General features: G+C 38.0%; 5 protein-coding genes across 5 annotated transcripts in view; all 5 read left to right on the plus strand.

Annotated features, from left to right (window-relative positions):
- Positions 1 to 2,700, plus strand: part of LOC130220869 (Fc receptor-like protein 5) — an 8,847-nt gene extending 6,147 nt beyond the window's left edge. The window contains exons 2-8 of the mRNA XM_056453123.1: positions 18 to 53; positions 383 to 659; positions 709 to 857; positions 1,421 to 1,588; positions 1,690 to 1,953; positions 2,252 to 2,491; positions 2,588 to 2,700. Coding sequence (XP_056309098.1) covers positions 18 to 53; positions 383 to 659; positions 709 to 857; positions 1,421 to 1,588; positions 1,690 to 1,953; positions 2,252 to 2,491; positions 2,588 to 2,700 — 1,247 coding nt within the window. The remainder of the gene's footprint in view (positions 1 to 17; positions 54 to 382; positions 660 to 708; positions 858 to 1,420; positions 1,589 to 1,689; positions 1,954 to 2,251; positions 2,492 to 2,587) is intronic.
- An 11,519-nt stretch (positions 2,701 to 14,219) lies between these two features.
- Positions 14,220 to 22,484, plus strand: LOC130217280 (Fc receptor-like protein 5). The gene is made up of 12 exons (XM_056449365.1): positions 14,220 to 14,250; positions 14,636 to 14,671; positions 15,002 to 15,274; positions 15,351 to 15,476; positions 16,070 to 16,207; positions 16,309 to 16,572; positions 16,883 to 17,122; positions 17,212 to 17,346; positions 21,596 to 21,679; positions 22,095 to 22,175; positions 22,295 to 22,354; positions 22,477 to 22,484. Exons 1-12 carry the CDS (start codon positions 14,220 to 14,222, stop codon positions 22,482 to 22,484), a joined length of 1,476 nt encoding a protein of 491 aa, XP_056305340.1.
- Positions 22,485 to 30,496: 8,012 nt separating this feature from the next.
- Positions 30,497 to 42,961, plus strand: LOC130217292 (Fc receptor-like protein 5). Its single transcript, XM_056449375.1, has 16 exons — positions 30,497 to 30,527; positions 30,816 to 30,851; positions 31,243 to 31,515; positions 31,592 to 31,711; positions 32,465 to 32,647; positions 32,730 to 32,993; positions 33,199 to 33,204; positions 33,242 to 33,481; positions 33,578 to 33,679; positions 37,589 to 37,624; positions 37,971 to 38,243; positions 38,314 to 38,445; positions 41,866 to 42,036; positions 42,130 to 42,393; positions 42,642 to 42,881; positions 42,954 to 42,961. The coding sequence occupies exons 1-16, from the start codon at positions 30,497 to 30,499 to the stop codon at positions 42,959 to 42,961; spliced, it is 2,379 nt and encodes a 792-aa protein (XP_056305350.1).
- Positions 42,962 to 45,422: 2,461 nt separating this feature from the next.
- LOC130217947 (low affinity immunoglobulin gamma Fc region receptor III-like) lies at positions 45,423 to 47,838 on the plus strand. The gene is made up of 6 exons (XM_056450092.1): positions 45,423 to 45,693; positions 45,764 to 45,892; positions 46,711 to 46,881; positions 46,964 to 47,227; positions 47,372 to 47,611; positions 47,708 to 47,838. The coding sequence occupies exons 1-6, from the start codon at positions 45,663 to 45,665 to the stop codon at positions 47,836 to 47,838; spliced, it is 966 nt and encodes a 321-aa protein (XP_056306067.1). The 5' UTR covers positions 45,423 to 45,662.
- Positions 47,839 to 58,435: 10,597 nt separating this feature from the next.
- Positions 58,436 to 63,865, plus strand: LOC130217300 (B-cell receptor CD22-like). The gene is made up of 12 exons (XM_056449387.1): positions 58,436 to 58,466; positions 58,755 to 58,790; positions 59,181 to 59,453; positions 59,530 to 59,655; positions 60,450 to 60,584; positions 60,667 to 60,933; positions 61,178 to 61,417; positions 61,507 to 61,632; positions 62,990 to 63,073; positions 63,480 to 63,560; positions 63,675 to 63,734; positions 63,858 to 63,865. Exons 1-12 carry the CDS (start codon positions 58,436 to 58,438, stop codon positions 63,863 to 63,865), a joined length of 1,467 nt encoding a protein of 488 aa, XP_056305362.1.
- Positions 63,866 to 72,089: the final 8,224 nt, after the last annotated feature.

Here is a 72,089-nt window from a genome sequence, read left to right on the forward strand (position 1 = left end):
TCTCTTTGTGCTTTTAGTGCTGATTTCAAACATTCACTCTGGAGACACTGAAGGTGAGAGAATTTACATCACATAATTCATGACATATCACTGATTTTACATAAACAGTGAAAACTAGCATTGAAAATGAGTGCTATGATGCTTCATGTTGATTTTAGAAGTTGTGGTAAATTGTAAACTTAACCCTTAAATTAGATTGGCTTAATGCTGATACTATACTATAATGTACGCTTGATTTTGTAAGTCAATGAAACTAATTATTACTGCAGACTAAAACACTTATTTAGCTTGTGTGTTTAGCAATGACAACTGTTTAGACACTAAACAAAATTCTAATAATTATATTACATTATTTTAATTGTGGACTGTTGCTGTTATATAGACAATCCTAAAGCCAGTGTGAGGATTAATCCTGATCAGCATGTGTTCAGAGGAGAGTCAGTCACTCTCAGATGTGACATTAATGCTGAAGCAGTCTCTAGCTGGCAGTACAGCTGGTATAAAGAAGGTTCAGCAGGTGTATTCGGATTTTTACAGGAATACACATTATTGTCTGTTACTGAGTCTGACGCAGGTAAATACTCCTGTTCTGGCACTGAGAGTAAAAGTTCACGCAGATCACAAATGAGTGATGCAGTTCTACTGACAGTATCAGGTGAGTTTGATCATCTCTTCATATGCACACAAGTTTATCATGTTATTAATGAGGGATTTCTCTATTTCAGACAGAGCCCAGACAGCTTTAAGTGTTTCTCCACAGAACTGGTTGACTGAAGGAGATTCAGTGACTCTGATCTGTGAGGTTTACGGCTCCTCTACAGGCTGGACATTTAACTGGTACATGCTAACGCTTTCTGGTAGGTTATAATCTGCTTCTGTGGGGATAGAAATGCTACATTATTTCAATAAATACTTCATGATCGACAATTAAATCTAAATAAATCTACATTTTAATCTGCAAACATATCAAGAATTGTATGAAATTATAGATATAAAAATAAAATGTACAAACTGCTTCACAAATGGCTGCTGGTAGAGTTGTGTTTGTGCTTTATAAACATATTTGTGGAAACTTTTTTAACTAGTGTATTCTATTACAGTTATTTGTGAATATAATACACTTTCTGTGAAACTCCTGAATATATTTTTAGAAGTCATTACATTATTTGTTAATTTATTAATTTGAAGATTTATATGTCGATCGGTTATAATCTATTTATATGAAATGATGCAACAATTCTCACCATTTTCATGTGACTGCTTATAATTTAACTGCCTTCTTTAACTAGTTTTATCTAAGAAATAATATTGAGCTTGAGTACTGAACCAGTCTGTCTAGACTAGTTTCAGTGAAACTCATTTTTGTGTTTAAAGAAATTGTCGATGATAGTAAACATCTGGATATTCTCACTTCACACAGACAACAGTGATCATTATAAGCCACTCTCAGACAGTAGAGGAGCTGGAGGAAAATACACTGTCAGTTCTGTTGCTCTAAAACACACAGGAGTTTATGTGTGCGGAGCAGAGAGAGGAAAACCAGCCTATACAATTGAAATGAGCAACACACAGCCACTGTGGGTCACTGGTGAGTTTACACAGAACTGAAACTATCGGATCATATTTCATAAAGAAAAGGATATGGAAATTTCCAAATGATTGCTGTACTGTACCTGTGCTGTACCTCAGGTGTTTCTCCTCCAGTCTCTCTGGTCATCAGTCCCAGCAGAGCTCAACACTTTACATCTGCCTCTCTTTCTCTGAGCTGTGAAGACAAGAGTAACTCTACTGGATGGAGAGTCAGAAGATACACAGATACTTCAGGGCTGAAAAATTGTTCACCACAAACAGGATCTACATGTACAATCAGCCTCATCACATCAGACACTGGAGTTTACTGGTGTCAGTCTGAATCTGGAGAGAATTATAATCCTCTTAATATCACTGTACACTGTGAGTCTGTGTTTCTGTATTTATTAATTTCTCTGTTAATGTAAACCATTAGATTAAACAGATTGACTTGGTGAGAGCAGAAAGCATTAGACACTGTTGTAAATTGAATTTGAAAGCAGAAAACAAAACAACTAAATAATATCAGACATAAAAACTACTCAGAACACAATAAGTAGTTGTTAAAACGGTCAAGTGACACAAAATGTGACACTCAGCTTTAATATAAAATACAATATTTAATTTTCTCTTGTATTTATAACATCAGCACTCTGTTGATATGTTTGCTGTGTTTGTGTAGCTGGTGTGATTCTGGAGAGTCCTGTTCATCCTGTGACTGAAGGAGATCCTCTGACTCTACACTGTTTATATAAATCTACAACTCCAGCAAAGCTCAGAGCTGATTTCTATAAAGATGGATCACTCGTCCAGAGTCAAACCTCAGAGATGATCATCACTGCTGTCTCAAAGTCACATGAGGGTTTCTACTACTGCAAACACCCAGAAGGAGAGTCACCCAAGAGCTGGATCTCAGTCAGAGGTGAGAGTCTCTGAAACTGTCAGCTCATTTATTTCTTCATTTGTCCTTGTTCACATGTAGTGCATGATAAAGTGCTCGTGTGTCTCTTTTTTTCAGCGTCTGGTTCAGATTCTCAGATCTCTGTCTTCAACATACTCTGTTCTGGTCTGGCAGCTTGTCCATATCTGCTAGTGACAGTCGTGCTGATTGTCAAATGCTGTAGAATGTGAGGAAACACGACTGAATAATTTATTATTAGTCACTGTTATCATTACTGGGTGCTGAGTTAGTGATTCAGTACTGTAAATAAATCACAGTGGAAAAAATAAAGGTTGCTGTTCTTTTTTTTATTACAGAAACATATTGTAAACAAATCTAACCCATCTGTATGAATCAAATAAATTCATCAGAAAAAGAAAAGCAGATTACTGTATTTTTGTTATTCAAATGTTTTGCAGAGTGATTAAACTTTTTGTGAATATTCATATGGATTGTGAGTATATTTTAGTCATAGAGGTCAGAAAAACCATTTAAATATAACATTCATAATGTAGCCTAATTAATTTTTATACTCCAACACCAAACATGTTTTACTGACCAACAATGAAAATATTATTATATGTTATGTATTAAACTACATCTGGAAATTACAGTAATCGTGTAGTTTGTTCTGTATACATTTTCCCTTTCACTGCATTTTTGTTTTGTGCACTGGGTGTTATTAAAGGAAACAGCTAGTTTGAAGAAATATGAATGGTAAAAATCTAAATCAAGCACAACTTTATCCAGCGCTGCATGAAGCTTCCTGCTTCCTGCTTCGCTACTGTTCGGACGTCTTTGCCTACTGCTCCGCTCTCTGCTCACTTGCTTTTATATCTTAAACCCTAATTTTAACTTGAGCCTATCAGCACAGTGCTCAAACGACACAGCTTGAAGATCAGCATCAATTCTACAAACTTTCTGGAATATAGCTTTACTAACAAGAGGGGAATTATCGTCTAAACAATCCTCCCGCTACCAGCTATCAGCTGCTCACATTCCTGAGATGGGAAAACACGGCTGTGAAAATGCCTCTGGATCGGATTAATTCAGATTCTCACTGCTGTACAAACTGTCACAAACTTCTACAAAAGATTGCAGTTCTTGAAACAAAGTTACTTGCGATCCAACCAGAACTGCAGCGTCATTGTGGACGCTCACAGCAAATAGCCGGTGAGTCCCATAAATCTATTCCTACCACTATTTCGAGCACTGAAAAACAGATTAAAGCTGTTGAAAATGAGCATTGGCATAAACAAGGTGCGAGACCAAAGGGTACTCGTAGGGTCAGATCATATGCTGCCGCATTAGCGTCCTCTACCCCAAATACAGCTCGGACTCAAATACAGCTTAAGAACAGATATGAAGTACTGAGTAATATGGGTGAAGAATCCCCAAATGCAGTCAGACAGACATCGCATGACTCAGCAGCTAACTCTGCATGGAACAGAGGCTCAAGGCCGACTAGACAGCGGCATTCTGCTCCGATCGCACCTGAGATAAGAACACTAGTTGTAGGAGATTCAATAATCAGGAATTTTAGGAGCAAATCTACAATGACATACTGCTTCCCTCATGCAACAGTTTCTGATGTAAACAAAGAACTTAAGGAAATTCTGAAAAAGCACAAGACTGCAAAACGGATTATCATCCATGTGGGGAAGAATGATATTCGGAAGGAACAGTCAGAACTGCTCAAGAGAGATTTCTGTGAGCTCTTGGAAACAGTTGAAAGAGTGAAAATTCAGTCGTTCATCAGTGGACCACTCCCTGCAAGAGAGACAAATATGTTTTCACGGCTGCTTGGTCTAAATGTATGGCTGCAGAAAGCATGTAACAGGAAAGGACTGAATTTTATTGACAACTTCAATCTCTTCTGGAACCAAAGACAACTGTTGACATCAAACGGCCTTCACCCAAACAAACTTGGTGCAAAGGTGCTAAAGGACAATATCTTTTTCTCCCTCCATCATCCATCAGCTGTGTGTGCCACTGACCTCAATCCAAATGGCACATACACACCTAGCATCTGTCCGGATGACCACAGGACCTCAAATCAGCTCCCGAGTGGTCTTGGGGCTGACGCATCACCCAAGGACAGTGATAACGCTACGCAGCCAAAACACCCACTGTTGATAGAGACACTATCGCTGGCCCTCTGCTCAACAAAGACAGACTGTGACGCATCAGAACAGCATCATGTCTCGTCACTAAAAAATGATCCTCAGGAAAACACCCAGGAAAACATATTTCAGCACCCAGAATCTCCAGAGCCACAGCCTCTGTCACCAGACACGTTCTCATTATCACCTTGCTCGCCTCTCTTGGGTTTCTCAAAAAAGATGGAGGAACTGGTGCATGCTGGAACTAAACTTTCACACTCTATTGCCGCAAGCCCCCAGTTACCAACCAAAAAGCGGCCTGCTCCACAACCACCTCTGAGCCCACCTGGAAGAGCCCTCCGACATTTGCCCCACCGCCAGGGCCCAAACAACAACGCACCATCTTCAGCTGGTGAACAAAACTGCTCTCCATGATGTGTCTCGGGTGCCTGCTTAGATAACAGTGTCTTTATCAGATGTTTACAGAACAAGCAGGAACCCAGTGTGCCTGTAGCTTTCTCTACACATATATGTGTTGTATTACGTGACAGAAAACCGAAGACTTCTTCAGGCCGTATAGCAAATCACTCAAATCTTGTGTCTATTAAATATAAATCTGAGACTACTGTAGCAAAAACAGCTAAAACTGTTAAGTTAGCACTTTTAAACATCCGATCACTTAACAATAAGTCACTTTTAGTCAATGATTTTATCAGCACAAATTGCCTTGATTTTATGCTTTTAAATGAAACTTGGCTAGATGACAGCTGTAGTGCAGCAGTTCTGAATGAAACAGCTCCTTTAAACTTTGACTTTTTGAGCGTTTGCAGAGCCAATAGGAGAGGTGGAGGCATTGCTGCCCTGTTTAAAGATGTCTATGAGTGTAAACAAGTGTCATTTGGTGACTTTTTGTCTTTTGAATATCTGAGTATAGCACTAAAAGGTGCTCCACGTATCTTACTGATCATTATCTACAGACCTCCAAAATATTCTCCAACTTTTATTGATGATTTTACAGAGCTGTTATCATTAGTAACCTCTGAATTTGACTATTTTACCATTGCTGGGGATTTTAATATTCACATTGATAATCCAGAAATCAATGCTGTAAAAGAACTGATGACTGTTTTGAACACTTTTGATCTGACTCAGCATGTTCAAGGACCCACACTTAATCGTGGACACACTCTTGATCTACTTATAACTAAGGGTTTACACATTTCATCAACTGTTGTTAAGGATGTTGCACTATCTGATCATTTCTGTATTTTCTTTGATATATTGATCACTCCAGCTATTAAAGACAGATCTGTCTCTGTCAGAAAGAGATGCATCAATGAGAACACTAATGAGCAGTTTATGAAGGCCATATCGCTAGCACCAAGTATATCTGCAGACTCTGTTGATTCTCTTCTTGATTTGTTTAATTCTAAAGTTAAGAATGTCATAGATGACATTGCTCCTGTTAAAGCCAAGAATATAACTAGCAGGCAAAGGGGATTTTGGACTAGGTCCCCAAGAATAAAAATGACGAAAAGACAGTGCAGAAAAGCTGAGCGTATGTGGAGAAAGACGAAACTAGTAGTCCATTATAATATCTATAAAGACAGTCTTCGTGCTTTTAATATGGAACTAAAAACTGCTAGGCAGACTTTCTTTTCAAGCCGTATAAACAGCAACGTAAACAATGCTCGTAAACTCTTTGCAACGATAGAGAAACTCACAACCCCCCCCAGTCGGATTCCCAGTGAGCTACTCTCTGAAAGCAAATGTAATGAGTTTGCTCATTTCTTTACTGACAAGATCAATAATATCAGAAAGGCAATCAGCTCATCCAATCAGCCAAATTGTGTCGAAGTCAGACTAACTCAACCACAACTTAAGAAATCAGACATTATGTCCGATTTCATGGCAATTAATGGCAAAATCTTAGAAGAGATTGTGCAAATTATGAAAACATCAACCTGCAGTCTTGACACGCTCCCCACATCATTCTTTAAAACGGTGTTTACCTGCTTAGAAAAGGATCTTCTAAAAGTGGTAAATGCTTCACTTCTCTCAGGGATTTTTCCTAACTCACTTAAAACTGCAGTTGTAAACCCCGCTTGAAGAAGAGCAACCTGGATAACACCCTATTGAGCAATTACAGGCCCATCTCAAATCTCCCTTTCATTGGCAAAATCATTGAAAAAGTTGTTTTTAACCAGGTTAACAAGTTCTTAAACTTCAAGGGGTGTTTAGACAATTATCAATCTGGTTTCAGACCACATCACAGTACAGAGAGCGCCCTTATAAAGATAATCAATGACATCCGCCTAAATACAGATTCAGGCAAACTAACAGTGCTGGTACTGCTCGATCTCAGTGCCACATTTGACACTGTCGATCACAGCATACTTCTGGATAGGCTGGAAAACTGGGTTGGGCTGTCTGGGACGGTCCTCAAATGGTTTAGATCTTACCTTGAAGGAAGAGGTTACTATGTCAGTATAGGTGACCATAGGTCGAGGTGGACACCCATGACATGTGGAGTCCCACAAGGCTCGATTCTGGCACCACTCCTGTTCAACCTTTATATGCTCCCTCTGAGCCAAATAAAGAGAAAAAAACAAATCTCCTACCACAGTTATGCTGATGACACTCAGATCTACCTAGCCTTACTGCCTAATGACTACAGCCCCATTGACACCCTCTGCCAATGCATTGATGAAATTAACAATTGGATGTGCTTTCTTCAGTTAAACACAGAGAAAACTGAAGTGATTGCGTTTGGGAACAGAGATGAGGTTCTCAAGGTGAATGCGTACCTTGGCTCTAAGGGTCAAACAACAAAAAATAAGGTCAAGAATCTTGGTGTGACTCTGGAGTCAGATCTGAGTTTCAATAGTCATATCAAAACAGTTAGTAAATCAGCATACTATCATCTCAAAAACATTGCAAGAATTAGATGCTTTGTTTCCAGTGAAGACTTAGAGAAACTTGTTCATGCTTTTATCAGCAGCAGGGTGGATTACTGTAATGGCCTCCTCACTGGCCTTCCCAAAAAGACAGTCAGACAGTTGCAGCTCATCCAGAACGCTGCAGCCAGAATTCTGACCAGAACCAGGAAATCAGAGCACATCACACCTGTCCTCAGGTCTTTACACTGGCTCCCAGTTACATTCAGAATAGATTTTAAAGTATTATTACTGGTCTATAAATCACTAAATGGCCTAGGACCTCAATACATTATAGATATGCTCACTGAATACAAACCTAACAGATCACTCAGATCTTTAGGATCAAATAAACTAGAAATTCCAAGAGTTCGGTCAAAGCAGGGTGAATCGGCTTTCAGCTATTACGCCCCTCGCTGCTGGAATCAGCTTCCAGAAATGATCAGATGTGCTCCAACATTAGGCACGTTCAAATCAAGACTGAAAACACATCTGTTTAGCTGTGCCTTTACTGAATGAGCACTGTGCTACGTCCAACAGATCGAACTATTATGTTTTTCTCTTCTTTTTAATTCTTTTATAACATTTTATCAGCTTTTATTTTATTTTATTTCTATTTTTACCATTTCTATTATTTGTTTTTTTATTTCTCTTATACTTGTTTCTTTTATTCCTGTTTATGTAAAGCACTTTGAATTGCCACTGTGTATGAAATGTGCTATATAAATAAACTTGCCTTGCCTTGCCTTGCCTTGAAGCAAAAAATAAAGCAATATCTAAATGACCACTGGTATGAGCTTTGTTTTCTGTGATTCACACTGTGGTTTGTTCTGCATTATGTCACTATTGCTAATGCTATTTTTGTATCCTTAATATTTCTAGGTAGGCAAGTTTATTTATATAGCACATTTCATACACAGTGGCAATTCAAAATGCTTTACATAAACAAGAATAAAAAATATAAGTATAAGAAAATTCAAAACAAACAATAAACTAATTTAAATGTGTTAAAACTGGTTATAAAAGAATAAAAGAAAGAAAAGAAAGACATAATAGTGCGATCTGTCAGATGTAGCACAGTGCTTGATTTGAATGTGCCTAATGTTGGAGCACATCTGATCATTTCTGGAAGCTGATTCCAGCAGCGAGGGTTGTAGTAGCTAAAAGCCGATTCACCCTGCTTTGACTGAACTCTTGAAATTTCTAGTTTATTTGATCCTAAAGATCTGAGTGATCTGTTAGTTTTGTATTCAGTGAGCATATCTGTAATGTATTGAGCTCCTAGGCCATTTAGTGATTTATAGACAAGGAAAATACTTTAAAATCTATTCTGAATGTAACTGGGAGTCAGTGTAAAGACCTGAGGACAGGTGTGATGTGCTCTGATTTTTTGGTTCTGGTCAGAATCTTGGCTGCAGCATTCTGGATCAGCTGCAACTGTCTGACTGTCTTTTGGGAAGGCCAGTAAAGAGGCCGTTGCAGTATTCAACACCGCTGCTGATAAAAGCATGAACAAGTTTCTCTAAATCTTCACTGGAAACAAAGCATCTGATTCTTGCAATGTGTTTGAGATGATAGTATGCTGATTTACTGACTGCTTTGACATGACTATTAAAACTTAGATCTGACTCCAGAGTCACACCAAGATTCTTGACCTTATTTTTTGTTGTTTGACCCTTAGAGCCAAGGTACGCATTCACCTTGAGAACCTCATCTCTGTTCCCAAACGCAATCACTTCAGTTTTCTCTGTGTTTAACCTCACGCTCCTCCGGGTGCTCCATCCAAGCTTCAGGTAAAGAGAGGTGCTCCGTCTTTGGATGGTCGCTCTCTCACTTGATGACACCGAGGGGGGTATATGCTCCCACCGCATATCTGCTCCTCTGGAGTCATATGCGGCTGAAGTCACTGCTTGCTATTCACATCCCGGATGAGCTCAACCGTGCGGCCAACGGGCTCTCGCGCCAGCTCCAACCCCGGGAGAATGGCGACTCCACCCCGAGTCTCGGGCATGCGCAATTATGCGTTTCCCCCAGTGAGCCTTCTCGCGCAGTTACTGTGCAAGGTCAGGGAGGACGAGGAGCAGGTCTTGCTAGTTGCGCCTCTCTGGCTCTCCGGACCTGGATATCAGAACTCTCCCTCCTCGCAATGGCCCACCTCTGGCGGGTCCCTTTGGGAGAGAACCTACTTGCTCAAGGACAGGGCACCATCTGGCACCCTCGCCCAGATCTGTGGAACCTCCACGTGTGGTCCATAGACGCGACAAGGAAGACTTAGGTAACCTAACGTTGGCGGTGGTTAATACCATCACTCAGGCTAGAGCACCCTCTACGAGGCATGCCTACGCCCTGAAGTGGAGTCTATTCACTGAGTGGTGTGCTTCTTTTCGAGAAGAACCCCGATCTTGCCAGATCAGTGTTGTGCTTTCTTTCCTTCAGGACAGGTTGGAGCAAAGGCTGTCGCCCTCCACACTGAAGGTTTACGTGGCTGCCATCTCCGCTCATCATGATGCGGTGAATGTCGGCACCGTGGGGAGGCATAAGCTCATCATCTAGTTCCTCAGAGGTGCGAGGCGGATGTTTCCACCCTGCTCCCCTCTCATGCCCTCTAGGGATCTCGCGGTAGTGCTAACGAGCCTACGTGGGGATCCCATCAAACCATTTGAATCAGTATCCTTGGGATTTCTGTCCTTGAAGACAGCTCTGCTGGTCGCGTTGGCATCGATTAAGAGGGTTGGGGTCCTGGAGGCATTTTCGGTCAGTGACTCATGCCTAGAATTCGGGCCGGCCTACTCTCATGTTGTCCTGAGATCCTGGTCCGGCTATGTGCCCAAGGTTCCTACCACGTCTTTTAAGGATCAGGTAGTAAGCCTGCAAGCGCTGCCCACGGAGGAGGCAGACCCAGCCCTTTCATTGTGTGTCCTTTTCATGCTTTGCGAATAAATGTGGACCGCACTCGGAGCTTTAGATCCTCTGACAAGCTCTTTGTCTGTTACGGTGGTCGGCAGAAGGGCCGTATCTAAACAGAGGTTGGCCTACTGGATAGTGGATGCCATCTCCCTCGCTTATCAGAGCCAGGGTGAGCCGTGTCCCCCGAGGATGAGAGCGCACTCCACTCAGAGCGTCGCTTCCTACTGGGCGTTAGCACGTGGCGCCTCTCTGACAGACATTTGTAGAGCAGACATTTGTATTGGGTGACACCCAATACATTTGCAAGGTTACAATCTGCAAATGGAGTCAGTTTCCTCAAGGGTATTAGGTAACCCTTGGTGATTGAGGAAACAATTCAGTTGAGGTGTCGAAACAGGCTTGCTGTGCCATTCTCCCTAACCCGGAGATTCGTGTGCTTTGTCAGTCAAGTTCCCCATTTGACGAACCCTGCAGAGTTCCTCCGAGGCCCCCAGCATCTGACTCAGCGGAGGAGTCAGGTGTTGGCCCGTTACGTTGTTGGCATGCCGGCTGGTCAACCAGCATTCAGGGTATAGGTGCCTGCTATGCGTGATCCCCGCTGGCGATCCCATACGCTCACTCAGCCACGGTTTAGTCCCCCCTTCCAGGCGGGCTCGTGTCTTCCCTCCCTGCTAACCATCCTTATGCATGGACTCCTCATCTCTGGGCTAGTCCACAGGTTGTCACTAGGTCTCCCCTCTGTGTAGCAGGTGATCTCCGCAGCGTCCTCCCTATCGGGACTGAACGCTTTCCCAATGTACCGTCGTATTAAAACCTATTTTACTGGGTTATTGCGACTCCCCGAAAAATATAGCTGTTCTTGAACAGGTAAGTAAGGGCCAGGGGACACCTTGGAAGACGTGTCTCGGGGTGTTATAGGTGTGCTCGCTCTACTGCGTAGCACACCCTTCGCCAGGGACGTGGTAAGGTTTTCGTTGTGGCATTTTCCATAGATTTCCCCATAGTGGAAGTTTCCACATAACATTGGAGTTCCTCATCCGAAGGGGAACATTACGGTTACTAAAGTAACCCTTCGTTCCCTGAGGGGGGAAACGGAAATGCTATGTTCCTTCGCCACAACGATTGTCCCTTAGCTGTTGAGCGTGAAAGTCTCTTCAGCTAGAAAAGGATGTCGAGCATTGCACTAGCTGTGTCTTTATAGCATGACTGATTGTCATTGACGCCAGCTGTGCATGCTGACGCTGCCAACTCATTGGCATTTCATTGGCCCGTCTTTATACTCTTTTAGAGGATTGGTTTCTGACGAAATCCCCATAGTGGAAGTTTCCACATAGCATTTCCGTGAAATTACCATGTTTTTCATTTCAAAGTACAATTTTAAATTGGCTAAAGTGAAAAAAATTATGGTTTCTGATTATAACTTGTTTTATTCAGTTTTGATAACAAAAACAACCCCCATAGGTCAACTTAAAAAATTAATAATAATTGTTTTTCTCAAAGTAATATATTTACTTTAAACCAGCAGTTTTCATGGCATGTAACCACATGAAAAAAAGGTACCGTTTATGTGCTTTCAGTTTTATGTAATTCTATTGTGAGTTTCTTCACCCTCTTGGGTGAGAAAATTATAGAATTATTGAAATTATTATTGTTCCTCAAAGAGTGCATAAGATAATTAAAAGATTCAAGGAATCTGTATACACAGTATAAGAATTCGCTCTAGGCACCACAGTAGCACTCTTGAGTCGACTTGCGAACCAAAGTTCACAGGTCTGTGTTCTCTGGACTCCTCTTAAGCGGTGGACTTCTTCATTCTGTTTGCTTGCCGCCGAACCGTGTCATAGCTCATTACCATAAAGTTGACTTGATTTACTCTACTCGACGCACACACTGGCGAAGACGCGCCATATCGCCGCCATCTCTCGTTGAAAATGAATGACTTCCGGCTACTTTGACGCTCTCGCCGCTTTCGGTGTGAAAGTACGGTAACGGTAGCGTCCGTTCAAATGTAGTGGAGTAAAGAGTACATATATTCAATCAAAAATGTAGTCTGGTAGAGAGTAAAAGTTGCTTATATTTTTGATACTCCGGACAAGTGCAAAGTAGCCAAAAAATACTTAAGTAAAGTAAAGAAGTCCATTTACTCAAGTACTTTTACCACCACTGCAAAATGCAACAAAGAAGACCCCGTACTGTTGCCCACCTTAAGACCTTAAGAAAACTAGGAAAAAAATTACACCTGAAGCACTTCATCACTTGGTGTCTTCAGTCCCTAAACGTCTTTTAAGTGTTGTGAAAAGGATTGGCAACATTACAAAGTGGTAAATGCTAGTGATGGTGAAATGAAGCTTTCTGAACCAGTGAAGCACTCGACTCAATTGTATCGGAAAAAGATTTGTTACTCGAAGCTTTCTAAATCCCTGCTCGATGAGGACCACTTCTGGTTAGAGTGTGGGAAAGCACTGTGTTGCAATAATGTCAAATGTTCACAACTGACCAACTCATTCATGTAGTACAACAACAGTAATATAAACAAATTACTCTAGTTTTTACACATAAGGTTTGTTACATTACACGACCGATGACTGTAGTTAAATCCAAGGTATTAAAAAGTACTTACATTTAACAACTAGTCCCATTCCAAGCGTGGATCGAACCAGCAATCCCTGCATGGGAGGCGAATGCTCTAAGGAGGAGGCTATGTGAGTAATGCTTTTGAGTTGCACTCGCCAGCTGGCCTCCGTTAAACACTATACTACGATATGCAGTGGTTTTCTTTAAAGATAGTTGTGAAAAAATACACTAAGACACTTTAGTATGCTTCAAAATCTTTTTACTATAAATTACTATTGTATCTTAGTTTAATTACTGGTGTATGGGACCGGTGCAGTGCTTTGAAACATTAGAAATGTATGTAATCGATGCCTAATTTCTCTCTATAACCTTTACTAACCCATGGGGGTGTTTAAACTTTTGAATCAAAATTCGATGCAGTCACATGGATATAGGCGAAAATGAAGCTTCGGACGTCACTGATCACGTGATAATGGCAAAACGAATCAAGCTCCGGTACACTGCTTCACTGCGAGATGTATCATTTTTTTGATACATGCTTCGAAGCCTCGGCGCACAACGTCACATCACTAGTAAATGCTTTACTGTTCCAACCTTTTTTGAAATGTGCTGCAAAAAACAGAATTAGAATAAGTGTTTATTTTGAGAGAGAAAGAAAACATCAAATGGAACACATTGAATAATGTTTGTTGTTTTGTCTGCAATGAAATACAAGTCAATGTAAATTTAAAAATCCCTTCTTTCTTTTTTTATTTGCGTTTTCCCTACTGACTCAAGTTTTTTCTGATTTGGGGTTGTATTTATATTTGACACTGTTGTAGTAAGAGGCAGAACAGAAATGAGCTCATAGTTTTAGTGGTTTGGTCTATTTCCGCTCAGTTTACCAGTATAGGGGAAGCATTACATTGATTCACCACTTCATCTATTTCTGTTCCTTCCATCAAGTTATTATTGAAAATGATGCCATCAGAGCCATCAAAATCTTGTTTTGTTTTTCCAGTTCATTAAACATATTATTTTCAAGATTACCAAAATGTGAGCATTTTCAATTTGATATTCTTTGACACGTTACAAAGGTTATCAAAAGATCTTCTGTAATTCCCAAGGTACATCTGTGTGTCTTTAATCTTTCAGGAAGTCTTGAGTCTTTAACACAGTGTGTCTTCAAGCGTCTGTCATTATTCAGTCAGTATGGAGCTCAGTCAACTTCTTCTTGTGCTCTGTGAGTATTATTTTCCCTGGATGTTTTTCAGTAGATGTTTATTGCTGTCATATTATCAAAACAATCAAGGGCTGTAGTGTCTGATTATTTTTTCTTCTAAAGCTGCTCTCAGTCTTTTAAGTCCAACTCTAGTCCATGATTATATATTAGTGAAAGATGAGCCTAGGAGAGTAAATGTGTGCAGTTAGTGCTATTCAAGAAGGAGAAGTTAATATAATATACCATTTCCCTTTTTTGTCATTGCTGCTCAAAAGACAAAACATAGACGATAGAAATATTTTCACAGATATTATAGTGTTTGAACAGCGAGAGATGTAGTGTTATAGTGTTAAACACACATTCTCTCATCCATGTTTGAAATGAGTTTTTCTCTTTGTGCTTTTAGTGCTGATTTCAAACATTCACTCTGAAGACACTGAAGGTGAGAGAATTTACATCACATAATTCATGACATATCAGTGACTCTACATAAACAGTGAAAACTAGCATTGAAAATGAGTGCTATGATGCTTCATGTTGATTTTAGAAGTTGTGGTAAATTGTAAACTTAACCCTTAAATTAGATTGGCTTAATGCTGATACTATACTATAATGTACGCTTGATTTTGTAAGTCAATGAAACCCTAATTATTACTGCAGGCTAAAACGCTTGTTTAGCTTGTGTGTTAAGCAATGACAACTGTTTAAACACTAAACAAATTCTAATAAATATATCACATTATTTTAATGGTGAACTGTTGCTGTTATATAGACAATCCTAAAGCCAGTGTGAGGATTACTCCTGATCTGCATGTGTTCAGAGGAGAGTCAGTCACTCTAAGATGTGACATTAATGCTGAAGGAGTCTCTAGTTGGCAGTACAGCTGGTATAAAGAAGGTTCAGCAGGTGTATTCAGTGAATTACAGGAATACACATTATTGTCTGTTACTGAGTCTGACGCAGGTAAATACTCCTGTTTTGGCACTGAGAGTAAAGGTTCACGCAGATCACAATTGAGTGATGCAGTTCCTCTGACAGTATCAGGTGAGTTTGATCATCTCTTCATATGCACACAAGTTTATCATGTTATTAATGAGGGATTTCTCTATTTCAGACAGAGCCCAGACAGCTTTAAGTGTTTCTCCACAGAACTGGTTGACTGAAGGAGATTCAGTGACTCTGATCTGTGAGGTTTACGGCTCCTCTACAGGCTGGACATTCAACTGGTACATGCTAACGCTTTCTGGTAGGTTATAATCTGCTTCTGTGGGGATAGAAATGCTGCATTATTTCAATAAATACTTCATGATCGACAATTAAATCTAAATAAATCTACATTTTAATCTGCAAACATATCAAGAATTGTATGAAATTATAGATATAAAAATAAAATGTACAAACTGCTTCACAAATGGCTGCTGGTAGAGTTGCGTTTGTGCTTTATAAACATATTTGTGGAAACTTTTTTAACTAGTGTATTCTATTACAGTTATTTGTGAATATAATACACTTTCTGTGAAACTCCTGAATATATTTCTAGATGTCATTCCTTTATTTGTTAATTTATTAATTTGAAGATTTATATGTCGATCGATTATAATCTATTTATATGAAATGATGCAACAATTCTCACCATTTTCATGTGACTGCTTATAATTTAACTGCCTTTTTTAACTAGTTTTATCTAAGAAATAATATTGAGCTTGAGTACTGAACCAGTCTGTCTAGACTAGTTTCAGTGAAACTCATTTTTGTGTTTAAAGAAATTGTCGATGATAGTAAACATCTGGATATTCTCACTTCACACAGACAACAGTGATCATTATAAGTCACTCTCAGACAGTAGAGGAGCTGGAGGAAAATACACTGTCAGTTCTGTTGCTCTAAAACACACAGGAGTTTATGTGTGCGGAGCAGAGAGAGGAAAACCAGCCTATACAATTGAAATGAGCAACACACAGCCACTGTGGGTCACTGGTGAGTTTACACAGAACTGAAACTATCGGATCATATTTCATAAAGAAAAGGATATGGAAATTTCCAAATGATTGCTGTACTGTACCTGTGCTGTACCTCAGGTGTTTCTCCTCCAGTCTCTCTGGTCATCAGTCCCAGCAGAGCTCAACACTTTACATCTGACTCTCTTACTCTGAGCTGTGAAGACAAGAGTAACTCTACTGGATGGAGAGTCAGAAGATACACAGATACTTTAGGGCTGAAAAATTGTTCACCACAAACAGGATCTACATGTACAATCAGCCTCATCACATCAGACACTGGAGTTTACTGGTGTCAGTCTGAATCTGGAGAGAATTATAATCCTCTTAATATCACTGTACACTGTGAGTCTGTGTTTCTGTATTTATTAATTTCTCTGTTAATGTAAACCATTAGATTAAACAGATTGACTTGGTGAGAGCAGAAAGCATTAGACACTGTTGTAAATTGAATTTGAAAGCAGAAAACAAAACAACTAAATAATATCAGACATAAAAACTACTCAGAACACAATAAGTAGCTGTTAAAACAGTCAAGTGACACAAAATGTAACACTCAGCGTCCCTATTTTAATATAAAATACAATATTTAATTTTCTGTTGTATAATGTCAGCACCCTATTGATGTGTGTTGATGTTTGCTGTGTTTGTGTAGCTGGTGTGATTCTGGAGAGTCCTGTTCATCCTGTGACTGAAGGAGATACTCTGACTCTACACTGTTTATATAAATCTACAACTCCAGCAAAGCTCACAGCTGATTTCTATAAAGATGGATCACTCGTCAAAAATCAAACCTCAGAGATGATCATCACTACTGTCTCAAAGTCACATGAGGGTTTCTACTACTGCAAACTCCCTGAAGGAGAGTCACCCAAGAGCTGGATCTCCGTCAGAGGTGAGACTGTAGACTTTAAAACAGCTGAAATGTTCTTGTATCATTGACAGCATGACTCTAAATGTGAAAATTTTCAGTAAGTAACTCAGTTTCTCCATCAGCCTCGAGATCTGATGGTGTCAATCCTGTGATTAACGGAGTGACTGCAGGACTTTCTGTCATTGTTTTGATCATAATCATCATCATCTTCTTGGTTCTGCTGATGTGCTACAGACACAAAAAAGGTTCATCTTCTGCCATGCTACAATTCAATGAAACTTTCGCAGACACATTCTTGTGAACTGCTGTCCTACATCAACCTAAGCTGATGGTCTGATAATAGCTCACCTACACTGAAAAAAAAAATCCTTACTTACATTTTATTGTCTTGTTGTAAAGCAAAACATTGTCTTGTTTTCAGAAATTATATGTGAAAATTAAGCATGTTTTTCTTTAAAGAGCCCATATTATACATGAAATAGGGTCATATTTAGGTTGTAAGGGTCTCCAACAACAGTCTAATATGCATGCAAGGTCAAAAAACACTTTGATGGTCTTATAATCTGCATTTATTTTTACCTAATTATCCCAGCGACTCCCATATGAATCGTTCAGCGATTCATTTGTTCCCAAATCCCTCCTCAGCGCGAAGCTAATCTGCGCTGATTGGACCGATGACAGCCTGCTGCGATTGGTCGACACGGACAAGGCTTCAGCGCCAGACAGAGTGAAATGCCCAGCTGGTAATCAACTATATAAAAGTAGTCACAGTGCATACACGCTTCATAGTGGATTTTGGCTGCCAGTGGGTGAATGTAAACACAGACGATGGACTAGAAAATACTGACGACTAACTATTTTATTGAGCAAAAAGTCCAAGAACTGGCGAGGAGGTCACAGTCTTCTTGCTCTTTTCACACACACACACACACACAGGGCCTGCGCGTCCATAGAGGACCGGCTGAATAGAGAGGGCGCGGCGCTCAGTTATATCCGCGAAAACCCGTGCGTTACACACACGAGGAGACACACACACACAGAGGGCCGGCGCGTCCATAAAGGAGCGGCTGAATAGAGAGGGCGCGGCGCGGCGCTCAGTTATATCCGCGAAAACCCGTGCGTTACACACACGAGGAGACACAGACACACACACACACACAGGGCCGCCGCGTCCATAGAGGAGCGGCGCTGTTATATCCACGAATACCCGTGCGTTACACACACGAGGAGACAATAATATTGAGCTGAAATATTTTGAAACTTGTCCGTTGCATGTGTGTAAACAGCTGACGATCCGTAATCAAAGCGGCACGCGTCGCGTTTTCAACGTGGCTTTACACGCGATATGACAATATAAAGAGTTAACCTGATACAGTACACGCGGTTACAAGTAACAAAACACAACTAAATACATCATGTGCAAGATAGAGTAAACGAGGCAACAGTTTTAATCGCACGTACTTACACTGGTGAAATGGGGGTAGAAACTGATCCATGATGCACTGATCCATGTTCTGACAGTCTATACTGATCCTTCCTTTAACAAACTGATGAAGTCTTCTTTGAAAGCAGATAGTTTTCAGAAGCACTCAGAACTGCTCAAGGCTGGGCTATATTGCTGATGTTTCATCTTTGATTAGACTGTCCATAATATCCATCTGCACAGCGTGACTTCATTCGACCAGTGTCTGTGTGTGTCTCTGTGTGTGTGTGTGACTTTTTTTCTGTTAGTGGGCGGGGCCGCAGGTTTCAAATCTCCCGGGTTTGTGCGCCCAACTACTTGTGTTTCGTAGCTGCGTCATCGCGAAACACCTAATGACTCGTTATCAAGACGACTCGTTTGAAGCACTATGAGTCGACTCTTTTATAGATGAATCAATAGTTTTAAACACTGTACACTTACAGATTTAAGCCTTAGCTGGATATTTCACTTCACTTAGAGCTGTGTGACACACTAGATGGAAGGGCATTTTCAAAAACCCATAATATGGGCTCTTTAAACTAAGCAAAATGATCAGCCAATAGGGTAAGCAAAATCATCGTATGCCAAGGGGAAAAACAATATTATTTTGCTTACCCCATTGGCTGATTATTTTGCTTAGTTTTTAGGAAATCTGATAATATGAATACAGTAAGACGACTAGTGTTAATTTGAATAGTTAAGCAATTATGGCTTTTTTAATGCCAAAAAATGCTAAAAGCTGAATTTAGACAACATTAAAGGTGATTTTTTAGAACACCAAAGAAGATTCCAGATTAGTCCAAATAGTTGTACAATGGTCTCTTGTTTATCGAAGGTGTTAAGTTCTAAAAATAGCCCGCAATAGCTAAAATCCGCAAAGTAATCAGCTATATTTTTTATAACTATTATAGATGTTTTAAAGATGTAAAACCCCTCACTACACACTTTATACAATTTTCCCAGACAGACATTAACATTTTCACACTTTTCTCTCTCTTATTTAAAAACTCTCAAAGTTCAAACTTTTGTAGAAAAAAAGTCCAGTGTATTATAGAATGAAGCAAAAGATCAAAACCTGTTGTCAGAAGCAAACATTCATTGCTGTCAGAAAAAGGTTCGTAAAGCTTTTGTGCGTATAATGTTGGCATCCAGCATAATGTTCTTTTTCCTGCAGTCACTGATCCAAAAAGTGAAAGCAGACTCAAGCCTCCTTTCCACTGCACATGACAAATGACAAGCGACAGACCGGAAGTCATTCATTTCCAATGGAGAGTAGTCTGGGAGCTGCGTGGAGTTCTGATCGTCTCCATATGCGGAAAGTTCGGATCCCAATTGAGCTGCGCATCCGTTGGATATTTGAACTCCTGCTACTAGACCGTATGCGACCAGCCGACTGGATATGATATTCCAGTGTTGTCCAAACAGGTCCGTGAGCGAGAGATGAATAGGAGTTTTTTTTTTTTCGTTATTTCTTGAATCAGAAAAAGTCTATATTTTAAAAAAAACATTTCTATTCATAAATGAGTAATAAAAAAATTATTATTTTGTGCTGTCTCTCAAATTTTTAGCAGTCGATGAGTTTCTAGTATTCATTTATTTAACCATACCAAGGTGAATGCATGGAGAATAAAGGCTCTTGCTTTTGCTCTTCTTTATTTCGGACTCTGCGAGAACAGCTACTCTCCCATGGTGCACGACAAAACTGAAAATTGGTAAAGCCTAGATCGGATATGCGGCCGGCCGAAAGTGAGATATGTACATTAATAAAGCAGCATTTTTTATGACACTATATAACAATAATGAATATTTTTACAGTACTGTGACGGTTGGGTTTAGGGTTGGGGTGGGAGTAGGCGTTAAAAAATACTATTTATTGGATAATTTAATAGATAACATAAATAATACTCTGTACAACTACTGTTCTTACGTTACTGTGACGGTTGGGGTGGGAGTAGACCCTAATAAAATACAATAATGGTGAAATTTAATAAATAAAATAAATAATTCTCATTAACCGCAAACGTATCCGATCTAGAAACAACCCTGAAAATTGTGCGACTGCCACAAGGGGGCGTATTCCGACAGTCATGTCCAAATGTTGTGTGCAGTGGAAAGGCGGCTTATATCTTTAAGGGGTCACACAGAGAATGCATCGGGGACATGATAGTTTGAAGTAACACCGGACGTGCATATTCGCATGTTATTTAAAATTAAATTGTTCAGATGGAGCGGCAGAAATGTGAACAGTGTCCTGAGTCATAGCTGGCCACCACAGACAGACGCCGTCTTGTGGCATCAGTGTGCATACCCTAATATATATATATATATATATCTGTTCACAATTCAGAAATGCAGGGCACTGCGTGGCGCATCCATGTGTAACCTGTTTACAATGGTCTTACTGCAGACAGATACAACTCATAGTGCATCCTTGTTGAAACTCACACTGCTAGCGATCTGCGTTTTATGTTAATTTGACAAGCTGAGCACATTCTGTACTGTACAGGAGACACTGAGGAGATTGATTGACAATGGTCTACAGCCAAAGGTGAACCGTGCTATAGCAAGTGACCACTGTATCTCGGACAAATATTGGCAGATCATAACAAACCCACATTTCAATGGAAATATTAGTTGATCAGCTTTCAGATATGTATAAATACCAAACAGACTCTGATGAGTGGTCACTTGCGGAATTTAGAATGTTAAGAATTTAGAATGTCACTTCCAGAATTTCAAATCAAACATCTGCTCTTAATTACCATGGAAACTAAATGGAAAACCGTGTAAAGTTCTAAAGCTCAATCCATGGTATAAATTTACCACTGAAACAGATAAAAGGTTTTGGGTAATTTTATTTTTTATTTAAACAAGCTTCTTAGTGTTATTTATTCAGTGTTTAAAACCGTGTTAAGTGATTACAATTAATATGAAATATTGACTTTGTGAGTTATTGTGTAAGCAGAGGACTCCAAATTAGCCATAATGTCTGTTCTTCAGAATGTTTAGCTGATCATGTCCTGTTTGCCTAGGTGTAAGATCTCCGTCTCCCTCTAGTGTCAGTCAGACATCACAGCAGAAGCAGAGTGAAGCGGGACACCAGACACTGCTATCTGGTCAGTCATGACGGCTTTATATTTTTACACCAGTGTTAACATTAAAACTGTATTTTCTGTGTGACTGAATTCTAACTTTGATGGTGAAATAATCCAGGAAAAAGTGTTAAAAATAAAGTCATTAATGAATCACTTACAGGAACTACTCTTAAAGACAGAAGCAGCACTGGTAACAGCTTTTATCTTTTTTATTGGTTTTAATTCTAAGATTCATTACAAAATAATAAATATTGGACATGAATTCATGTATTAATCTTTTATAGAAACTGCACATACATATGCAACATATGAAGACATATGCAAAACAGGTAAGTCATGTAGTCAGCTTTTTTAATAAACTTTTTAATTCAAAGATTTCAGGTTAAAGTTGAAGTTAAAAGTGTTTTATTTTTCCTGTTTCTGCTGTTGATTGTAGACTGTGAAAGTGGAGCTGAACTCACCTATGCTGAGGTCCATCTCAAATCTACAAAGAAAATGAAGGAAAACACAGATAAAGGTAAAGTACAATATAAATCTCTGCTCATGTTTTCATGATCATACATTTATTCATATGTTTGATGTGCTTTTACTCATACAGAATAAGCACTAGTGATAATAAATGTTGTAATATTTTAGGGAACAATGTTGAGAATTCTGACTGTGTTTACTCTAAACTGAAGCTGGAAACACATCAGAGTGAGTTTCAAACTAAAAATCAGTAAAAGTTCACTAGAAAAAAAGTTTATTAACATTCTAAGAATAGCTTAAAATACTGAATATAACAATGAAAGCGTATAATTGAACTCATCTGTTTTCAGGTGTGTGACGCAGTAGGTAGTGCTGTCGCCTCACAGCAAGAAGGTCGCTGGTTCGAGTCTCGGCTGGGTTGGTTGGCATTTCTGTGTGGAGTTTGCATGTTCTCCCTGCGTTCGCGTAGGTTTCCTCCGGGTGCTCTGATTTCCCTCACAGTCCAAAGACATGCGGTATAAGTGAATTGGGTAGGCTAAATTGTCCATAGAGTATGAGTGTGAATGAGTGTGTGTGGATGTTTACCAGGGATGGGTTGCGGCTGGAAGGGCATCCGCTGCATAAAACGTGCTGGATTAGTTGGCGGTTCATTTCGCTGTGGCGACCCCAGATTAATAAAGGGACTAAGCCGAAAAGAAAATAAATAAATAAATGTGTTCAGGTGCTGAATGTAGTGATGTGACGTATGCTCAGGTTAAATAAATATCAGTCCCAGGAGGCTGATGAGTTTAGCTTGAGGATTTGGTAGAGAATCAACAGGATCATCAGTGGTTTATGATTCGTTTTTACTTCATGGTATTACTTCACAGCAGCCCTGATATTTTGTCTCACAGTGCTTGAGGAAATGATCAAAAGTATAGTCTTATTCTTTAAACATTACATATTTTGCAGTTGCTATATAATCAAATATGCTCGTCATAGCACACCTAGATTTTTAATCTTTAGACTATGATGCACTGAACTGTATTCTTTTATTACTGTATACTTTTGTACTTTTATTGTGTCATTTGTGAATACACCTTTCATACTGCAGTTATTTTTGTGTCATTCTTATAACATTTATAAACCTCTCACACTACTAAAATCTGACCTATTTTAAGCTTGGTTACCTGCTGTTGAGGCTGAACACGTGATAGCAGAACTTCACTGAATTAACATTGAATCAACAGTTAAAAGGTTAAACTTCATCTGTTGAATAATCAGTTTTACCCCCTCAAATAATGTTTTATCAATGAGAGAAATAGATTGAAGAACACAGACACAATGATGAAGTTAATGAGATAATTAAGTGATTAACTGAGTGTTGTGCTGCGGCCACACTACAGTTTGTGCATGCGAAATTCTGTTGTTTGGCTGCGAAAATAGGTGGGATTAAACAATAGGATTAGACATTTAAAAAAGCAAGCGACTGGTCCATGTTTAAATTTCTGTCCAGAGAGGTCATGTTTTGATCTTTAATTGGTCTCAGGCAATCACGTGATGCGATTTCACAGGTCAGAGTTCACCAAGCTTGAGCTTTCCAACGCAGCGAACGGCGAAACTTGTCGCGTGCGTATGAATGGAAATCTATTGGGAGAAAAATGCAGTGTGACCACAGATTCATTGAGAATTGTTAATAAACACCTGTTAACAAGCTGAATCAGTGTGTGGGTCTAGTTGAGGGCTCTTGTGGGCTAAGTGAGGGCCAGCACCAATAGGCCAATGTTTTGTTAGTGATCAAACTCTCAATGTTCCTGCACTGGCAGCTTGCTGGGGCCTTTATGCTGGCTCTAAGTGGACCCTTTAAGGACCAGCACAGGTTTGTTTTCGAGGGATGTATGCTAACTATTGTGGTTTGGATGCTTTTTGCTTTGACTGATTGGGTTTACAAAGGTTTTTAAAAAGATACTTTGGGTATTTAGAAACAAATATTGGCTTTGTGCTGAAAAATATTACTTTAATGAGGTGTTTCGCGGTACATTGAATAATTATTGTCTGCAAAGAAGACAAGATACTCTGAAAGAAATCAATATAAGTCTATTTACATAAAATGCAACAAACAACAACAATATTACAATAATCAAAAGCGTGAGGATTTGAACTTGTACTGCCGAATCTACTGAGAGGTTGTGAGTGCCGACTTGTGGTTGTACAGTGAAACTGCAATAAAGTGCTCAGGTTTATTTGCCTTACACATTTGTGTCTGTCATTTTGTACTTGTGAGTGACATTTTACAAATACACAACTATTCATCTGCAACTTTGAATTTAAAACAGTTGTTTTGATTATTGTCTGTGTGTGCAAATCAAAAGATTGAGCTATTCATATCAGAGTGTAAATTTCAACCCACACTAGCTTTATTAGCACACATACTAATATTATTAGCACAAGTTCTCACTTTAGATTTGCAAGCTCTCGATGTTTGCTAATGATTTATTATCACAGCGACCTTCTTGCTGTGAGGCAAAAGTGCTAACCACTGAGCCACCATGGCACCCAAAAATATGTAGTGTTAAAATGTAATGCTGTGGCACAATATGGTAAATTTAGTCAACAGCATTTCAATTAAATTAATATAAGAAAGCTGATGAGACTAAAGACAAGTCAAAGAACTATTAAAGATATTTTTAAACAAATTAGACTGAATAAAATTAAGTATAATAGTTTAACCAAATTATATTAAAGTCAAATTAATTTAGATTAACAAAGAGCTGAATTAAACTGACAATTGATTTAAACCTTCTCAGTGCATCTGTAAGAAAAAGAGGAAGTCGGTCAGCTTTGCAGACTGGTACAAGAGGTGTCAATTATTTTATGTCACATGGTGACACAACTGATGTTTCTGAAATGCAGGCAACCAAAATAAATTACACTGTGACCTTCAAATAAACCAATAAAAATAAGCTTAATCTGATACAATTATAATGCACACATGTATGCTTAGATTAATTTTAGTATGGTTGTTGTTTTTTAAAGAACAAACGCCTAAAATATGTTACCTTCAGAAGAGACATAACGTCGTATATAAGGGTCTACACAGAATGGAAAGTACTAGCCGTTCACACCTCGTACTCTCAGTGAGCAGTTTGAGCACAAATGGCTGCCCAAAGGTCAACTTAATATTTCAGTTGATGCAGACATAAAACTCTGCTGATTGAAATAAAAACACATTAATAACAGAGATATTAGAATGTATAATGAAACATAATTAATAACACACTTGATATACTATTAGATTATTATGCATATTTAAATTTCTGCACAAAACTTGGATGTTGGTCAGTTTAAAATAATCTGAAAACATATTACAAGACTATAAAGGTTACTAATAGATCTTCTGTAACACATGAGATATATTTGTGTGTCTTTAATATGTCGTGATGTTTGTAGAGATCAGACTGCAGGTTTCAGGAAGCCTTTAGTCTTTAACACAGTCTGTAGCTGCGTCCCAAATCGCATACTTATGAACTATTCTACGCCATTTTGTAGTATACATAGTGTAAGTAGTGCGTTTACACTGAAAACTCTAAAAATAATAAGTGCACTTTAATTACCCGGATGATGCACTCATTCAGCTGGTAAAATGAAGTGTGTAATGATGGACACTTCACACACTCAACGACTGTAGTTGTGCTCACGTAGCGGAAGCTATCGGGCGCACATGTTGGATAACTTTTGGATTGTGAAAGCAAAAATCTCCTAAAACAGTGATTATAGCACCTCCCGGTGGTGAATGCGGTTATACTCATGGCAGGTATTATTTGATAGTTTGGTGATTTATTTCACTGATTTGGCAACCGCCAAACGTCATCAGGGAAACGGTTTGAATTTCCGCTTAGTAAAAAACATTAGTGCTCCATTTGGAACGACACTACATACATATACTATGCTGTTGAGTGTGCAAGTGCATAAGTACATAGTGCATGAGTGTATAGTGTGCCATTTCAGAAGCAGCTTCTTTCTTCAAGCGTCTGTCATTATTCAGTCAGTATGGAGCTCAGTAAACTTTCTCTTGTGCTCTGTGAGTATTATTTTCTCTGGACGATTTTATTGGGTGTTCATTGCTGTTATATTATAAATAGGATCCAGTAGTGTTTCTATTTTATTTTTCATGCTGCTTTGAGATAATAAAAGACAGCTCTAGTCCATGATATTGTAAGAGTCTAAATTATCACATGTATTTGTTTATATGGTCTTTTTCACCAAAGAAGGTTCACACAAATTCCAAAGGCAGATATTGATTAGATTAGGGCCTGGTGTGTGGACTTTGGGGGTTTTAGGATGTGGTCACATGTTGATTGGTCAGTTTGAATGTTTCAGGATTTGGGCTTTGGTCACATGGTCAAGAAAAAGACAAAATATGTGGTAAACTTTGCTCTGCTTATTTTCCTGGCTTGTCTTTTTTCTGGTCTGCGCTGTCCTGCTCTGCTTCTCTCCTGATCTGCTCCTCTCCTGCTCTGGAGGCTATTGACAATTATTGTCATTAAATCATTTCATATTCAAGTATTTGTGAATTACTTTTGATTTAGATTAGATTAGATTCAACTTTACTGTCATTACACATGTACAAGTACAAGGCAACGAAATGCAGTTTCGGTCTAACCAGCAGTGCAATAGCAGCAAGTGCAGGATACAGGTATAAGTTATAAAGTGCAGTTATAGAAAAATTATGGTAATATTTACAGATGGATGTACTATGAACATTATATACGGGTTGTATTAGCTATGAACAGATTTACAATAAATGAATATATGTACAGGATGCTATTAATAGCAGAAGTGTGCAGACAGATAAACATAATTACAAATGTCCATGTGCTGTGGGTATGTACAGTTCAAGTAAATGAATCAGTGCAATGAATATGTGCAAACTTTAAATGTGCAAATGTTAAATAGTGCAGTGATTGTGCGGAGTATAAGTTAGAGGAGTGTGGGGGGTGTATCGGGGGGCAAAAGAGTCAGTGAGGGGCAGAGTTCAAAAGGAAGACAGCTCTGGGGAAAAAGCTGTTCCTCAGTCTGCTGGTTTTTGTCCGGGGGAGCCTGAAGCGCCTGCCGGAAGGCAGGAGAGAAAACAGTCTGTGAGCAGGGTGAGAGGTGTCCTTAAGAATACTGCATGCACGGCGCAGACAGTGTTTCTTTTGGATATCCTCTATGGCTGGCAGTGTAGTCCCTGTGATGCGTTGGGCAGTTTTCACCACCCGCTGCAGTGCCTTACGCTCAGCAACAGAGCAGCTTCCATACCAGACCGTGACGCAGTTGGTCAGGATGCTTTCTATTGTGCACCGGTAGAAGTTCACCAAGACAGCTGATGAAAGATGGTTTTTCTTTAGTTGCCTCAAGAAGAATAGGCGCTGGTGAGCCTTCTTGACCAGGCTGGAGGTGTTGGTGGTCCAGGAAAGGTCCTTTGAGATGTGGGTCCCCAGGAACTTGAAGGATAAGACAGGCTCAACGGCCATCCCATTAATGTGGATGGGATCATGTGAGCCTGTTCGTCGCTTCCTGAAGTCCACAATGAGCTCCTTGGTCTTGTTGGTGTTAAGGAGCAGATTATTGTCGGTGCATCAAGTGGCCAGATGCTGTATCTCCTCCCTGTAGGCAGTCTCATCATTATTGCTGATTAGACCAATCACTGTGGTGTCATCTGCAAATTTGATGATGGTGTTGGATCTGTTCACAGGCCTACAGTCGATGGTAAATAGGGAGTAGAGGAAGGGGCTCAGCATGCAGCCCTGTGGTACACCAATGTTGAGTGTGACGGTGGTGGAGCAGATGTGGCCTGATCTAACATTCTGAGGTCTGTTAGTCAGAAAGTCCATAACCCAGTTGCAGAGAGACGTGTCGATATCCAGGTCTCTGAGTTTGATCAGTAACTTAGAGGGTATGACAGTGTTGAATGCTGAGCTGAACAAATAACTGTCAACAAATAGCATTCGTGCATAAGTGTTTTTATTGTCCAGGTGTGTGAGTACAGAGTGCAGTGCTATGGAGACGGCATCTTCTGTGCTCCTGTTGCCACGTTAGGCAAACTGATGTGGGTCCAGTGTGGATGGCAGAGAGTCTTTCAGATGTGCCAGGACCAACCGCTCGAAGCACTTCATGATGATGGGTGTGAGTGCTACAGGGCGGTAGTCATTCAGGCATGATGGGCTGGAGTGTTTGGGCACTGGCACAATAGAGGTGGTTTTAAAGCATGTTGGCACAGTTGCTAGGTTAAGCGACAGGTTGAAAATGTCTGTGAATACCCCAGCGAGCTGTTCTGCACATGCTTTGAGGACGCGCCCAGGAATACCGTCTGGTCCAGCAGCCTTACGCACATTGATCCGACTCAGTGCGATGTAGACTTCTGAGGAGGTAAGTGTGATAGGTGAGTGGTTGGTTGAGGAAGTGTTCCTGGTGTAGGGTTCTGTATTGTCTCTTTCAAAGCGGGCATAAAAGTCATTAAGCTCGTTCAGGAAGGAGACATTTGTGGCTGTGGGGGTGGACTGGCTGGGTTTGTAGTTGCTGATGGCCTGGATGCCCTGCCACATGCGCCGAGGATCAGAGTTGGAAAAGTGCTCCTCTAGCTTTAGCTTGTAATAGTGTTTGGCCTTTTTGATGCCCCTCTTCAGATTAGCCCTGGAAGTGTTGTAGGCCTGTGCATCCCCTGATCTGAAGGCAGTGTTGCGTGCCTTCAGTAGGAGGCGCACCTCCTTGTTCATCCATGGCTTTTGATTTGGGTATGTGGTGATCTGTTTCTGGGTTGTAACACTGTCTATGGTGGTGTTGATATATTCCAGAACAGAGGAAGTGTAGCTGTCAATGTCTGTGTGAGAGCCACATATGGCCTGGGAAGCAAACATACTGACCACACTTTGATGGTCCTTGCTGATGGCTTCACACGGTTGATGAGGGGTGAGTACTTGGGGGTGAGAAACAAAGAAAGGTGATCTGATTGACCCAAGTGGGGGAGGGGGGTCACAGCGTATGCTTCAGCTATGTTTGTGTAAACTTGGTCTAAAGTTTTGTTTCCCCTTGTGTGGCAGAAAATGTTTTGATGGAATTTGGGGAGCACTGTCTTTAAGTTTGAGTGATTAAAATCCCCCGCAACAATAAAAGCAGCCTCCGGGTGAGCAGTCTGTTTTATGCTGATGGCTGCATGAAGTTCATTCATAGCAAGCTTGGCATCAGCGTCGGGAGGAATATAAGCAGCAGTTATTATGGTGGAGGTGAACTCCCGTGGCAGATAAAACAGTCTACATTTAACCATTAGAAATTCCAGGTTAACAGAGCAATGTCTCCCAACGACGACAGAGTTTGAGCACCAAGCTTTGTTAATATAAATGCATAATCCTCCACCTCTGGTCTTACCGGAGTCATCCGCCGTTCTGTCTGCTCGGAATGTTTGATGCTCCGTTAGCGATATAGCGTTGTCTGGTATCCCGCTGTAAACTAAATCTGATACAAATATAATGCAGAAATATTCTTACACCTTAAATATGCGATAAACTCAAAAGATACATAAAGGTGCATATAAGGGTCTACACTGAATGGGAAATTAATACCAGAAATATTAGAATGTATAATGAGACATATCTAATAACACTGTTAATATAGCATCCAATCATTATAAATATGTACATTTACAAAAACCAATCAATCAATTCCAAAAAAAAAAATCAATACATCAATCAGGTAATCAGACTCCATTTTGTAATAGATTTAAAATGCTATCAGATTGTTTGTTAAAAAATCTGATTGTTATCACGTATACATTACATGATTACATATTAATAACACAACTGCAGTCAATTATTTGATGCACTCAATGTTTTGAAAGCAGTAATACTTTATTTATAGTCAAAAGAGTGTTAAAGAGACCATCAAAATGAAGTGAGATGAAAACAGAAATAACTATACAGTTGTGGTTTGGTTTGGTCTGTTTGAGGTCATTTTACCAGTGAGTGAGAAGCAGAAGTTCAACACTTCATCTGTTTCTGTTTCTTCCATCAGGTTTTTAATACAAATCACACCATTAGATTTAAGAGCCATAAAACAATGTTTCATTATTCATTAAACTCACTGGGATATTATTTTTAAACTGCCAACATCTGAGAAATTAAATTTTATAACATTTGACCCTTAAACATTTCTGTACAAACATGGATTTTGGTCAGTTTAACATGATCTGAAAACAAGATTTTAAAGGTTATTAAAAGATCTTCTGTAACACATGAGGTACATTTGTGAGTCTTTAATGTGTTGTGATGTTTGTAGAGATCAGACTGCAGGTTTCAGGAAGTCTTGAGTCTTTAACACAGTCTGTCTTCAAGTGTCTGTCATTATTCAGTCAGTATGGAGCTCAGTCATCTTCCTCTTGTGCTCTGTGAGTATTATTTTCTCTGGATGATTTTTTAGTGGATGTTCATTGCTGTAACTCAATAAATAGGATCCAGTAGTGTTTCTGTTTTTATTTTTTATGCTGCTCTGAGTTTACAAGCCATCTCTAGTCCATGATAAATGTCAAAGATGAGCCGGAAGTGTGCAGTCAGTGCTGTTTATGAAGGAGCCGTGAATATATCACTATGATATTTGTTTTTTCTAAACTGCATTACTTCTTCAGCAGCTAACTCTAGTCTAGATCAAACAGACAAGTTTCTCTTTGTGTTTTTAGTGCTGATTTCAAACATCCACTCTGAAGACACTGAAGGTGAGAGAATTTACTTCATAATTCATAACATATCTGTGACTCTACATGAACTGTGAAAACTATTGAAAATGAGTGTTTTGATGCTTCATGTTGATTTTAAATTGGTCTTTGTGCTCTAGTTAAATGCATTATTTTTGTTTGTTTGTTTATATCTCATTTTCTATTGTGAAATAATTTTGTAAAATAGTTTATTTTCTATCCAAGCTGTTCATTCTCATTGTGTAGGGCACTTAATAAGCGACTATGACTTCAGACTAAAACATTTCTGTATAATCAGATTTAGCTTGTGTGTTTTGCAATAAAAATTGTTCATGCATCATGCACTAAAAACACCATATGATTATATTTAATATATCACATCATTTTATTGTGAATATTTGTCATTATACAGAAAACCCTAAAGCCAACTTGACTATTACTCCTGATCTGCATGTGTTCAGAGGAGAGTCAGTCACTCTCAGATGTGACATTAATGCTGAAGGAGTCTCTAGCTGGCTGTACAGCTGGTATAAAGAAGGCTCAGATTATGCATTCAGTGAATTACAGGAATACACCTTAAGGTCTGTTACTGAGTCTAACGCAGGTAAATACTCCTGTTCTGGCACTGAGAGTAAAGGTTCACGCAGATCACTAATGAGTGATGCAGTTCCACTGACAGTTTCAGGTGAGTTTGATCATCTCTTCATATGCACACAAGATTATCATGTTATTAATGAGGGATTTCTCTATTTCAGACAGAGCCCAGGCAGCTTTAAGTGTTTCTCCACAGAACTGGTTGACTAAAGGAGATTCAGTGACTCTGATCTGTGAGGTTCACGGCTCCTCTACAGGCTGGACATTCAACTGGTACATCATAACTCGTTCAGGTAAGTTATAATGTGCTTCTGTGGAGCGAGAATTGTTACATTATGTTAAATAAATAGATTATAGTCCACAAATAAATCTATGTTTCCACAAAAAATGTACATTCTCAAATAATTGAATGAGTTTCACAAAAATCTTTTATATTAAAATTCATAAAATTTGTGTTGCAAATGACTTGGCAGAGTTGTTTATGATGTAGAACAGAAATGATATTTACATTTGAACATTTACTTATTTTATTTATTTTTCATTATGACTTGAAATGTATGGACAAAATAAGCATTTCAAATCATCAGAGAGTATATAAATGTATAAATAATATATATATATAATTGCTATAAAAATCCCAGTTTTTGGCCTACTCACCTACATGAAGCACACTAAGAATTGCAGGATGTTTTTCCAGAAACGTTGTGTTGACACTTGTTGATACTTTAATTATTAGCACATTTTATTATATTAATTTGTGACTGTAATTGATTTCTGTGCTTCTCCTGCATATATTATTATATTCCATTTTTAAAACTAAATTTGACTGTTTTTGTGGGTCACTTTAGGTTTATTTGTGGATCAGAATCTATTTATTTGAAATACTGCAACATTTTTGCCCCGTCAATTTCATGTGAGAACACCTAATATAATATAACTGCCTTCAAACATCACATAGATTAGCTTCAGTCAATGTCATTCTTTCTGTGTTCAGAAATAACTGATGAGACTGAACATCTGTATATTCTCACTTTACACAGACTACAGTGATCATTATTATTTTTATTATGAACCGCTCTCAGACAGCAGTAGAGGAGCTGGAGGAAAATACACTGTCAGTTCTGTTGCTCTAAAACACACAGGAGTTTATGTGTGTGAAGCAGAGAGAGGAAAACCAGCCTATAAAACAGATATGAGCAACACACAGCCACTGTGGGTCACTGGTGAGTTTACACAGAACTGAAATAATTGGATCATATTTCATATTGAATAAAGTTAAATATTTATAAATTATTGCTGTCTCAGGTGTTTCTCCTCCAGTCTCTCTGGTCATCAGTCCCAGCAGAGCTCAACACTTTATATCTGACTCTCTTTCTCTGAGCTGTGACGACAAGAGTAACTCTACTGGATGGAGAGTCAGAAGATACACAGACAAGGGATGGATGAGTGATTGTTCATCAGAAACAGGATCTACATGTACAGTCAGCCTCACCACATCAGACACTGGAGTTTACTGGTGTCAGTCTGAGTCTGGAGAGAATTATAATCCTGTTAATATCACTGTACACTGTGAGTCTGAGCGTCTGTATTTATTCATTTAAATCAGATTGAGAGCTGAAAGCATTAGACACAGTTGTGAATTGGTCTAGTGAGCAGAAAACACAACAACCACATAATACTGCATAAACTACACGGAAAAACTTAATTGTCACAAAAAAAATCAACCTATTTTAATATAAAGATTGTTATTTAATTTTCTCTTGAATAATTTCAGCACTCTGTTGATGTGTGTGTTGATGTTTGCTGTGTTTGTGTAGCTGGTGTGATTCTGGAGAGTCCTGTTCATCCTGTGACTGAAGGAGATCCTCTGACTCTACACTGTTTATATAAATCTACAACTCCAGCAAAGCTCACAGCTGATTTCTATAAAGATGGATCACTCGTCCAGAGTCAAACCTCAGAGATGATCATCACTACTGTCTCAAAGTCACATGAGGGTTTCTACTACTGCAAACACCCAGAAGGAGAGTCACCCAAGAGCTGGATCTCAGTCAGAGGTGAGAGTCTCTGAAACTTTCAGCTCATTTATTCCTTCATTTGTCCTTGTTCAGATGTAGTGCATGATAAAGTGCTCGTGTGTCTCTTTTTTTCAGCGTCTGGTTCAGATTCTCAGATCTCTGTCTTCAACATACTCAGTTCTGGTCTGGCATCTTTTCCATATCTGCTAGTGACAGTCGTGCTGATTGTCAAATGCTGTAGAATGAGAGGAAACACGACTGAATGATTTATTATTAGTCACTGTTATCAGTATTGGGTGCTGTGAGTTACTCAAAACCATTCATTACCGTAACCAAATTACACTGAAAAAATAAAGGGGTTGCTGTTAATTTTTAATGTAATGAATATACAGTTACTCATAATGTACTTACTGTATATAAATTCAACAGTTCTGTATTAATCAGACAGTTATAATGAGAGTAAATCTTTATTTGTGAAGATCTTTTGCATTCTGTTTGTTTCAGTTAAAGACGTATAAATTTATCAGACAATTGCTCAAACTCAATGAACAATGTATTTAGAAGGAAATTAACTGGCTGATTTATTAACATGACTGTATACAGATTAAATAATACATTATTTAACTTTTTTTAAGTAAAACATATTTTTTTAGTAAATTTGATGTTTGTTATTCAGATATTTTGCAGAGTAATTCTGTTTAAGAAGATTGTGTGTTATTGTTGTAAAAAAGTAAATGATTGAAAAAGAGGAGAACCCAGTCCAGGAGACTTGAAACAAGCAGAATTCCTTTATTGAGACGTGTTGGTTAATCTGCAGTCACACAGCGTCATCAAGAAGTCCATGTGTCTACAGGAGCCTACTGGAGATCTGCTGTCTGCGAGTTTTATCACAAGTCTGATTTAAGACAAAGATCTCCTGTCTATATTGTCTTAGGAGGAGGAGAGATGGCTTAACAAAGCATGCAAATTCAGTATTGGATTCAGCATGATAACCTGCATATAGGTGTTAGAAACCGGCCCAGCTACTGACCACACAAGTTAATCAACAAAAGGGTTTCTGTAGCATGTAAGCATCACCCAAAGACAAAGGCAGAGTCGTTAGCATTTGCATTACTCTGGCTTAGCCTGTAGTCAGAAAGACAAAGGTAAATGGCTGGGCTGTTAATAAAATTATGTAATACAAAAACCAAAGAATATAACTTTTCAGTTATATGTAAATTATTGTTCATTTGAAACTAGATTATATAAATGTATATTCCCACAGTTGTTATGAAAACTGTCTTAATAAAGCTGAAATGCTGCAATGTTCAATGTTTGACTCAAATGTAAAGTTAAAAGCATGTCTTTCTATTATGAGTGCATCCAAATTCATGAGGACTTTCCAGGCATAGTGATTAGAAAAGGAAACAAAATATAACACTGATGATATAACCATTCATTGAATACATTTTAAAGCACTTTAGTTAAACAACACTGACTGCATCATCTATTTATTTATTTACTCAGGAGAATTTTTCTTGAACAATCAAGAGAGAAGAAAACTGCAAAGGTTAGAAGTAACACACTAAATTATAGTAACACACAAATTATTGATATTTTAAACAAATACATAAATACATTCTACATCACCTTCCCCGAAAACCCTGTTTCCTGATATTCAGTAATATAAATGATATTGAAATGAGCATGAATGTACCGCTGTTATCTGACTAGCTGGTGTCCTTTACCTCCTCCCTGATCCCATCAGCTGCTTATGGAGATTATGGTTTGATCACTAGGAAGTAAATCAGTTATTATTGTGAAATTCTGTAAAAAAAATTTTCCATGGAAAACACGCAACTTTAGACTATATTACCTTTATTATCATTTTAAAAATAAAAATAATAAAAAATTATAAAGATTTATATTCAGGCCATCATAAATGTTTTTTCCCCCCTTGAAATTTGGTTGGCAGTTGTAAAAACGCCACCATTAACTATTAGGCTATTACCCGTCATTTCCTTTATTTAGCCTAACTTTTGTTTTCAGGTTACATTTTTATTTTTGGTCCATGAGTTTTCTGATGTATAATTTTACATGAGCAAATAGCAGTATAGCCTGAATTACATCATTTTTAACATTCCACCTTCTTACAGCACATGTGAGAGGTTGATTCGTGGCAAATCCACTTAGCTTACTCACGCACTACATATTTCATTTATAACACTGTAAGCTTGACTTTGTAGGCTGATCATCTTTAAAATCAAAAGGTATTTTTTTAGTGTCCTAACTTGAGACTGCTGCTGCATAATGGGATGCCACCTTTCACACCTGCTATAAATTAAAATATTAATTATAGTGTAGACTAGGCTATATAGTGTGTATTCTGTAGTGTCCAGTTAAACATTTTTATTAGGCTAGGCTACAATATTAACCCCTAACTGAAAAACGAATGTGAAAATGACTGGCAGTTGCCGTCTCTGCTAAAATTAATTTAACAGCAAATTTCTTTTGTGTTTTTTTCCCTTTTCCAGCTCAAGAGAGTTTTATTTAAAGAATTAGTGAACCAAAACATGAAATCAATAAGCCTACTTGTCTTCATATCATCCACTAGTTTAGTTCTCTCTCATCTTAGACTGCACCTGCGTGCACCATCACCTGATGTGGGGACCATATCTCTGGACTATTGCTTTCACAATTTCACAATTTTCATAATTTAATTGCTTTTTCATATTATAAATATCTAAATTGTGTTCTGAAGTTTGGAACGACACGTGTGTTAGTAATTATTGTCAGAAAAAAAAAAATCAGTTATTGGGTAGGCTAATCCTTTATGAAAACTTGGGGGGGGGGGGACAAATTCTTTCTGAAGGGGCAATGCCCCCTTTTGGCCCGCCCATTACGAATATGTAAATTTCTAAAAACCAATCCATCAATTCTAAAACAAACAATCCATGAATCAGTAATCAGATTCCAAATAAAGTTTTAAAATGCACATAATCAGATCGACATCACTTATACAGTACATATTACATGATTACATAATATTCACACAATAATGCAGTACATTATTTGATGCACCCAATGTTTTAAAAATCTAATATTCTATTTATAGTCAAAAGAGTGTGTTAATGAAACCGTAAAACTGAAGTGAGACGAACATGGAAATAAATCTGTAGTTGTAGTTTGATTTGGTTTGAGGTCTTATTCAACTAGTGAGTGAGAAGCAGAAGTTCATCACTTCATCTGTTTCTGTTTCTACCATCATGAATACAGATCACACTATTACATTAAAGAGCCATAAAACAATGTTTCATTATTCATTTAATTCACTATAATATTATTTTTAAACTGCCAACATCTGAGAAATTAAATTTGATATTTAATCCTGAAAACACTTGTGTACAATCATGGCTGTTGTTGGTCAGTTTAACATTATCTGAAAACATGTTATAGGATTATAAAAACATTTTCAAAAGATCCTCTGTAACACATGAGGTAGATTTGTGCATGTTTAATGTGTTGTGATGTTTGTAAAGATCAGACTGCAGGTTTCAGGAAGTCTTGAGTCTTTAACACAGTCTGTTTCTTCAAGCGTCTGTCATTATTCAGTCAGTATGGAGCTCAGTCATCTTCCTCTTGTGCTCTGTGAGTATTATTTTCTCTGGATGCTTTTCAGTGGATTTTAATGCTGTTATATTTGATATCAGATCATGTCTGTTTTTTTTCTGTCATGATGCTCTCAGAGTTTAAAATCTAATATCTACTTTATGATGAAAGATCAGCCAGAAGTGAGCTGTTAGTGCTGTTTATGAAGAAGTCAATGTATCATTACATTTGTTTTTTACTCATTTATTTATTTATTTAGGGACAATGTACAACATAACATGTTGTGCCAGAGTTAGCTATAAAGATAATTTACATCTGTAGTCCCTGGGCAGGAAGTTGTAACTAAATTAACAGTAAAAAAATAATGCAATACACTTACAGTTCAATACATCATTGTCAATAAAATGAAATCAAATCAGTGGCTGCATATCTGATTTTGTTTAAGCCAAATTTTAAGATTGTCTACAAACTGCATTAATTTTTAGCTCTAGTCTAGATCAAACAGCCCAAATCATGAAAAAAAATATGTCTAATGCAAAATACACTTTGTGCTTTTAGTGCTGATTTCAAACATTCACTCTGAGGACACTGAAGGTGAGTGAATTTACTTCACATAACTCTTAACATATCTGTGAATCTACATGAACTGTGAAAACTAGCATTCAAAAGGATTGTTATGATGCTTCATGTTGATATGATCTCAATTTCAACTGTGAAATAATTCTGTAAAATAATTTTTATCTTCTATCCAAGCTGTTCATCCACATAATTGTGTAAGGCACTTAATAATTTAGCTTCCGACTAAAACACGTCAATGTTCAATCAGATTTAGCTTCTGTGTTTTGCAAACAAAACTGTTCAAACCTCATGCACTAAAAACAGCATATGATTATATTTATTACATCACATCATTTTATTGTAAATATCTGTCATTATACAGAAAATCCTAAAGCCAGTGTGAGGATTACTCCAGATCTGCATGTGTTCAGAGGAGAGTCAGTCACTCTCAGATGTGACATTAATGCTGATGGAGTCTCTAGCTGGCGGTACAGCTGGTATAAAGAAGGCTCAGCAGGTGTATTCGGATATTTACGGGAATATATATTAAAGGTTGTTACTAAGTCTAACACAGGTAAATACTCCTGTATTGGCACTGAGAGTAAAGGTTCACGCAGATCACTAATGAGTGATGCAGTTCCACTGACAGTATCAGGTGAGTTTGATCATCTCTTCATATGCACACAAGTTTATCATGTTATTAATGAGGGATTTCTCTATTTCAGACAGAGCCCAGATAGCTTTAAGTGTTTCTCCACAGAACTGGTTGACTGAAGGAGATTCAGTGACTCTGATCTGTGAGGTTCACGGCTCCTTCACAGGCTGGACATTCAGCTGGTACATGCTAACTCAGTCAGGTAAGTTATAATGTGCTGTAACACTTTACAATATATGAATAATGATGTAATAATATGTCATCTAAACATTACTTTATTATAAACTAATTATCAGTTAATATATGTGCTAATTGTGGGGAGGGGATGGAGATGAGAGTTATACTATATTTGAGTTTACTCAGGGAAGTGACTCAATTAGAAAAGGCACGTTGGTTCGTTTCCCTTCAAAAGACAAAGAAGAGACGTGGGTAATTACAAAAGTACAAAAATGTTTATTTCAATAAAATGTAAAGGTTTTTAAAAACACATCAGAAAAACTCCAGCTTCAAACCAATCAGGAAAACAATTAGAAAAACAACTAAATCAAAATAACAACAGGACTGAGGTTCCCACTGACTGGATACAAGTAGACTGACTTTCCCCCGGCTCAGGCTCACACCACAGTGCACTCGAATCACACTATCAAGCACTCAGTGTTCCACAGCACACGGTAAAGAAGCACCACCACCAGTTTGGAAAAGACCAGTCATCACAGGGAAAGGCCTCAGTTTCTGAAATAAATCAAAATTAAACTAATAACTGAAAATAAGAAATGCACAATAAGTACAATCCAACAACAACACGTGTGTCAATCAGGTGAACAATGAAATTTCTATAATTAAGTTGACACCTACAGCTTGGACTCACAGCATCTCACATACAAACACACTCTGGATGCAGACACCAACATAATTGACGAAAATAATAATGATGATGATGATGATATTAAACCCACAAAACGAAGATCTAAATAACTTAAACAAAAGGAATGCTCTGCATAAATTTAATACAAAGAGAAAAACCAAACTGAAAATAATATTCACCAAACGCAAAACAAAAGCAGAGCACAACTAACACAAATCAATACATCTCAAAAAACAAGCAAACAAATAAAGCGGAGCACAAAGCAGTACAGTACTAATTAAAAGCGAAGTCCCCTTTAAGCAACAATGGTGATGGAGTCTGCGCACTGGGGTTAGCAGTGGCAGCGTGGTAAAAACAGTGGTGGCAAAAGCCCAGACAACCTCTGATAAAAACAACCCAGGCTCATTCCGAGAACGTAGTCCCGGGGACGTTTCTGGAGACCGCGAAATACGTCCCGGGAGGTACGTATTTGTGCAGTTTTTGTTTTCGCGAGTCCGCAAGAGGCCGCTGTGCACGCTTTTTCCCGCGCCGTTCTCGCGTAAACCCGCTAGAGGCCGCTGTCGAACGACCTTCCGCTCGTCTGCCTGTCTTCATGACGGAATGATTGACCGTGCGACCGGCCAATCGGCTGACCCACCCTCCTCCGTCCCCAAACCCAACCAACGACGGTTCACAAAAGCCGTCCAGAAAAAGAAAAGCCCTCGTCCGGTTTTTACCACGTTTTCGGATTTTGACCACATTCTCACCCTGTGACGAACTTGTTCGCTTCATTTTTTGGATTTTGTTTTTGTTTTCTTACCTGATTCCTGGAACCGCTCTTCCCCGGACTCGAACCCGGTCGTCGTCGTCGTCGTGGTCAGCCCCTCTCTGCCCCGAAGGGAACGTCGTCACACCGCCCCGCAGCGTTCGCTTAAATAAATGAAATGCAGCCGTACTTACCCCCGGCTATGTATTTCGCGGTCTCCAGAAACGTCCCCGGGACTACGTTCTCAGAATGAGCCTGGGTTGGATAAAAACAACTGCTGCGAGGCATTTTCCCTTGTTGTCAGACAGCATCTTGTGCTGTTTAAAAGACGCATCGTCATCGCTAAAATCAACATTTTCTCTTTCTTTCAAATATATAACCAGCCCAAACAGTTGTAATTCACCAAAATATTTGACACTCACACACACGTAGCCTACAGTACTGTCCCACTGACACACTGATTGAATAAGTGTCACAAAGTGAAAATAACTGAAGTTTATTTATAAAGCTACTATTCCTAAGCTACTATAAATACCATAAGTTCCATTATACCTCATGAGCTGTTAATGTATAACTATGTCATGACTTTACTTGGAGGGGCACATCATCATTAACTCATCCTTATGCCACGTCTGCTGTAGTGCCATCTTGTGGTCTTCTAGACACTAGTTGTGTTTTGGTTTTTGTTCCTGTTTTGTGGTTCACGTGATCACTAATAGTTTCCAGCTGTCTGTCATTGTCTAATTAGTGTTGTCTTTTATAAGCTTTGTTATGTTGTGCTTAGTTTGCCTTTGGATTTTTGCTGTATGCTTGTGCACTCTGTTCACACGATTCTGTTTTGTCTGGCTCTTATATGGTCCTAGTCTGCTCACTGACTCATCGTTTTGGTTTGTTTGTTGTTCACTTTATTTATTGTTTTGTACTTTTGGTCTCTGTTGGATTTTTGTACCTGGCCTGTCCCCTTATTTCTTATTAAAACTTCAATTGCTGCTCTTGGATATATCTTGTATTTTTGTAAGCCCACCGTGACACCTTAACTACTCATGAACTCCTGTGTTTAAACTGTTAATGTTGCCAGAAGACTTTCTTCTATTGTTATTCAGTGTAAATTGAATGAGTAGATAAAAATGGGTTAATGATGATATAATATAATTATGTATAATGTATACTATATAATGATGATATAATATAATTATGTATAATGTATAGTATATAATGATGATATAATATAATTATGTATAATGTATACTATATAATGATGATATAATATAATTATGTATAATGTATACTATATAATGATGATATAATTATATATAATGTATACTATATAATGATGATATATATAATTATACATTAATATAGCATTAGTTCATGATGGTTAAATTAAACATAAATAATGTGGTAATTAACACTTTAATTAACAAACAATCATGTATTAACAAGTAATTAAGGTAGCCATTCATCACACATGAACTCATGGGACTCTTGTTGTAGGTAAAGTTATATCATGATTAGCGCATGCATTGACTCATCATTAGTTTATAATATAGTAATGTTTAGTTTACATTATTCATGTACTGCTATTGTAAAGTGTTGCTTTATGTGCGTCTATGGAGCAAGAATTGTTGTATTGTTTCTAATAAATATATCATGATTCACAAATAAATCTAAAGTCAATCTTCAAAGTTAAAATCGATTATATTCACAAATAATGATGGCAAAGTTGTGTTTGTGATGTAAAAACATATTTGTGGATTTTTTTAATTAGCTTTTATGCAACTCCTGCATGCATTTGTGGATCTTTTGTCATTATTTGTGAATTTATTTTATTTTTATGGATCTCTTTAGATTTATTTGAAATAATGCAACAATTCTGCTCCTGTAATTTTTCATCTGATAAACCAGTTTTATTTAAAATATATTATTGAGATTAAGAGTATTGAACCAGTTATTTTTGTGTATAGAGAAATAGTTGATTATAATGAAAATCTGTATATTTTCACTTTACACAGACAACAGAGGTAATTATCAGCTGCTTTCAGACAGCAGTAGAGGAGCTGGAGGAAAATACACTGTCAGTTCTGTTGCTCTAAAACACACAGGAGTTTATTTCTGCAGGGCAGAGAGAGGAAAACCAGCCTATGCTACAAATTTTAGCAACAAACAGCCACTGTGGGTCACTGGTGAGTTTACGCAGTACTGATATGACTGGATCATATTTCATGAAGAAGGAAAAAATGTTAAATATTTGTAAATTACTGTTGTACCTGTCTCAGGTGTTTCTCCTCCAGTCTCTCTGGTCATCAGACCCAGCAGAGTTCAACACTTTACATCTGACTCTCTTTCTCTGAGCTGTGAAGACAAGAGTAACTCTACTAGATGGAGAGTCAGAAGATACAGACACAGCAGGTGGATGAGTGATTGTTCATCACAAACAGGATCTACATGTACAATCAGCCTCACCACATCAGACACTGGAGTTTACTGGTGTCAGTCTGACTCTAGAAAGAACTATAATCCTGTTAATATCACTGTACACTGTGAGTCTGTATTCATGCTTTTAAAACAGATTGAGTTGATGAGAGCAGAAAGCATTAGACACAGTTGTAAACTGATCTAGTGAACTGAAAACATAACCACATAATACCACTCAAATTATACTGAAAGTAATTAGTAGTGTTTAAAACACTTGTCTATAAAAATTAATCACGTTTTAATATACAGCATTTGTATTTATAACATCAGCACTCTGTTGATGTGTGTGTTGATGTTTGCTGTGTTTGTGTAGCTGGTGTGATTCTGGAGAGTCCTGTTCATCCTGTGACTGAAGGAGATACTCTGACTCTACACTGTTTATATAAATCTACAACTCCAGCAAATCTCACAGCTGATTTCTATAAAGATGGATCACTCGTCCAGAGTCAAACCTCAGAGATGATCATCACTGCTGTCTTAAAGTCACATGAGGGTTTCTACTACTGCAAACGCCCAGAAGGAGAGTCACCCAAGAGCTGGATCTCAGTCAGAGGTGAGAGTATAAGTCAAAGAGTTTATATTATGGCTAATGCTATATTCTCATATTCTACTCAGTGTTTATTAGAGGTGTGAACTTACACTGGTCTCACGGCTTGGTTTGGTTACGATTATAATGCCATCGATTGAGTTCAATTCGATATCTCAGTGCATCACAGTGCAATTACGATGCTTTCCATATACATAATTAGATTTCTTCTTCACAACACAACAAAAAACTGTATTAAACTCTATAAATATATTAATATTTATAGATAATTTGTAATATAATTTTGTCCTTTAATACAAGCTGTCAGATATATGAACTGTACCTTTAATTTCATCTGCTCAAAGAAAACACTCTTCGAATGTTTTAAACAAAGCTCCAATACATGCACAGAACAACATGAGCATTTATAGCAAATAAACTAATGGAAATATTATCCCGCTTGCTATTGTATCGCTGTTAAGCAAGTGTTTACACACCTATAATTGGTCATTGTCTTCACCAGCTCAACAGAAAGGGCAGCGCTTGGCTTTAAAAATGAAAGCGCTGTTCACCAATGAGGGAAGAACAGCCGCGGTTACAGTCTATACGCGCATAATACACGGTTATCACAGGTAATCCATAATAGACGAAGTGGAGAAAACTCAAACCTCAGGCACGCTCATGTCTGGATCCACAAGTATCGCTTTAACAGCCAAGAGGAGACGAAAAGTTACCTCACTGTCCAAAGTGTGTGTGTGTGAGAGACAGAGAGGCAGAGATGGAGTTTTACAGCATTTCTCCCTAGTAGTGAAATAGCGGCTCGTTCTGTACCGGTTCCTCACTGAGTGTCAGTTAAATACTTTCCAGCAAACTCACAAGCAGTGAATTGTGCACAATTATGTGCTTTTTAAGTAGAGTGTTTTATTTACTCACCCTCGCCTCCTTCGCCATAGTATTCTACTGCGACATCGCGCATAGGAGATAAATGACGTCAGAAAGCCATAACCGGTTATGATCTATTACTGAACCGATATTGAATTGTCCCCATCTGCATCACGGTGCACCGAAGAAACAATTATTTTTGACACCCCTAGTGTTCATTGTTTGTAATGAGTTTTTGTTTGTGTTTTAGTGCTGAGTTTAAACACCCACTCTGAACACAATGAAGGTGAGTGGATTTGCTTCCGATAAGTCCCATGTTGGGTGTTGTTTTTCTTGATTTTTAGAAATGCGCAAGTAATAGCAAATGATCCAAATCATGTTTTATTTCTAGTGTATGAAGTACAGTCATCAAGAAAGTGTTACAAAGTTTCTTAATGTTAAAGTAACTGTTACAAGAAGGTATTTAACCCAGTATCTACTAGCATTTTAACTCGTAAACTACTGTGATGTCAATGTTGGTATTTGCTACATGCCATGTATATATGTATGTATATATATATATATATATATATATATATATATATATATATATATATATATATATATATATATATATATATGTATGTATATATATATATATGTATATCTATATCTATATCTATATATATATATATATATATATATATATATATATATATATATATATATATATATATGTATGTATATATATATATATATATGTATATGTTTATAACAGTTTAAATATATATAGATTTATAAAGAAAAAATATTATCAGACATACTGTGAAAATTTCCTTGCTCTGTTGAACATATATATATATATACACACACACACACACACACACACACTTGAAGTCAGAATTATTAGCCCCCCCCTTTGAATTTTTGTTTTTCTTTTTTAAATATTTCCCAAATGATGTTGAACAGAGCAAGGAAATTTTCACAGTATGTCTGATAATATTTTTTTCGTCTGGAGAAACTCTTATTTGTTTTATTTTGGCTAGGATAGTAGTTTTAAATTTTTTAAAACCATTTTAAGGTCAATATTATTAGCCCCTTTAAGCTATATTTTTTTCAATAGTCTACAGAACAAACCATCATTATACAATAACTTGCCTAATTACCCTAACCAGCACAGTTATCCTAATTAACCTAGTTAAGCCTTTAAATGTCACTTTAAGCTGTATAGAAGTGTCTTGAAAAATATATAGTCAAATATTATTTACTGTCATCATGGCAAAGATAAAATAAATCAGTTATTAGAAATGAGTTATTAAAATTATTATGTTTAGAAATGTGTTGAAAAAAATGTATCTCCGTTAAACAGAAATTGGGGAAAAAAAATAAACAGGGGGGCTAATAATTCTGACTTCAACTGTATATATATATATATACACACACACACACACACACAAAAAAGTGTATTTAGTTTTATTTTCTAACCACACTGGTTCATACAAATGATTTTGTATAAATGACCATGACTTCAGTCTATAAAAATAGATCAATAAAAATAATGGATAAATAAACTTCTCTAAAACATGAACACAGATTTAGCTTGTTTCTTTTGCAATCACAGCTGCTCAGACCTCATAGACTACATAAGCAAACATTGATTATATTTATCAGCTTATTTTAATGGTGAACTGTTGCTGTTATACAGAAAATCCTAAAGCCAGTGTGAGGATTACTCCTGATCTGCATGTGTTCAGAGGAGAGTCAGTCACTCTCAGATGTGATATTAATGCTGAAGGAGTCTCTAGCTGGCGGTACAGCTGGTATAAAGAAGGCTCAGCAGGTGTATTAAGTTTTTTAAAGCAATACACATTACTGTCTGTTACTGAGTCTGACGCAGGTAAATACTCCTGTATTGGCACTGAGAGTAAAGGTTCACGCAGATCACAAATGAGTGATGCAGTTCCACTGACAGTATCAGGTGAGTTTGATCATCTCTTCATATGCACACAAGATTATCATGTTATTAATGAGAGATTTCTCTATTTCAGACAGAGCCCAGACAGCTTTAAATGTTTCTCCACAGAACTGGTTGACTGAAGGAGATTCAGCTACTCTGATCTGTGAGGTTTACGGCTCTACAGGCTGGACATTCAGCTGGTACATCATAACTCCTTCAGGTAAGTTAAAGGGATAGTTCACCCAAAACTGAAAATTCCTTCATCATTTACTCATCTTTTACTTGTTCCAAACTTGTTTGATTTTGTTTCTTCTGTTGAACACAAAATATGATGTTTTGGAGAAATCTGGAAACCTGTAACCATTGACTATCATAGTGTTTGTTTTTCCTACTATGCCAATGGTTACAGGTTTAAGCTTTTTCAAAATCGCTAATTTTGTGTTTAACAGAATACAAGAAGAAACTCATAAAGGTTTGGAATCACCTGAGAGTAAATAGTGAGTACATTTTTAGTTTGGGGTGAATTGTTCCATTTAAAATATGTTTCTATGTAGATTGTTGCATTATTTAAAATAAACTGATTATGATCCACAAATAAATATAAAGAGATTCACAAAGATAGTATATTCACAAAGAAATTAAATGAAATTTGCTTAAATTTAAATATTCACAAACATGTTTTTTCTACAACAAACCATCCACAACTGAACAGGAAGCAATTCACAAATGAATGAAGGTGAGTGGAGTTAAAAAGCACACACAAATATCAGTGAACTAACCCTGAAATATAACCTGATCCAGAGCAGGTTATGCTGATATGCCCTGAAAGTTACCTTGGATTTTGGAACCAAATGCTGAGTTTAACTGCTAACATATCCATAACTTTAGATGGGTATGTCACATAACCAGCTTTTGGGAATGCCCTCCTAAACAAATCTGACTAGATTACATACAAAGACGTTTTTAAATATAGAATATAGTATTGTATACAGAAATAGCTGATTACAGTGAACATCTGTATATTCTCACTCTTCACAGGTAAGGGTTACATTTATGAACCGCTCTCAGACAGCAGTAGAGGAGCTGGAGGAAAATACACTGTCAGTTCTGTTGCTCTAAAACACACAGGAGTTTATATGTGTGAAGCAGAGAGAGGAAAACCGAACTTTAAAACAGATATGAGCAACACACAGCCACTGTGGGTCACTGGTGAGTTTACACTGAACTGAAATGATTGGATCATATTTCATATTGAATAAAGTTACATATTTATAAATTATTGCTGTCTCAGGTGTTTCTCCTCCAGTCTCTCTGGTCATCAGTCCCAGCAGAGCTCAACACTTTACATCTGACTCTCTTTCTCTGAGCTGTGAAGACAAGAGTAACTCTACTGGATGGGGAGTCAGAAGATATGGAGACAGCTGGCTGATCAACGATTGTTCATCACAAACAGAATCTACATGTACAATCAGCCTCACCACATCAGACACTGGAGTTTACTGGTGTCAGTCTGAGTCTGGAGAGAATTATAATCCTGTTAATATCACTGTACACTGTGAGTCTGAGTGTCTGTATTTATTCATTTTATTCTTAATGTACAATCATTAGATAAAACAGATTGACTTGATGAGAACAGAAAGCATTAAACAAAGTTGTGAATCTGTTGATATGTGTGTTGATGTTTGCTGTGTTCGTGTAGCTGGTGTGATTCTGGAGAGTCCTGTTCATCCTGTGACTGAAGGAGATACTCTGACTCTACACTGTTTATATAAATCTACAACTCCAGCAAAGCTCAGAGCTGATTTCTATAAAGATGGATCACTCGTCCAGAGTCAAACCTCAGAGATGATCATCACTGCTGTCTCAAAGTCGCATGAGGGTTTCTACTACTGTAAACGCCCAGAAGGAGAGTCACCCAAGAGCTGGATCTCAGTCAGAGGTGAGAGTCTCTGAAACTGTCAGCTCATTTATTTCTTCATTTGTCCTTGTTCAGATGTAGCGCATGATAAAGTGCTCGTGTGTCTCTCTTTTTCAGCGTCTGGTTCAGAATCTCAGATCTCTGTCTTCAATATACTCAGTTCTGGTCTGGCAGCTTGTCTATATCTGCTAGTGACAGTCGTGCTGATTGTCAAATGCTGTAGAATGAGAGGAAACACGACTGAATGATCTATTATTAGTATTGGGTGCAGTGAGTTACTCTGTGATTTGTTACTGTAATCAGGGCTTACTTTGTGCCGGAACACGCCGGATCCTGATTGTACCAACCGCCCTCCTCTCCCATCTGCTGTTCACTTTTACTTTCTTTCACAACTCCCCAACCCTCTTCACTTTCGTCCACAACAAGCCCCCCACTCTTCAATTTCGTACTTCGTCCACGATGGGTTTTAAAGTTTAATCATTGAAGTATTTTTTAAGAAGTTTAAAACAGCTGGCATAGAGAGATAACGACTTATATGTTAGCATGTTTCTAGTATGGATTAGTATATTGCTATGATAGGCCTTTGTTGTTAGTGTGTCCAATGTAAAGTCAATTGTAGTTTTTTTTTTTTTTTTACAATGGAAGTCTATGGGACAGTTGCTATGGTGCCGTCGGTGATTGCTAGCGTGTGGCTAGTAAGTTGAAAGGTCATCAGTGATTGGCAGATTGGTATTCTGAGCTAAATGAGGTCTGAAGTCTGTATGATAGTCTGGCGCAAAGTTATAAGGTCACAAAGTTTGGTCCAATGGTAAGTCAATGTGACGTTTCCAAATTTCTCTGGGTCAGTTTTTGGAATCAGTTGAAAAAAGAAATAGCAACTCGAGTCAGAGAAGTTTGGAATTAGCTTGTTTTTTGTAGCTTGAACAGTTTAGGAGGAGATGCATATAGAAATTAATCTCAGAAGAAAAGAAGAAGTTGTTTATGTAGCATAACAGTATGTTGGCTTTCTCAAGCCACCATAATAAAGGGGTTGCTGTTAATTTTTAATGTAATGAATATACAGTTGCTCATAATGTACATACTGTATATAAATTCAACAGTTCTGTATTAATCAGACAGTTATAATGAGAGTAAATCTTTATTTGTGAAGATCTTTTGCATTCTGTTTGTTTCAGGTAAAGACGTATAAACTTATCAGACAATTGCACAAACTCAATGAACAATGTATTTAGAAGGAGATTATCTGATTGACTTGTTAACATGACTGTAAACAGATTAAATATACAGTACATTCATTTTTTCTTAAGTAAAACATTTCTATTCAGTAAATTTGTTGTTTGTTATTCAGATGTTTTGCAGAGTAATTCTGTTTAAGATTATGTTTGTTATGAAAATTGTCTTAAAGCTGAAATGCTACAATGTTCAATGTTTGACTCAAATGTAAAGAAGGTAAAAACATGCCTTTCCATTATGAGTGCAGCAAGATTTATGAGGACTTTATAAGTCAGTTAATTAACCTAACTTCCAGGCATAGTGATTAGAAAGGTAATTAATATACAACACTGATGATGTACCTGTTAATTCATTAAATTTAAGTATTTTACCAACACTGATTGTATTGTTTATTCATTCTTTCATTTTTTTATATTCTCCCTTTTTTTCTTGAACAATCGAGCGAGAAGATTAACTCTAGAAAACTGCAAAGTTTATAAGTAACACACACTAAATTATAGTAACACACAAATTATTCATGTTTTAAAGAAATACATTCTACAACACCCTCATCACCTTCCCTGAAAACCCTGTTTCCTGATATTCAACAATATAAATGATACTGGAATTAGCAAGAATGTCCCGCTGTTATATGACTAGCTGGTGTCCTTTATCTCCTCTCTGAGCCCATCAGCTGCTCTTTATGGAGATTATAGTTTGGATCACTAATCATTTTAAGGCTCTGCTTCACAGAGTTAAAGAAAATATCCTGAACAACTTTAGAAATTATACCTGCCATTGAATTGACCTATTATTGTCTATGTAACGCTTTATTTCCCTATGACACAAATTACTCAGGTGGACACAGAGAACTGCGTTATCCGTTGTTTATTCTGTAACAGAAATATATCCTTTGTTAACAGTATGCATTTAAACATGTATCACCTCTCTGCATTCAGCAACCATCTCTGCTGGAGGCCCAAATGACCACTCGAGAGTGTGTCCACATAAAGTCATCTTAATAAATCATTATTCATATACAAAAGTTCAACATACCTGTAATAGAAATATATCCTCTGGCAACAGTATGCATTAACATGCATCTAAAAAAAAAAAAAAAAAAAAAAAAGTAAGAATTCACCCCTGCTCGTATTAATGTCATCATTCCAGCTACACACATCATGAGCAAATTAAACCACACGAAGTTAGTCACACACAGCAATCACTCGATACAAAACATCATTTAATGTTCATATTAGGGTTGTATGTGATATTAAAATGTGTGTTACAATACAGAATTCATCACATTTTGCTGGAGCACATTTTACCTACCGCCTCTCTGCATTCAGCAACCATCTCTGCTGGAGGCGGGGCTTTGCAGGTGAAAGGTGAAAGAACCAATTATATACGGTTGCCACAAGAGGTCGCCCAACAACCATAAAGTAAACAATATAACAATTTTTGGTGAAAGACAATTAAACATTCTTTTAATCCTGTTACATCTACACTAGATATTTTACCTGCTTTATCTTTAATTACTGGCACTAAGAGCTCTGAGAAGATAACACACCATGTATTAAATGTGGAAGAATGGGTTTTAACCACAGCGGTTTGAACTGTAGTTTTGCAGAATGACTAAAAAGTGATCAGCATGATGGTTAAAAACTGTACATTCTTGTCAAACCATGCTTCTGCAATCTTATACCAAAAACGGAAATAAGGGCAGTATTAATAGCTTAAAATGTAGGAGAGCGTTGCTATTATGTGATTGTATTGTATTGAAGCAATTAAGTGTTGACGTTAAATCAAAAGTAATTTGAGATGATTTAATGACAATAATTCTCTATGGTTACAACTGAATTAGTTACAAATAACTGTCTAAAATGATAAAAACATGATAATAACAATTGCACCCATCTTAAATGTAAAAATAAAGTTACCTAGGAAAGAGAGAGACAGGGGGAGTGGAGAGAGAGAGAGACAAAAAGAGTAAGCAGGCATCAAAAAAAAAGCCTGGGAGCAGTAGAGCCAGAAAAGATAGCCTCCAGAGCCAGAGAGAAGCAGAGTAGGAAAAAGCTCAGGGCAGGAAAAGAGCCAGAGCAGCGTTTTACCACCTATTTTGTATCTTTCTTGACCATGTGACTAAAGCCCAAATACTGAGATATTTAAACTGACCAGTCAACATGTGACCACATCGTAAAACCTTCAAAGTCCACACACCAGGCCCTGATCTTATCAGTATCTGCCTTTGGAGTCCGTATGGGCCTTCTTTGGAGAAAACGACATGTTTTGCCATATAAGCAAATGCATATGATAATTTAGACTCTTACAAAACCCCTGGTTACAGTACTCTTACAATACACATCCAGGTAAGAGAGAATAGCCCAGCTCAACCATCTGCCACTGCATGTCACACACTCTGGAAACGGAAGAAACAACCTGTTCAAACACCGGCAACTTTCTCGAAGGAGGTTTGGAGGAACCCGAAGACTCTCTCAGTAGCTTGAGGCTCTGAAAGCAAAAAGGTGTCTTTGCGATGCATGGTGGGCAACTTAATACAAAAGATGATTGTAATTGCTGCCAGCTGTGCACGCCACCAACTCATCGGCATGTCATTGGCCCGTTTTATTACTCTTTCAGATGATTGGCTTCTGACAATATCCCCATAGTGGAAGTTTCCTCATAGCATTTCCATCCCCCCCTTGGAGAACAAGGGTTACGTAGTAACTGTTTCGTTTCTTGTCTTTATTAATCTATCCATCTAAATTTATATTACCTAAATATAAAGATTCACAATTGAAAGCAGTTTCCCAGTGATTGGTTGCAGCTGGAAGGGCATGTTTAAAACATATGCTGGATAAGTTGGCGGTTTATTCTGCTGTGGCGACCCGAGATTAATAAAGGGACTAAGCCGAAAAAAAAATTAATGAATTGAAAGCAATTTCTATTTCAAAACTGGCGTCTAAATGTATCTCTTTCCAGTATAAGGTTAATTTCTGGCAATCCCAAAAAACATGATAGTGATTACCTACTTTTCCCCACACATTCTCCAGCAGCTAGTGCTCTTTCCTCTGTATTTTCAGTGATGGCGTGATGAAAAACCTTAGAACACTTTTCCCTCTTCACATGTCTGAGCTGGTACATTTCCATTGAGTTTACAAATATCCCCAATCCTCATCTGAGATTCCTTCCATTTCCCATTTATCTCTAACATATAGCTTATTATCTGGTACAGATTCGCGAAATCCCTTGTATCATTTTGAAATGATCTTATTACATGATTGGGCCTTGCCCACTGATAGAAACACTTTTATTATTCCAGTCTCTGCAACTTTCAATATTTATGGTTTAATATCACAATCCATGGTTTCCACTAAATTCATTCTTCTGTGGTGGGACGCCACACCAAAATTCATCCCGCCACGGCTACATTACAGCTTCTCATTCAAAACATTCAGTCGTTTGTTAAATAGCGGGTGATAATCTCACCAAAAACGTATTAAAAAGTAAGTGAATTATAACAGCGCAAAATTTTCTGTAACCGTAGTAGTGCTGTGCGTTCTTTGTTTAACCCTTTAAGGTGACGTGATGGCTGATTGACTTACTGACAGATGCGTGATGCGTGAGGCTAGCAAACGCGACATGGCTTTCAGTTAAGATGAACACAGTTTCCATCATTATATTTTATTTATAGATAAAGGACAATGGCTCTGCATATAATGACTTTATCTTGCTGGAGTTTATAGCCGTTTCACTTTACTTCAGGACGCATTAATACAGCTCTGTAAGTCTATTGAAGACATTCATAAATATTCCTAGCAAATCTAATAAATGTTGGAGACATCCACGTTACATAAACGCATTAAATCACACTTCAGCAGTGTTTATTTGAGTGCGCAAGAAAATCTGCACTTCAGCAGTGTTTATTTGAGGGTGCGCAAGAAGTTTTGTGCACGAACAGAGGAAATCAGCGCTCGATCAGAGATTGACATGCTTGTAGGCAATTACATGAATGCGATCTCGACTTAATACTGCGCCCACGACAATTGTCAATGAAATAACGGCACATGTAGTGGTAGATCTGTGTACAATGCCCAACAGAGTCTGCCGCCACAGCTGAAAAAAAATCCTAGAGGAAACACTGCAATCAATATAATGTCTTATTTGAAGGTATCTATAGAAGTTACTTTGATTAAACCCATATTTTTCCTTTAGAAATTCAAACATTTGGATTGTACCCTTGTCAAAAAAAAGTGTAATAGTTGGAAATTCCTAACTTGGTCCATATTCAAAATCTCTCTTCTATTTGGTTAGGAATAAAATCAGTATTGAAGGCACGCCATCTTAATATTCTTGATGCATCTTGCAAACCACATATTTTCTTAGTTTGATGCTAGATTTTGAATAGTAATTTAATCTATGGATTTGTTTCTTTATTGATTTTATTTATTAGTTTGCCATCTGCAATTAGGGCAGATAACAGGGATTCCTCCATCATCCCTTTCTCTTTTTAAATCCATTTTGCTGGATATGTAGGACTACTCCAGCAGACTAGACTTAACTGAGCTGTGTAATAGTATTGTTGCTGGCATGGGAGACCTAACCCACCTTTTTCTTTGCTTAATTGCAGTATTGTGTTTTAAATCTTACTCTGGGTTTTTTTTTCCTGCCATAAAAATCCAGATATTAAGTTATTCCATTCGCTAAATTGTTAGTTTGAATTTTTTTATTGGAAGTGTTTAAAATAGATACAATAATTTTGGTAGGATGACCATTCGCTTCTGAATCTACCTTGAATTGAGCTATTTTGCCTAACTCAATTGGCTTAAAGGTTCAATAAATAGGGCAAAGAGAAGGAGAGAAAAGGAGCACCTCTTTCTTGTACCACTCTCTAAATTGAAAGAAATACAGATAAGTCTCTGTTGATTTTGATCCTTGAGGCTTATCATATAATGTCTTCATTATTTCAATAAAAATGTTGTGAAATCCAACTTTTGCTAATACCTTATATAAGAACCTCCATCTCACTGAGTCACAGCATCTAAACTCAATAGGGCAGCTTCTACTTTTTGGTTTGAAATGAAGTTAAAATTAAGTTCTTCTAATGTGTTCTGCTACTTGCCTTTGACAAGTAGCTGCCAGAGCCACTGCTGCCAGTACTGCCAAAGCTGCCGCTGCCAGAGCCACTGCTGCCAGTACTGCCAGAGCTGTCGCTGCCAGAGCTACCAGAGCCGCTGCCAGAGCCACTGCCACCAGTGCTGCTGCCGCCGCCTGAGCTTCCTGAATGGCCTCTACTGCTGCCTGAGCTTCCTGACTGGCTGCCGCCGCTGCCCGAGTGTCCTGAATGGCCGCCGACCGAGTTTCCTGAATTACCCCCACCTGAGCTTCCTGAATGGCTGCCGCCGCATGAGCTTCCCGAATGTCAGGCACCAGATCCCCTTGAGTCCCATGAATGGCCAGAGCAGTCACCTTAGTTCCACAAAAGGGCTGAGCTGCCACCTGAGTGCCATAAAAGAGCTGCAGTCTGAGTTCCACGAATGGCTGCCAAGGCCGCAGGACTTCACAGAGCTGCCAAAGCTGTGTGATCCATCAGGTCCATTTGACCCGCCGATGCCTGCTAAACCTAAGCCCCCAGACATACGCTCCAGGCCCTCCGCAGCTCCACTCTCCAGGCCCTCCGCAGCTCGACGCCCCAGGCCCTCTGCAGCTCCACGCTCCAGGCCCTCTGCAGCTCCACACCCCAGGCCCTCTGCAGCGCCACGCCCCAGGCCCAGTTGGTCAGGATGCTTTCTATTGTGCAGCGGTAGAAGTTCACCAAGACAGCTGATGAAAGCTGGTTCTTCTTAAGTTGCCTCAAGAAGAATAGGCGCTGGTGAGCGTTCTTGACCAGGCTGCAGGTGTTGGTGGTCCAGGAAAGGTCCTTTGAGATGTGGGTCCTCAGGAACTTGAAGGATGAGACAGGCTCAACGGCCATCCCATTAATGTTGATGGGATCATGTGAGCCTGTTCGTCCCTTCCTGAAGTCCACAATGAGCTCCTTGGTCTTGTTAGTGTTAAGGAGCAGATTATTGTCGGTGCACCAAGTGGCCAGATGCTGTATCTCCTCCCTGTATGCAGTCTCATCATTATTGCTGATTAGACCAATCACTGTGGTGTCATCTGCAAATTTGATGATGGTGTTGGATCTGTTCACAGGCCTATAGTCGATGGTAAAGAGGGAGTAGAGGAAGGGGCTCAGCACGCAGCCCTGTGGTACACCAATGTTGAGTGTGACGGTGGTGGAGCAGATGTGGCCCGATCTAACATTCTGAGGTCTGTTAGTCAGAAAGTCCATAACCCAGTTACAGAGAGCCGCGTTGATATCCAGGTCTCTGAGTTTGATCAGTAACTTAAAGGGTATGATAGTTTTGAATGCTGAGCTGAAGTCAACAAACAGCATTCGTGCATAAGTGTTTTTATTGTCCAGGTGAGTGAGTACAGAGTGCAGTGCTATGGAGACGGCATCTTCTGTGCTCCTGTTGCCACGGTAGGCAAACTGATGTGGGTCCAGTGTGGATGGCAGAGAGTCTTTCAGATGTGCCAGGACCAAGCGTTCGAAGCACTTCATGATGATGGGTGTGAGTGCTACAGGGCGGTAGTCATTCAGGCATGTTGGGCTGGAGTGTTTGGGCACTGGCACAATAGAGGTGGTTTTAAAGCATGTTGGCACAGTTGCTAGGTTAAGCGACAGGTTGAAAATGTCTGTGAATACCCCAGCGAGCTGTTTTGCACATGCTTTGAGGACGCGCCCAGGAATACCGTCTGGTCCAGCAGCCTTACGCACATTGATTCGACTCAGTGCGGTGTAGACTTCTGAGGAGGTGAGTGTGATAGGTGAGTGGTTGGTTGAGGAAGTGTTCCTGGTGTAGGGTTCTGTTTTGTCTCTTTCAAAGCGGGCATAAAAGTCATTTAGCTCGTTCAGGAAGGAGACATTTGTGGCTGTGGGGGTGGACTGGCTGGGTTTGTAGTTGCTGATGGCCTGGATGCCCAGGAAGCGGTCCAGAAACGATGATCTGCGTGGCGGGTGAGGTGTGTCAAACCGTCTCGATCAGGCTCCGGAAGTCCTTCTTCAGGATCTCCGTCTGCCGGAGCCCGGTGTTGTTCGTCCCCACGTGGAGGACGACGGCACAGAGGGTCTCGGCAGCGCTCAGGATAGTAGGTATCTGTGCAGAAATATTCTTAACCCGGGCACCAGGGAAGCAGAAAGTGTGTACTTTGTTACCTTTGGGGGAAGCGGAGGGGACGTGGCGCATGATGGAGTCACCGATGATAGCCACATCGCGACCCGTCTCACAGAGAGGGGCGAAGCAGTTCTCTGTGGGGATCTCGAACACCGGTGGAGGAGATGTTCTGCTCCGGGACCGGGCAAGCACCTTAGGCGGCTGCACCCAGGGGCCGTGGTAGCCGGGTGTTGGCGTGAACGACGCCTGGGCGAACTGCAGTCCCGGTGCGCTGGGCCTGGACAGAGAAACACGCGGGGTTGAGAAAGACGGAGTATTGTGATTGTTTTGTACACTTACCTCAGACGAGCGAGTACGGGGTACGTTGAGCAAAGCCAGTTGTTCCCGGAGCCGCGCTCGCTTTGTCTCGAGGGAGCAAATCTGGGACTCCACTGCTTCCAGCTCCAGCTCCAACGCCTCCATCGATGCTTCTCCTTCACTCAAGGACAGACACGCAAGCAACATTGTACAAGGTGAAGAGCAAAGCCAGTAAGTGAGAAAATAAGTGAATGAAAGAGGTCTGTAGCTTTAGCTGACCAGCGGTGCCAGCAGGCTAAAGTTAAAAACAACAGGCGGATGCTCAAGAGACAGAACGTTTGAAAGTAGATTTTTTTGTAAACGTGTGTAAAGGGATTGTTCACCCTAAGTAGGAGAGACAAATATTTAGCGAATGAGGACGTATTTTATAACAAAAATGTAAATTGCCAGACTAAACTCCAAACACACGCAGCGAGGCTACCGTACAGCGACAGTGACGTCACTCGAGCATGCGCACCGACTGTCAATTGAATCGAATATATATATATATATACACACACACACACACACACACACACACACACATAAACATGTGAATTTGGCTACGCATGAACTCAGAACAACAATTGGTCCCCAATGAAGGAATAACTGATAATCAAATATCCAAATGTATTCACTTTTGATAAATATGATCCATTAATAATTATGAACACAGTCTAAATTTATTGATCACTTGAAAAATGGAGTCAGATTAAATTCGGAACTGGAAATAAATAAATAAATTCTAATAAATCACAGAATTCTTTACAGAAGCTCTAGAAAAGGCTTACATGCTTTTAACCTTCACCCATGCTGTTAGTTCTGTCATTGGACTAATAGTTGGACACTTACAAGACTAAAGATAAGCCAAAGAACAATTAAAGACAGTTTAAATGTATTAGATTGAATTAAGTTTAATCAAGTTTTACAAATTAAATTAAAGTCAATATAATTCTGATTAGCAAAGAGGTGAATTAAACTGAGAATTTAATGAAACCTTCTGAGTTAGTCGAGTGCATCTGTAAGAAAAAGAGGAAGTCAAGGAAAGATTCGAGAGATGAGCAGCATTGCAGACTGGTGCAAGAGGTTTCAGTTGCTCTTTTTATACACTTGGTCTATAGCAGACACCCAAGATAAGTTACACTGTGACCTTTAATAAACCAAGAAAAATAAACTTAATCTGATACAAATATAATGCAGAAATATTCTTACACCTAAGATATGCGTTAAACTCAAAAGATACATAAAGGTGCATATAAGGGTCTACACAGAATGGGAAATAAATACCAGAAATATTAGAATGTATAATGAGACATATCTAATAACACGGTTAATAAAGCATCCAATCATTATAAATATGTAAATTTACAAAAACCAATCAATCAATTCCAAAGAAAATCAATACATCAATCAGGTAATCAGACTCCATTTTGTAATACATTTAAAATGCTATCAGATTGTTTGTTAAAAAATCAGATAGTTATCATGTATACATTACATGATTACATATTAATAACACAACTGCAGTCAATTATTTGATGCACTCAATGTTTTGAAAGCAGTAATACTTTATTTATAGTCAAAAGTGTGTTAAAGAGACCATCAAAATGAAGTGAGATGAAAAAGGAAATAACTATATAGTTGTGGTTTGGTTTGGTCTGTTTGAGGTCATTTTACCAGTGAGTGAGAAGCAGAAGTTCAACACTTCATCTGTTTCTGTTTTTTTTCCATCAGGTTATTAATACAAATCACAACATTACATTTAAGAGCCATAAAACAATGTTTCATTATTCATTAAACTCACTGGGATATTATTTTTAAACTGCCAGCATCTGAGAAATTAAATTTTATAACATTTGACCCTTAAACATTTCTGTACAAACATGGATTTTGGTCAGTTTAACATTATCTGAAAACAAGATTTTAAAGGTTATTAAAAGATCTTCTGTATCACAGAGGTACATTTGTGAGTCTTTAATGTGTCGTGATGTTTGTAGAGATCAGACTGCAGGTTTCAGGAAGTCTTGAGTCTTTAACACAGTCTGTGTCTTCAAGTGTCTGTCATTATTCAGTCAGTATGGAGCTCAGTCATCTTCCTCTTGTGCTCTGTGAGTATTATTTTCTCTGGGTGATTTTTCAGTGGATGTTCATTGCTGTAACTCTATAAATAGGATCCAGTAGTGTTTCTGTTTTTATTTTTTATGCTGCTTTGAGTTTACAAGCCATCTCTAGTCCATGATAAATGTCAAAGATGAGCCGGAAGTGTGCAGTTAGTGCTGTTTATGAGGGAGCCGTGAATATATCACTGCAATATTTGTTTTGTCTAAACTGCATTACTTCTTCAGCAGCTAACTCTAGTCTAGATCAAACAGACAAGTTTCTCTTTGTGCTTTTAGTGCTGATTTCAAACATCCACTCTGAAGACACTGAAGGTGAGTGAATTTACTTCATAATTCATAACATATCTGTGACTCTACATGAACTGTGAAAACTATTGAAAATGAGTGTTTTGATGCTTCATGTTGATTTTAAATTGGTCTTTGTGCTCTAGTTAAATGCATTATTTTTGTTTGTTTGTTTATATCTCATTTTCTATTGTGAAATAATTTTGTAAAATAGTTTATTTTCTATCCAAGCTGTTCATTCTCATTGTGTAGGGCACTTAATAGGTGACTATGACTCCAGAATAAAACACTTCTGTATAATCAGATTTAGCTTGTGTGTTTTGCAATAAAAATTGTTCATGCATCATGCACTAAAACAGCATATGATTATATTTATTATATCACATCATTTTATTGTGAATATTTGCCATTATACAGAAAACCCTAAAGCCAGTGTGAGGATTACTCCTGATCTGCATGTGTTCAGAGGAGAGTCAGTCACTCTCAGATGTGACATTAATGCTGAAGGAGGCTCTAGCTGGCAGTACAGCTGGTATAAAGAAGGTTCAGATGATGCATTCAGTGAATTACAGGAATACACATTAAGGTCTGTTACTGAGTCTGACGCAGGTAAATACTCCTGTATTGGCACTGAGAGTAAAGGTTCACGCAGGTCACAAATGAGTGATGCAGTTCCACTGACAGTATCAGGTGAGTTTGATCATCTCTTCATATGCACACAAGATTATCATGTTATTAATGAGGGATTTCTCTATTTCAGACAGAGCCCAGATAGCTTTAAGTGTTTCTCCACAGAACTGGTTGACTGAAGGAGATTCAGTGACTCTGATCTGTGAGGTTTACGGCTCCTCTACAGGCTGGACATTCAGCTGGTACATCATATCTCGTTCAGGTAAGTTATAATGTGCTTCTGTGGAGCGGGAATTGTTACATTATGTTAAATAAATAGATTATAGTCCACAAATAAATCTAAGGTTGCACAAAAAATGTACATTCTCAAATAATGGAATGAGACAAATAAATGCAGGAGTTTCACAAAAATCTTTTATATTAAAATTCATAAAATTTGTGTTGCAAATGACCTGGCAGAGTTGTTTATGATGTAGAACAGAAATGATATTTACATTTGAACATTTACTTATTTTATTTATTTTTCATTATGACTTGAAATGTATGGACAAAATAAGCATTTCAAATCATCAGAGAGTATATAAATGTATAAATAATATATATATATAATTGCTATAAAAATCCAAGTTTTTGGCCTACTCACCTACATGAAGCACACTAAGAATTGCAGGATGTTTTTCCAGAAACGTTGTGTTGACACTTGTTGATACTTTAATTATTAGCCAATTTTATTATATTAATTTGTGACTGTAATTGATTTTTTTGCTTCTCCTGTATATATTATTATATTCCATTTTTAAAACTAAATTTGACCGTTTTTGTGGATCACTTCAGGTTTATTTGTGGATCAGAATCTATTTATTTGAAATACTGCAACATTTTTGCCCCGTCAATTTCATGTGAGAACACCTAATATAATATAACTGCCTTCAAACATCACATAGATTAGCTTCAGTCAATGTCATTCTTTCTGTATTCAGAAATAACTGATAATACTGAACATCTGTATATTCTCACTTCACACAGACTACAGAGATCATTATAAGCCACTCTCAGACAGTAGAGGAGCTGGAGGAAAATACACTGTCAGTTCTGTTGCTCTAAAACACACAGGAGTTTATGTGTGTGAAGCAGAGAGAGGAAAACCAGTCTATAAAACTGTCAGCAACACACAGCCACTGTGGGTCACTGGTGAGTTTATTCAGAACTGAAATAATTGGATCATATTTCATATTGAATAAAATTAAATATTTATAAATTATTGCTGTCTCAGGTGTTTCTCCTCCAGTGTCTCTGGTCATCAGTCCCAGCAGAGCTCAACACTTTACATTTGACTCTCTTTCTCTGAGCTGTGAAGACAAGAGTAACTCTACTGGATGGAGAATCAGAAGATACTTAGACAGCGGGTGGATGAGTGATTGTTCATTACAAACAGGATCTACATGTACAATCAGCTTCATCTACACATCAGACACTGGAGTTTACTGGTGTCAGTCTGAGTCTGGAGAGAAATATAATCCTGTTAATATCACTGTACACTGTGAGTCTGTGTCTGTATTTATTCATTTAAATCAGATTGACAACTGAAAGCATTAGACACAGTTGAGAATTGGTCTAGTGAGCAGAAAACACAACAACCACATAATACTGCATAAACTACATGGAAACACTTAATTGTCACAAAAAAACAACCTATTTTAATATAAAGATCGTTATTTAATTTTCTCTTGAATAATGTCAGCACTCTGTTGATGTGTGTGTTGATGTTTGCTGTGTTTGTGTAGCTGGTGTGATTCTGGAGAGTCCTGTTCATCCTGTGACTGAAGGAGATACTCTGACTCTACACTGTTTATATAAATCTACAACTCCAGCAAAGCTCAGAGCTGATTTCTATAAAGATGGATCACTCGTCCAGAGTCAAACCTCAGAGATGATCATCACTGCTGTCTTAAAGTCACATGAGGGTTTCTACTACTGCAAACACACAGAAGGAGAGTCACCCAAGAGCTGGATCTCAGTCAGGGGTGAGACTGTAGACTTTAAAACACCTTAAATGTTCTTGTATCATTGACAGCATGACTCTAAATGTGAATATATTCAGTAAGTAACTCAGTTTCTCCATCAGCCTCAAGATCTGATGGTGTCGATCCTGTGATTAATGGAGTGACTGCAGGACTTTCTGTCCTTGTTTTGATGATCATCTTCTTGGTTCTGCTGTGCTGCTACAGACACAAGAAAGGTTCATCTTCTGCCATGTTACAATTCAATAAAACTTTTACAGACGTCATAACTTGCCTCCCAACCTGCTAAATTTAATACAGTATAGTGTTAACCCTTAATCTGAGCATTGCAGTCCCACATGTGGGATTGTTATTTCTGTGCCCCTGTGAGTGCTGTCCCACATTTGTTATCCTAGAACACAAAACCAGCATGGCTATATTTGTAGGAATAAGTGACAATGTATTATAAACTGTCAATCAAAACGATAGATTTCTCTTTAATGCCAAAATTATTATAATATTAGGTAAAGATTCTGTTCCATGAAGACATTTAGCTAAATTTCCTAAATATATCAAAGTTCAGTTCTTGATTAGAAATGTTTATTGCTAACTATTTAATTTTAAAGAAGATTTTCTCAATATTTACATTTTTACAAACACTAAACAAGGTCCCTGATGTTTTTAATAGCTGTATTTTAATTGTTCACTTTCAGATATGTATAAATACCAAACAGACTCTTATGAGTGGTCACTGGTCACTTGTGGGATTTAGAATGTTCAGAATTTAGAATGTCACTTCTAGAATTTCAAATCAACATCTGCTCCTAATTGCCATGGAAACTAAATGGAAAACAGTGTAGAGTTCTAAAACTCACTCCATGAAGACAGTTGTTGAGATATTCTGAATTTACCAGTGAAATGGATAAAGGGTTGTGGGTAGTTTTTATTTCTAATTAGGCTGGAAGTGGGATTGTAAAAAAGCTTCTTAGTGTTATTTATTCAGTGTTTAAAACTTTAAGTGAATACAATAAATAATAAATATTGACTGTGTGAGTTGATGTGTAAGCAAAGGACTCCAAATTAGCCCAAAGACGCTTGTCATTTCATAGAGATTGTCATTTTAAATCTAATGTAACCATATGGTTTATTATTAAAAGCTAACTGAAATCAAATGTTTCATTTAAATGGTGTAAATTATTCAGATTTAGTTTAAATGTACATACAGTACTGTCACCCGACGGATAGAGGACATAGGCAAAAGCAGATTCTGCTTGACTAGTGTATTCAGCATTGAACTCCACTGTGCTATAAATGCAATTGTTCGTGTTTTTATTGCAATAACTTATTTTATTTATTTATTATTTTTGTAATTTTGAAATGTTATACTGCATTTAAATTAAACAATTTAAAGTAGTGTTTTCTAATAAATTAGGAAATTACCCATGGCAATTCATGTAATTCAATTCAATGTAATATTGTTTAGTATGTTTATCGTCGGCCCACGGCTCTCAATGATATTTGGTTTTTGGCCTTTCTTATTGTGTATGAAAAAGTTTGGGCACCCCTCATCCAGATGATCATGTCCTGTTTGTCTAGGTGTAAGATCTCCGTCTCCCTCTAGTGTCAGTCAGACATCACAGCAAAACCAGAGTGAAGTGGGACACCAGACACTGCTCTCTGGTCAGTCATGACGGCTTTATATTTTTACACCAATGTTAACATTAAAACTGTATTTTCTGTGTGACTGAATTCTAACTTTGATGGTGAAATAATCCATGAAAAAGTGTTAAAAATAAAGTCATTAATGAATGATTTACAGGAACTACTCTTAAAGACAGAAGCAGTACCGGTAACAGCTTTTATCTTTTTTCTTGGTTTTAATTCTAAGATTCATTACAAAATAATAAATATTGGACATGAATTCATGTATTAATCTTTTATAGAAACTGCACATACATATGCAACATATGAAGTCATATGCAACACAGGTAACTCATGTAGTCGCAGTTTATTGAATCAACTTTAAATCAAAGATTTCAAGTGAAAGGTGAAGTTAAATTTTTTTTTTCTCTGCTATTGATTGTAGACTGTGAAAGTGGAGCTGAACTCACCTATGCTGAGGTCGAGCTCAAATCTACAAAGAAAATGAAGGAAAACACAGATAAAGGTAAAGTACAATATAAATCTCTGCTCTCATGTTTTCATGATCATCCATTTATTCATATGTTTGATGTGCTTTTACTCATACAGACTAGTGATAATAAATGTTGTATTATTTTAGGGAACAACACTGAGAATTCTGACTGTGTTTACTCTAAACTGAAGCTGGAAACACATCAGAGTGAGTGTCAAACTAAAAATCTGTGAAAGTTCACTAGAAAAAAAAGTTCATTAACATTCTAAGAATAGCTTAAAATACTGAATATAACAATGAAAGTGTATAATTGAACTCATCTGTTTTCAGGTGTGTGACGCAGTAGGTAGTGCTGTCGCCTCACAGCAAGAAGGTCGCTGGTTCGAGCCTCGGCTGAGTTGGTTGGTGTTTCTGTGTGGAGTTTGTATGTTCTCCCTGCGTTCGCGTAGGTTTCGGGTGCTCTGGTTTCCCTCACAGTCCAAAGACATGCGGTATAAGTGAATTGGGTAGGCTAAATTGTCCATAGAGTATGAGTATGAATGAGTGTGTGTGGATGTTTACCAGGGATGGGTTGCGGCTGGAAGGGCATCTGCTGCATAAAACGTGCTGGATTAGTTGGCGGTTCATTCCGCTGTGGCGACCCCAGATTAATAAAGGGACTAAGCTGAAAAGAAAATGAATAAATGAATGTTTTCAGGTGCTGAATGTAGTGATGTGACGTACGTTTAGGTTAAACAAATATCAGTCCCAGGAGGTTGATGAGTTTAGCTTGAGGATTTGGTAGAGAATCAACAGGATCATCAGTGGTTTATTATTCGTTTTTACTTCATGGTATTACTTCACAGCAGCCCTGACATTTTATCTCACAGTGCTTGAGGAAATGATCAAAAGTATAGTCATATTCTTTAAACATTACATATTTTGCAGTTGCTATATAATCAAATATGCTCGTCATAGCACACCTAGATTTTTACTTGTTAGACTATGATGCACTGAACTGTATTCTTTTATTACTGTATACTTTTGTACTTTTATTGTGTCATTTGTGAATACACCTTTCCTACTGCAGTTATTTTTGTGTCATTCTTATAACATTTATAAACCTCTCACACAACTAAAATCTGACCTATTTAAAGCTTGGTTACCTGCTGTTGAGGCTGAACATGTGATAGCAGAACTTCACTGAATTAACATTGAATCAACAGTTAAAAGGTTAAACTTCATCTGTTGAATAATCAGTTTTACCCCCTCAAATAATGTTTTATCAATGAGAGAAATAGATTGAAGAACACAGACACAATGATGAAGTTAATGAGATAATTAAGTGATTAACTGAGTGTTGTGCTGCGGCCACGCTACAGTTTGGGCATGCAAAATTCTGTTGTTTGGCTGCGAAAATAGGCGGGATTAAACAATAGGATTAGACATTTAAAAAAGCAAGCGATTGGTCCATGTTTAAATTTCTGTCCAGAGAGGTCATGTTTTGATCTTCAATTGGTCTCACGCAATCATGTGATGCGATTTCACAGGTAAGAGTTCACCAAGCTTGAGCTTTCCAACGCAGCGAACGGCGAAACTTGTCGTGTGCGTATGAATGGAAATCTATTGGGAGAAAAATGCAGTGTGACCACAGATTCATTGAGAATTGTTAATAAACACCTGTTAACAAGCTGAATCAGTGTGTGGGTCTAGTTGAGGGCTCTTGTGGGCTAAGTGAGGGCCAGCACCAATAGGCCAATGTTTTGTTAGTGATCAAACTCTCAATGTTCCTGCACTGGCAGCTTGCTGGGGCCTTTATGCTGGCTCTAAGTGCACCCTTTAAGGACCAGCACAGGTTTGTTTCCAGGGATGTATGCTAACTATTGTGGTTTGGATGCTTTTTGCTTTGACTGATTGGGTTCACAAAGGTTTTTAAAAAGATACTTTGGGTATTTAGAAACAAATATTGTCTTTGTGCTGAAAAATATTACTTTAACGAGGTGTTTCGCGGTACATTGACTAATTATTTACTGCAAAGAAGACAAGATACTCTGAAAGAAATCAATATAAGTCTATTTACATAAAATGCAACAAACAACAACAATATTACAATAATCAAAAGCGTGAGGATTTGAACTTGTACTGCCGAATCTACTGAGAGGTTGTGAAATCTACTGAGAGGTTGTGAGTGCCGACTTGTGGTTGTACAGTGAAACTGCAATAAAGTGCTCAGGTTTATTTGCCTTACACATTTGTGTCTGTCATTTTGTACTTGTGAGTAACATTTTACAAATACACAACTATTCATCTGCAACTTTGAATTTAAAACAGTTGTTTTGATTATTGTCTGTGTGTGCAAATCAAAAGATTGAGCTATTCATATCAGAGTGTAAATTTCAACCCACACTAGCTTTATTAGCACACATACTAATATTATTAGCACAAGTTCTCACTTTAGATTTGCAAGCTCTCGATGTTTGCTTATGATTTATTATCACAGCGACCTTCTTGCTGTGAGGCAAAAGTGCTAACCACTGAGCCACCATGCCACCCTAAAAGATGTAGTGTTAAAATGTAATATGCAGTGGCACAATATGGTAAATTTAGTCAACAGCATTTAAATTAATATAAGAAAGCTGATGAGACTAAAGACAAGCCAAAGAACTATTAAAGAGATTTTTAAACAAATTGGACTGAAAAAAATTAAGTATAGAGTTTGACCAAATTAAATTAAAGTCAAATTAATTTAGATTAACAAAGAGCTGAATTAAACTGACAATTGATTTAAACCTTCTCAGTGCATCTGTAAGAAAAAGAGGAAGTCGGTCAGCTTTGCAGACTGGTACAAGAGGTGTCAATTATTTTATGTCACATGGTGGCACAACTGATGTTTCTGAAATGCAGGCAACCAAAATAAGTTACATTGTGACCTTCAAATAAACCAATAAAAATAAGCTTAATCTGATACAATTATAATGCACACATGTATGCTTAGATTATTTTTAGTATGGTTGTTGTTTTTTAAAGAACAAATGCCTAAAATATGTGTTACCCTCAGAAGAGACATAACGTCGTATATAAGGGTCTACACAGAATGGAAAGTACTAGCCGTTCACACCTCGCACTCTCAGTGAGCAGTTTGAGCACAAATGGCTGCCCAAAGGTCAACTTAATATTTCAGTTGATGCAGACATAAAACTCTGCTGATTGAAATAAAAACACATTAATAACAGAGATATTAGAATGTATAATGAAACATAATTAATAACACACTTGATATACTATTAGATTATTATGCATATATAAATTTCTGCACAAAACTTGGATGTTGGTCAGTTTAAAATAATCTGAAAACATATTAAAATATTATAAAGGTTACTAATAGATCTTCTGTAACACATGAGATATATTTGTGTGTCTTTAATATGTCGTGATGTTTGTAGAGATCAGACTGCAGGTTTCAGGAAGTCTTTAGTCTTTAACACAGTCTGTAGCTGCGTCCCAAATCGCATACTTATGAACTATTCTACGCCATTTTGTAGTATAAATAGTGTAAGTAGTGCGTTTACACTGAAAACTCTAAAAATAATAAGTGCACGTTAATTACCCGGATGATGCACTCATTCAGCTGGTAAAATGAAGTGTGTAATGATGGACACTTCACACACTCAACGACTGTAGTTTTGCTCACGTAGCGGAAGCTATCGGGCGCACATGTTGGATAACTTTATTTATTTTGGATTGTGAAAGCAAAAATCTCCTAAAACAGTGATTATAGCACCTCCCGATGGTGAATGCGGTTATACTCATGGCAGGTATTATTTGATAGTTTGGTGATTTATTTCACTGATTTGGCAACCGCCAAACGTCATTAGGGAAACGGTTTGAATTTCCGCTTAGTAACAAAAACATTAGTGCTCCATTTGGGACGACACTACAAACATATACTATGCTGTTGAGTGTGTAAGTGCATAAGTACATCGTGCATGAGTGTATAGTGTGCCATTTGAGAAGCAGCTTGTTTCTTCAAGCGTCTGTCATTATTCAGTCAGTATGGACCTCAGTAAACTTTCTCTTGTGCTCTGTGAGTATTATTTTCTCTGGACGATTTTATTGGGTGTTCATTGCTGTAATATTATAAATAGGATTCAGTAGTGTTTTTGTTTTATTTTTCATGCTGCTTTGAGATAATAAAAGCTCTAGTCCATAATATTGTAAGAGTCTAAATTATCACATGCATTTGTTTATATGATCTTTTTCACCAAAGAAGGTTCACAGAAATTCCAAAGGCAGATATTGATTAAATTAGGGCAGGGGTCACCAATCTAGGTCCTGGAGGACCGGTCACCCTGCAGGGTTTAGCTCCAACTTGCCTCAACACACCTGCCTGGATGTTTCAAGTATACCTAGTAAGACCTTAATTAGCTTGTTCAGGTGTGTTTGATTGGTTGGAGCTAAAATCTGCAGGACACCGGCCCTCCAGGAACAAGTTTGGTGACCCCTGGATTAGGGCCTGGTATGTGGACTTTGGGGGTTTTAGGATGTGGTCACATGTTGATTGGTCAGTTTGAATGTTTCAGGATTTGGGCTTTGGTCACATGGTCAAGAAAAAGACAAAATAGGTGGTAAACTTTGCTCTGCTTCTTTTCCTGGCTTGTCTTTCTCCTGGTCTGCGCTCTCCTGCTCTGCTTCTCTCCTGCTCTGCTTCTCTCCTGCTCTGCTCCTCTCCTGCTCTGCTCCTCTCCTGCTCTGCTCTGGAGGCTATCTTCTCTGCCTCTTTGAGGCCTACTTGCTCACTTTTGGCCCGTTTCCACTGAGTGGTACGGTACGGTACGGTTTGGTACACTTTTTTGGCCGTTTCCACTGTCAAAAGTCGTACCGAACCGTACTGTACCACTTTTTCAGCACCCTTTCGAAAGGGTACCAAACATGAGAAAGGGTACCAAAAGGCGGAGCCACACGCGCAGCTAAACGCTATTGGTTTACAGAGATATGTCATTTGCTTACACAACAAGCCAGAATAAAAACAAAAAACCCGCCATGTTTGAAATACACAGTGAGAGATTACAGCGGAATTATAAATACATATAATAACAAGCCATGGTCGATCTGGGCTCAAACAAACCTTGTCGTCGTCTTGATGAACAGCCACAAAGTCAAGAAGAAGAGCAGATTTACCCTGTGCCCCATAGTTTTTTACGAGCCAGTCTGAGGCGCGACCGGTTTTGCTTTCTTGCTAGCGCTCGTGCGCGTCTAACATTAAATCTGAAATAACAAACTTCTTGAGCTGATGATAATAACCTGCGTTTGATTATTTACGTGCTTTTGAAACCCGATCCTGTCAGACACTGACAAATGCGAGAGTGAAGCGCGAAAAAACAAAGGAGAAGCCGGAAAAAAAAGGAGCACATTATTTTTCAGCAAACATGAACAAAATGCCATGGATAACTAACTTATTATCTTTACCTTTTGGACTAATATGAACTGGGAATGACGGAATTACTGTCTAACAGAGGCTACATGTGCTGCTGAAGATTACAGACACAGATACACTGAACTGAGCTAAACTGAACTGAACTTAAACACTAAAAACTGAACTACACTGTTCCAATTTACTGTGACCTTCTATGTGAAGCTGCTTTGACACAATCTACATTGTATAAGCGCTATACAAATAAAGGTGAATTGAATTGAATTGAACACAGATGAGAGGTTTTCGCTGACTGTGGGCTATATTTTGTGTTGTTTTGAACCTAAATACGGGCGAAATGTCTGACGTGTGTAGTTCTTCTGTAGTTGGTAACATATCGGAGACTGTTAGGGGCTGTATGTGTTTAAATATGTTCATTTATTTAGTTATTTAATATAATTACAGACGTTACAGTAGGCTGTTTCGTCACTGTCATTGATTTGCAGTTATAATCAAATCATGTTCAATGAAAAGTTAGTAATAAACATTTCTACACAAGTATTTATGTGTGTAAAGCATCTGTGTTGTGAGAAGAGCTTCTCATAAGATATGTAAGTGACCCGTACAGCTTTATTGTAGACATTTCCTCGAGCTAGAATGACGTCGACTGAAACTTTCTGTCATACACCACGGCCACCAAAAGGGTACCCTTGTTAGTGGAAACGCAAGCCTGATAAAGGTGACCCGTACCAAACCGTACCGTACCGTACCATACCAGTCAGTGGAAACGAGCCATTTGTCTCTCTCTCCCTCCCCCCAGCTGTCTCTGCTAACAGCTGTCTCTCCTTCTACCTCTGGTAACTTTATTTTAATTTAAGCTGGGTACAATTATTATCATATGTTTTTATAATTTCATGTTTTATCATTTTAGACAGTTATTTTGTAACTAATTCAGTTGTAATCATAGACAATTATTGTCATTAAATCATTTCATATTCAAGTATTTGTGAATTACTTTTGATTTATTATCAACACTTAATTGTTCTATATTGCAATACAATACAATCACAAAATATCAACGCTCTCACACATTTTAAGCTATTATTGCTGCCCTTATTTCCGTTTTTGGTATGAGATTGCAGAAGAATGGTTTGACTAGAAATGTGCAGTTTTTTTAACCATCTGATAACATTTTAGTCATTCGGCAAAACTACAGTTCGAACCGCTGTGGTTAAAACCCATTCCTACAGATGGTGCCGAAACCCGGGATCCTTTGCAGTGAGTTTTCTGAAATTTACTTTAGCCGGTCTTAGCTGGATTTTTCACAGCTGACCTGGTGAATGGATTAAAACTGGCCTTCTAACCACAAGAGTAGGTAAGTCTGCTTTTATTGTTCCTCCATTGGCTTAAATTGCATGAAACAATTTACAATGTAATTTGTTTCAATAGTTCAATTTGGTAAATTTCAGATTACCTCCTCAAGAATGGAATGGTTCATTTCTGAAAAAAAGTGATGTATTGTTTGCTTAATGGACCAAAAAAGTTGAACCTACGCTGTGTAAACTCAGCAAAGAAGGACTTGAGTTAACAGACTCAGACTCTACATTGTTTGCATGGTGGGATGTAATTGTCAAAAATTCAAAACGTGGTTGAAGCGCTAAATTACATGTGTTACTCAGGACTGCGTGACATGATGTCAAAAATACCTTCAATTATAAAGGCTAGATGTGCAGAATTTGATGTTCACAAATCAGAGGCAGAAAAGTCGGAGGCTAAAATTCTAGATCTCCAGTCACAGCTTGCTAATTTACTAGCTGAACAGTTAGCCCTGGCTGACAAACGCAGAAGTCAAAAGTAGTACTAAGTTTGGTGAACTGAACTATATAATTATAGTCTACCAAACCGGCAAGTTAAACAAACGTAGGAAACCCACATGAACAACATGCAAACTCAACACAGAAATGCCAACTGACCCAGCCGAGGCTCAAACCAGCGACCTTCTTGCTGTGAGGCGAATGTGCTACCCACTGTGCCACTGCATTGCCTATTTCTTACTATTAAATGATATAATTGATATTTGAATTAGCAATGTCCCACTGTTATCTGACTAGCTGGTGTCCTTTACCTCCTCTATGAGCCCATCAGCTGCTCTTTATGGAGATTATGGCTTGGATCAATAATCATTTTAAGGCTCTGCTTCGTACAGAGTTCACAAAAATATCCTGAAACACTTTAGATATTATACCAGTCATTAAATTGGCCTATAACTTTCAACGCTAGATTTTTTTTTTACCTACTTTATCTTTAATTTCTGCCACTAAGAGCACAGACAAGGTAACACACCATAACTTCAAATGTTCGACTGTTATTTGATCTGGACCACATGATTTATTCAAAGCCAATTATTCACATGCTTGACCTCAAAATGTCTAACCATCACACCGTAATTATACAAAATATGGTTAAGTTCATATTTCGGTCTTTTAACACAGTTATAAAAAAGGAGGTAAAGCAAAGTAACTGTGGAATCCTCTACACCAGAGACGTCAAACTCCATTCCTTGAGGGCCACAGTCCTGCACAGTTTAGTTCCAACCCTAAGTAAACACACCTGATCAAACTAATTGAGTCCTTCAGGCTTGTTTGAAACCTACAGGTAAGTGTGTTGGAGCCGGGTTGGAACTAAACTGTGCAGGGCTGCGGCCCTCCAGGAATTGAGTTTTACATCCCTGCTCTTCACCCTGATGGAGGCCTATAGGCAAACTGCATGGGATCAAGTGCATTCTCAGTTCATCTTGTATTTCAGACCTCACAAACTTTTCCAAAATTTTCATCACAATTTATGTTAAGGCTATGGGTCTGAATTCAATAAATATTTCGGGGGGAGTTAGATTTGGGAACAGGGACTACCACACCATTCTTCCAAACCTTAGGTACTTGTTGGTACAGTAGAGATCTAATAAAAAATATATTCAAATAGGACTTAGTTCCTTTGCACACATGTTAGGTGTGTGTGACCACAGATGTTTTCTGCTCTTGTACACTCTTACCGAGAGGAACGTCTTAGAACATTTCTCCTGTGAGCTTATTTAATTCCTCAATTTCCCTAGTGAAATCTAAATTATTAAAATGATTATATAATTGGCAAAATTAATTCAATTTTGGACCCTTAAC

Source organism: Danio aesculapii, chromosome 3 (assembly GCF_903798145.1).
Source record: "Danio aesculapii chromosome 3, fDanAes4.1, whole genome shotgun sequence".
In the NCBI taxonomy this organism is placed as follows: Eukaryota; Metazoa; Chordata; class Actinopteri; order Cypriniformes; family Danionidae; genus Danio; species Danio aesculapii.

Bases quoted from the DNA above. Each gene is read 5' to 3' on its own strand.
- LOC130217280 (XM_056449365.1), top strand. From the start codon at position 14,220: ATGGAGCTCAGTCAACTTCTTCTTGTGCTCT. The intron at 14,672-15,001 runs GTGAGAGAATTT...GCTGTTATATAG, and splicing joins TCACTCTGAAGACACTGAAG to ACAATCCTAAAGCCAGTGTG. The intron at 16,573-16,882 runs GTGAGTCTGTGT...GTGTTTGTGTAG, and splicing joins TCTTAATATCACTGTACACT to CTGGTGTGATTCTGGAGAGT.
- LOC130217947 (XM_056450092.1), top strand. From the start codon at position 45,663: ATGAGTGATGCAGTTCCACTGACAGTATCAG. The intron at 45,694-45,763 runs GTGAGTTTGATC...TCTCTATTTCAG, and splicing joins AGTTCCACTGACAGTATCAG to ACAGAGCCCAGACAGCTTTA. The intron at 47,612-47,707 runs GTGAGAGTCTCT...TCTCTTTTTCAG, and splicing joins GAGCTGGATCTCAGTCAGAG to CGTCTGGTTCAGAATCTCAG.
- LOC130217292 (XM_056449375.1), top strand. From the start codon at position 30,497: ATGGAGCTCAGTCATCTTCCTCTTGTGCTCT. The intron at 31,712-32,464 runs GTTCAGGTAAGT...CACTTTACACAG, and splicing joins CAACTGGTACATCATAACTC to ACTACAGTGATCATTATTAT. The intron at 37,625-37,970 runs GTGAGTGAATTT...GTCATTATACAG, and splicing joins TCACTCTGAGGACACTGAAG to AAAATCCTAAAGCCAGTGTG.
- LOC130217300 (XM_056449387.1), top strand. From the start codon at position 58,436: ATGGAGCTCAGTCATCTTCCTCTTGTGCTCT. The intron at 59,454-59,529 runs GTGAGTTTGATC...TTTCAGACAGAG, and splicing joins AGTTCCACTGACAGTATCAG to CCCAGATAGCTTTAAGTGTT. The intron at 60,585-60,666 runs GTGAGTTTATTC...TTGCTGTCTCAG, and splicing joins ACAGCCACTGTGGGTCACTG to GTGTTTCTCCTCCAGTGTCT.